At 36.7% G+C, this 61167-nt stretch overlaps 3 protein-coding genes and 1 pseudogene across 3 annotated transcripts in view; all 4 read right to left on the bottom strand.

Moving 5' to 3' along the window:
- Positions 1–15953: 15953 nt before the first annotated feature.
- Positions 15954–16914, bottom strand: LOC126080377 (olfactory receptor 4C11-like; annotated as a pseudogene).
- Positions 16915–30620: 13706 nt separating this feature from the next.
- LOC126079543 (olfactory receptor 4C11-like) lies at positions 30621–31550 on the bottom strand. Its single transcript, XM_049890636.1, has one exon. It carries the CDS (start codon positions 31548–31550, stop codon positions 30621–30623), a length of 930 nt encoding a protein of 309 aa, XP_049746593.1.
- Positions 31551–47944: 16394 nt separating this feature from the next.
- LOC126079540 (olfactory receptor 4C11-like) lies at positions 47945–48873 on the bottom strand. Its single transcript, XM_049890632.1, is given in 2 exon segments — positions 47945–48174; positions 48177–48873. Coding segments are annotated over 2 exon segments (927 nt in total).
- Positions 48874–60566: 11693 nt separating this feature from the next.
- LOC126079545 (olfactory receptor 4C11-like) overlaps positions 60567–61167 on the bottom strand; it is a 930-nt gene continuing 329 nt past the window's right edge. The window contains exon 1 of the mRNA XM_049890637.1: positions 60567–61167. This exon is cut by the window's right edge and continues 329 nt beyond it. Within this exon, the coding sequence (XP_049746594.1) occupies positions 60567–61167 (601 nt within the window).

Here is a 61167-nt window from a genome sequence, read left to right as displayed (position 1 = left end):
GGAAAATAACATAAAAGGAAATGATTCTTAAGACATAATAAACACTAATGTTGGGGATTTCGTATGAGTGAATGATTTCCTGAGTTGAATGTTTTTCTTCAGTTTTCAGCAGGGACCTGTTAATAGGACAGATAGTGTGTTATAGAAATACAGAATTCTTTTACATAATAGATTTCACAAATCCACCTTATAGTAAAGAATATGGAAATAGACAATAGGCAAAAAAATTAAATAATTTAAAAAATAAAAGAGACTCTGTTCTTAACAAAAGAACTAAAAAAATGAAAAGACCCTCATTCTCAGTTAAATACATTACCATTAAAATTGCAATTAGCTATCTTTTTCACCTATCAGATAGTAATGTGACCTTTTAGATAAGCAATTTGTTAACATATAGTGCTTGCAAAGGTATGGAAAACCATCAATCTCACGCATCTTCAGTAGGAGTTAAAGTGAGTGCAATCTCTTAAAGGGTGATTCCATATATAGAGGGTATTACAAGTGCACATTCTCATCAGCCAGTAATTCTACTACTTTGCAGATACACTTACTTACATACACAAAGAAAATCATTGTGTCGCTTTCCATGGTAGCAAAAGATGAGAAACAAATTATATGTTCTTCCGAATTTAATAATCCAGGGTTGGCTCTTTTATGCAATCATTGTTTAAAAAAAAAAAAAAGCTACCAGCTGTATGTGTAATGGTCCTTAGAATGTATTGTAGAGAGAAAAATCAAAGAAGGTAAATGTATGCTTAGAATGTAATATTTCCATTACAATCAGGATAATTTATACCACACATACATACATAGGCTTAGATAAATAAATTGTGTTTAGAAAAGTACCAAGGACAATCACAATATTTATAGTCTCTGGAGAGGGAAGCTAACTGTATTCTAGGCATCAGAGAGGGAGGAAGATCTACTTTTAGAGATATGGCTTCGTTAATAATGAAAATATGTTATAAATAAAGATTTTTTTTAAATCTTACCTCAGGAGATGATCTGATTGACTTGTTTATATTTCCGTGTCACTGCGCCCTCCAACTGCCCTCTGACATAGGCAGGAGACACCACAATATTCTGGGGCAAGGCTGGATTCTAGGAACTTGAGTAAACACTGAGTCAGTGTGGAGGCAGTTCTGAAACTCAGTGCTCTTTAACCACATTGTATATCGCCATTCTGCAATGCAACTCCAGACTCACTTTCATTCTAGGAAGTTTTCTAATGTACTGTTTGTCAAACTCTTAATCATAGACATGAAAAAATTATTTGCAATATCTATCAACTAAGTCTTATCTCTCTATCTATCTTATTTATGTACAGACAACCTTACACACGTAAGTCACATAATTGCTATACATTAGAATGACATAGCATACGAATGACACGTTAGAACTAAGCAACATAAGGGGAGGGATTTTTGTCTTCTCACTGCTGTGTTTCAGCACAGAAAAGAAGTATGTGTTTAATAAATATGTGTATGTAATGAGTGAAAGAATTAAGGAGAATTTTCTATAGATAAAATTTCATAATCTCCCACACTAGTCTACACCTGGTTGCCTTTGAGGAGGTGTGAAGCCTGCAGCCTCCTTTAACCACAGCAAAATAATACGTCCCTGAAGCATTTCTGGAACACTCAAAAGATATTATTTTTATTTGCTTATCTCCCTCATCCCTGTCTACCAGAAGCATTTACCTTGTAGTGCTCAAATACCATACATATATTTTATTTCTGCCTTCTCACTTTAGATTGTAAATCACTCATAGAAAAAAGTCCTTAAACTTTCTATCCTTCCACAAGTGCCTTCTATGTATTAGATACTTACTGTGGTCTCACTGAACACATTGATTTCCTCCAAATACTAAAGACAACTATGTTGTTATTCAATAAAAATGTTGTCTGATTTTATGAGGAAGTGAAAATGCTCACTCTCTTTTCTTCTCAGGGTAATTTGAGAGTCACTTACTTTTAGAGAAAAGAAAATGCTTCTAAAATTCTCTTTGATCTCACAAAGACATTTAGGTTCTCAGTTGTCTATTAGGAGGTAAGCTAAGTTGGAGACATTTTCATCCCACACGCTTGGAAATCTACCGTTACTCATAAGTTTAACTGGTAAATGCTTTTCTTCTGCCTTCTGTGGAGGAGCATTTAGCATGAATGATGCAAAAAATTACAGTCTTGGAAAGATCATTCCCTAAAGTGCCCATTTTCTCCCAATTAAGAAACTTGAGCCAGAAGTGATAAAGAGTGTATCTTCATTTTGTCTCCTTAGATTGTTGTTGTTGTTAGGTGCCGTCGAGTCAGTTCCGATGCATAGCAACCCTATGCACAACAGAACGAAACACTGCCCAGTCCTGCGCCATCCTAACAATTGTTGTTATGCTTGAGCTCATTGTTGCAGCCACCGTGTCAATCCACCTTGTTCAGGGTCTTCCGCTTTTCCGCTGACCCTGTACTTTGCCAAACATGACATCCTTCTCCAGGTACTGATCCCTCCTGACAACATGTCCAAAGTATTTAAGACGCAGTCTCGCCATCCTTGCCTCTAAGGAGCGTTCTGGCCGCACTTCCTCCAAAACAAATTTGTTCGTTCTTTTGGCAGTCCATGGTATATTCGATATTCTTCACCAACACCACTATTCAAAGGCGTCAACTCTTCTTTGGTCTTCCTTATTCATTGTCCAGCTTTCACATGCATATGATGCGATTGAAAATACCATGGCTTGGGTCAGGCACACCTTAGTCTTCAGGGTGACATCTTTGCTCTTCAGCACTTTAAAGAGGTCCTTTGCAGCAGATTTACCCAATGCAATGCGTCTTTTGATTTCTTGACTGCTGCTTCCATAGGTGTTGATTGTGGATCCAAGTAAAATGAAATCCTTGACAACTTCAATCTTTTCTCCATTTATCATGATGTTGTTCATTGGTCCAGTTGTAAGGGTTTTTGTTTTCTTTATGTTGAGGTGTAATCCATACTGAAGGCTGTGGCCTTTGATCTTCATTAGTGTGTGCTTCAAGTCCTCTTCACTTTGAGCAAGCAAGGTTGTGTCTTCTGCATAACGTAGGTTGTTAATGAGTCTCCTTCCAATCTTGATGCCCCATTCTTCTTCATATAGTCCAGCTGCTTGTATTATTTGTTCAGCATACAGATTAAATAGGTATGGTGAAAGAATACAACCCTGGCGCACACCTTTCCTGACTTTAAGCCAATCAGTATCCCCTTGTTCTGTCCAAACAACTGCCTCTTGATCCAAGTAAAGGTTCCTCATGAGCACAATTAAGTGTTCCAGAATTCCCATTCTTCGCAGTGTTATCCATAGTTTGTTATGATCCACACAGTCTAATGCCTTTGCATAGTCACACCCTTAGATTGTATGGGTAAAATTGTGGCTTATTCTTGAAATGAAATGTTCATGTTCTGGTCATAAATGATATTTTTTGACTAGGGTAGAAAATCAAATGGCCATCTATTACCCAGATCTTGAATTTTAATAACCTTCTCCAACAAAAAGAACCGAGATTTTTTGGAAAATATCTGCTGATAATAGGGTTGGGGCAAGGAATGTACAAGAGGAATTGGAGCATCTTACAGTGCCAGAGAGTAAGGAAGTGCTCAAGCATGCATGTATACACATGCACACACATATGAAACGCACAAGAGAAAAGCAGTGAGGATATGACATAGGAACACAGGAGTCAACTGAAAGGGTTCCCACTGGACGAAAGTTGAAAAACATGAGAAACCAAATACCACAGTACTGGACTATACCTCAAAATATAAAAATAAATATCTAGTAGACCAGACTGATGTATATATAAATGACTGAATAAATAACAATGAGGAGAAAAAACCTAATTTCTTCTTTGTAAGAATTCCAAACGATTTATGCAGATATGCCATCCTCAAGGAAAGAGTGCATAATTTTCTACCTGTCAAGTGTGGAGCAAAAAGTGACTTCATTCCAGAGAGTACAATATGGGAATGGGAAAAAAAAAAAGTAAGTTTACATTAGAGAAACCTGACAAACTCTACCTTAGCCAGGAGATCAAAATTAACATCACCAGTGACAAGTCATGTTGATAGTATGTAACCTTGATGTGATGAAAATATTTTACCTCTGTGGTCTTCCTCCAGTGAATTCAAAACCCTAGTCTAATCACGAGAAAAATATTAGACAAATCTCAATTGAGGGATATTTTACAAAATGTTGACAAGTCTTTTTCAAGTCCATCAAGGTCATTAAAACTGGAAACGCTGAGAAACTGTCACTATCTACAGGTACCTAAGGAAACATGGTGATTAAATGTAATACTGTATTTTAGATATGATTCTGGAAAGAAATAGAACATTGGGTAAGAACTAAGGTAATGTGAATAAAGTATGGATTTTCATTAATAATACTAACCTGTCAACTTTTTTTTTTTTTTGTCAACATCAGTTCATTAGTTGTGAGAAATTTACCATACTAGTTGTTATGGATTGAATTATGTCCCCCCAAAAATATAAGTTTAAAATCCTAACCTCTATTCCTGTCATTATAATCCCATTGGGAATGAGTTGTCTTCCTTATATTAATGAGGTAGGATTAGTGTAGGGTGTATCTTGAGTCAATTTCTTATGAGATATAAAAGAGATTAAATAAAAAAGCAGAGCAGAGATGGGGTAAAATAGAGAAGATACAGGGAGATCTCCAAGTAACCAGGAAGCAGAAACTGAATAGACAAGGACTTTTCTTCTCTGGAGCTGGCATCCTGAATTTGAACACCTACCCTCCTAAATTGTGAGAAAATAAATTTCTGTTCATTAAGGCCATCCGTGTGTGGTATATCTGTTAAAGCAGCATTAGATAACTAAGGCTAGTGTGAGATGATAATAATAGGGGAAATTGTACAATTTTTGAAATCTTTTTTTGTAAATCTAAAATGATTTTAAAATATATGTTAATTTAAAAATGGTGGTGGAGCTAATGATATAAAAGGACACTTCTCTGAAGAAGATAAACAAAGGGCAAATAAGCATCGAGGGGGTGAGGATGCCACATCTGTGCATCAACATGGGGCCAAGACCCAGGGTTGAGGGGCCTCCACCAAAATCTGGAGCACATGTCCAATGCCCAGTGTCTGGAGATCAGGGCCATTTTCAGATGTACTTGGAAAACAGAGGGCTATTTTCAAGCCTTGAGAGCAAATGAAATTTGCCCTCCTGGGTTATTGGACTTGCTTGATACCTATGATTTCTTTCTGTCAAATTTTTCCCTTTGGGAGTAAGAATTTCTATCTTGGACCTTTCCCATTATTGTACTTTGGAAGCAAATAACTTATATCCCAGGTTTCACTGGTTCACAGATGGTGAAGATTTTTTTTTTTAATTGTACTTTTGATGAAGGTTTGCAGAGCAAATTAGTTTTTCATTAAAACAATTAATACACATATTGTTTTGTGGCATTTTTTGTCAACCCCACAGCATGTCAATACTCTCCCCTTCTCGACCTTGGGTTCCCCATTGCCAGCTTTCCTGTCCCCTCCCGCCTTCTCGTGCTTGCCCCTGGGCTGGTATGCGCATTTAGTCTCATCTTGTTTTATGGGCGTGTCTAGTGTTTGGATGAACGGTAAACCTCAGAAGTGACTTTATTACTGATACATAAGGGGGGGTATCCGGGATCTATCCTCTTGGGGTTTTTCCAGTCTCTGTTAGTCTAGTAAGTCCGTTTTTGTGTGTGTGTGTGATTTAGAATTTTGTACTACATTTTTCTCCAGCTCTGTCTGGTCACCCTCTATTATGATCCCTTGTCAGAGCAGTTGGTTGTGGTAGCCAGGCACCATCTAGTTGTGCTGGACTCATCTGGTGGAGGCTGTGGTACTTGTCACCCACTAGTCTTTTGGACTAATCTTTCCCTTGTGTCTGTGGTTTTCTTCATTCTCCCTTGCTTCAGATGGGGTGAGACCAATGGAGTATCTTAGATGGCTGCTCACAAGCTTTTAAGACGCCAGACACTACTCAGATGGGGAAGAATTTTGCCCCATGAAGGAACATACCCCACAGTCTCATCCATACTTGATTTAGATAATTCAGAGGACGAGATTTTGAATTGATAGATGATGCTGGAGTGGGTTAAGACTTTTGGGGATGATGTGATAGAGTAAGTGTGGTTTGCGTGTGGGAAGAACATGAAATTTTTGCACAACAGAGAGTGGAATGCTACAGAAAGAACTGTATCACCCTAAAGCCTGTTTTGAAGTGCCCCTATACCTGTGAATATGACCCTGTTTGGAAGGAAGGTTTTGCTTGTTACGTTAATTGCATGGAACCTGAGTGTGGGGTGGGTTCTAAACTAATCACTGTGAGTTATAAAAAGAGCAGAATAGGCACACAGACACACACATACAGGGGGCAGATAGACCCCCAAGGAAGAACCAATGAATACCAGTGCATACCAAGGATCATTTGCAGACACAGAAACTAGGAGAGGCTCACAGAAGGAATCCTAATTTGAATTTACCCTTCAGAACTGTGAGAAAATGACGTTCTGTTTTTTAAAGCTACTCACTTATGGTATTTCTGTTATGGCTGCATTAGGTAACTAAGACAGTGGGAAGAGATGAAATGGGTGATTAAAAAAGGGAAAGTTTTTATAAAATAAAAGAGGATTTTGCATGGACCAAAAAAAAAAAAAAATTTTTTTTGTGAGGATTGTATGCTCTGAGTAAAGAACTATGTTTAACTAAACTCTGCTCCATTTAGGTTCTACTGATAACTCACCCTTCTACCCTCTGACAGGAAGAATAAAAGACAAAGCAAAGCAAAAAGAAAGGAAAATAAGAAAAAACGATTATGCATTTCAGCATTTCTCAATCAATTAGTACCCTAACAAAATGATACCTAATAACCTGAAACAGTGTACATGGCTTTTACGTTTCAAATGTATGTAATTAAATATTTGGAAACTATTTCCAAATTGTCAACTTGAAGGCAATAATTTTTACATTGATGAGGAAAATATTGATGCTCTTCTCTTAAAGCTCTTCTGAAAATCTTAACGCTCTTCTGATACCCTGTTAGCACATTGATTCAAATGGATGTTGTTTTTGTTGTTATTGTTAGGTGCCTTCAAGTTGATTCCAACTCATAGGAACCTGCTCTACAACAGAACGAAATCACCGCCCAGTGCAGTCCCACCCTCATAATCGTTGTTTGAGCTCATTGTTAAATCTAACTCATAGAGAGTCCTCTTCTTTTTTCCTGGCCCTCTACCTTACCAAGCTTGATGTGCTTCTCCAGGAACTGGTCTTTCCTTATAGCATGTTCAAAGTATGTGAGACAAAGTTTCACCATCTTGCTTTCAAGAAGAATTCTGGCTGTACGTCTTCCAAGACAGATTTCTTCATTACTCTGGTAGTACAGGGTATATTCAATATTCTTGGCCAACACCATAATTCAAAGGTATTGGTTCTTCTTCGGTCTTCCTTATTCAAGGTCTCCTATCGCGTGCATATGAGGCAATTGAAAATATCATGGCTTGGGTCAGGCTCACTACATTCCTCAAAGTGACACCTATGATTTTTAAAACTTTAAAGAGGTCTTTTGCTGAAGATTTGACCAGTCCAATAAATTGTTTGATTTCGTGACTCTTGCTTCCATGGGCATTGATCGTGCATCCAAATAAAATGAAATCCCTGACAATTTCAATCTTTTGTCCCTTTATTATGATATTGCTTATGGGTCCAGTTATGAGGATTTGGTTTTCTTTATGTTCAGGTGTATTCTATACTGAAGGCTATAGCCTTTGACCTTCATTGTAAGTGTTTCAACTCCTCCTCACTTTCAGCACCAAGGTTGTATCATTTGCAGATAGAATATTATTTTAAACCATTTTATTATTTTAAACTATGCAATATCCCCTTGTTCTGTTTGAGAGACTGTCTCTTGGTCTATGTACAGATTCCTCATGAGCACAATTAAGTGTTCTGGAATCCCTATTCTTCATAATGTTATCCATAACTTGTTATGACCCATAGTCAAATGTCCTTACATAGTCAATAAAACACAGGTAAACATCTTTCTGGCATTCTCTGCTTTCAATCAAGATCCATCTGACATCAGCAATGACATCTTTTCCACGTCCTCTTCTGAATCAGTTTCAATTTCCTGGCAGTTCCCTGTCATTGTACTGCTATAACAGCTTTTGAATTATCTTTAGCGAAATTTTGCTGCCTGTGATATTAACAATAACATCTGCATTCTATTGGATCACCTTTCTTTGGAATGGGCACAAATATGGATGTCTTCCAGTCATTTGGCCGGGAAGCCAACTCCCAAATACTTGGCATAGATGGGTGAGCACCTCCAGGACTGCATCCATTTGTTGAAACATCTCAATTGATAATCCATCAATTCCTGGAGCATTGCTTTTTGCCAATGCCTTCAGTGCAGCTTGTGATTCTTCCTTCAATATCATTGCTTCTTGATCATATAGTACTTTCTGAAATGTTTGAACTTGGACCAATTTTTATGGTATAGTGACTATGTATTCTTTCCATCTTCTTTTGATGTTTCCTAAGTCGTTCAGTATTTTGCCACCAGCATCCTTTAAAATTGCAACATGAGGCTTGAATTTTTTTTTTTTTTCCAGTTCTTTCAGATTGAGAAATGCTGAACGTGTTCATCCCTTTTGTTTTTCTAACTACAGGTCTTTTCACATTTCATTACACTACTTTACTTTGTCTTCTCCAGCTGCACTTTGAAATATTCTATTTGTCTCTTTTGATTCATCTTTTTTTCCATTCCCTTTATCTACTAAACACTTAAGAGCAAGTTTCAGAGTCTCTTCTGACATCCATTTTGGTTTTTCTTTCTTTCATGGCTTTTTAATGATCTTTTGCTTTCTTCATGTATGATGTTCTTGATATCATACCACAAGTGTGTGGTGTTTAGTGATTAGCATTCAATTTGTCAAATCTATTCTTGAGATGGTCTCCAAATTCATTTGGGGTATGCTCAAGGTCATATTTTGGTTTCCCTTGACTTATTTAAGTTTCTTCAGCTTCAACTTGAACTTGCATATTAGAAATTGATGGTCTATTTCATAGTCAGCCCCTGGCCTTGTTCTGACTGATGGTACTGAGCTTTTCCATCATCCTTTTCACAGCTATAGTCAATTTGGTTCCTGTGTTTTCCATCTAGTGAGGTCCACATGTATAGTCACTGTTTATGTAGTTGCACTCCATTCGTCAGTAATTATCAATACATTTTGATTGTATGTTTAATAATTTCAGACTGCAGAAGTTGGTAAAAATTTTCAGTTTCTTCATCTTTGGCCTCAGTGGACGTGCGTTGATTATTCATGTGATGGTTGTCATTTCTCTAAGTTGTATTCTTAGGAGAGAATTGCTGAATCATACATCATTTCTATTTCTAGCTTTTTAAGCAGGCACATTATTGGTCTCTGTAGTGGTTATACCATTTTACATTCCCAACAGCTCTCAACCTCTCCAACGTTTGTTATTTTTTTTTTTTTTTCTGATTAGTGCCAGTAATGTTGGTGTGACGTGGTATCTCATTGTAGTTTTGATTTGCATTTCTCTAATGGCTAATTGCTGAGAGCATTTCCTCATGTGTCTGTTAGCTGCCTGAATGTCATCTTTGGTGAAGTGTCTATTCATCATTTGCCCTTTTTTAAAATTGAATTATTTGATTTTTTGTGTTGAGGTGTTGAAGTATTTTATAGACTTTAGAGATTAAACCTTTCTTGTAAATGCCATAGACAAAAACTTTTTCCAAGTCGTGATTCTCTTCTTTCAAGGTGGATTTTAATATAAAAAGTGAAGAAAAATCTGTACACTTTAAATCTATTTCTAGAAGAATTCAAAAGGAATGAATAATTGTGTCAGTCTCTAAAAGAGAACTGGGATGTATGTATCAGATACTCAGTAAAGACTATTATAATAATAATAAAAAAATAATACCTGCTCTTAAATAATCTGATTAACTTCTTCACAATATCACGTCAAAGTATAAAAATATGAACCAATGAATGGTATGACTTTAGGTATAACACTTCACTTCTAAAGAAACCAAATCTCAATTTCCAGCAATACAATGTCTTCATGTATTCAATAAATATTTGCTGATTTTAAAAAAAATTCTATGCATCATTTCATTCACATGGTATTAAATGTTTTCTTATGCTTTTTCTTATTTTGACTGCCTATGGGTCTATGATTCTTGAATTTACCTTGTGTTTGTATGTGTTTTAACTTCCTTACTAGACTATGAGCTTGAGTAAGTTGCTGAAGAAATTTTTGAAAATATTCCACAAGAATTGAGGGCTTAATACATGTTTATATATATATATACCACTTTGCACTGAAACATTTTATAGTTAATACAAGTAATAATTATTATTTTATGTTATCACTATATAATATTATTTTATATCAGTATCACTATCATTTGTTCATTATATGAAGAGACTTTTGAAACAAAGGAAGTACCATTAAGTAATTCATTCACTGAATCACTAAAATTAAAATTTATTCTCAACCATACAGTTCAAGGTGCCCAGAATGGCCTTGAAGTCTCTCTCAGAAATGGCCCAACTCTCCCATCTTCAATTATATTAGATTCTTCTCTTCATTTAATAAACATTTACAGTGTACTATGTTCACCTGTACTTTAAACAATGTATATGTATGTATGTTGTGTTTATCCATCTATCTATTTATCTATCTATATATACACACATAAGTTTATCAAATAATCTGTGAATATCAATTTTATGTAATATTTTTTCTAGGCCCTGGTTATATACATTAATGACCAACAGATAGTCTAAGATGAAGAAAAATAATTTATCTTTTTTTCAAACAAAGTAAAAGGTATGAGAACAGATATTTATTGAGCACCAAATACAATTGGGCATATTATCTAGTTTACTACTATACCTTTAAAAATTATCATTATTTGAAGTTAATATGTCAACAGTGTAAAGCTTAGTGATAAGTGTTTTTCCTTGTTCAAATAACTATGGTATAACAATGGAAAGATTTGAACTCAGATTTTTGTAAAACCAAATTCCATGATTTTTATACCTCTTCGTTTTACATGTAATGACATATATATATATAAAATCTTCTTATACAAATAATGAATTCTTAAAGTTTTAGAATTTCTCAAAATATTTTCAAGTGACTTTCTTGTCATTTTCATAAATTTATACATTGAATACTATGTGATAAAACTTGTGCTCCTTATGCCAGAATGAAATCCAGTTATTTAACAATCGCTGGTCTTTTGTAGACAGTTAACACACCTGGCTGGTAACCAAAAAGATAGAAGTTGAGGTTCACCCAGATTTGCCTCAGAAGAAAGACCTGGTGCTCTATTTTTAAAAAATCAGCCATCTAAAAACATATGGAGCACAATTCTACTCTGATACACACAGGCTCACCATGAGTTGGAATTGACTGGATAACAACTTTTTTTTTTTTTTTTTTGGTTTGGCCATGTGTAATTTACAGTCCAGTGGGGTATATGTTCCCACTGGATATGATTTCATTTCAGGTGCTGAGTGCACAAACTTAAAATGAAATAACTCTCAGAGAAAATAATATCAGGATTGAATCTTGAAGGATTAGCCACACTTTAGGACATGATAAAAAATTGGAAAAGACACTCCCTACAAAGAGAACAGTACAAATGCCCAAACTATCTCAGCATCGTTAACAGTACTCTCCCTATTCTTAGCTCATTTTCAGTAATTTCATATGGTTTATTGAGGCTCTAAATCTTGAAACCACATTAGCTGTCTTTCTTGCTCTGTTTGGTAGAACTTTCTTTTTAAATCAATTTTTTATATTCCTTTTAATTTCATTACCTGGTTTATTTCTACACAGGAGCTTGACTGCTAACTAAGAGGTTGGCAGTTCAAATTCACCGGCAGCTCCTTTGGAAACCCTATGGGGCAGTTCTATTCTGTAACTATAGGGTCACTATGAGTTGAAATAGACTTGATGACAACTGTGTTTTGTTTTTTTGTTTTTTCCTCCACTTGAGATCTAGACAATAAGTCAGCTTGGTTACACAGGCCATAAAGGCCAGAGGCAAGTCCTGCCCTTATCTGGGAACTTGACTCCTTTTCTAATTGTTTCACAAGTGTGGAAGCCAGCTTTGCATACTCCCTTAGCAACCTCTGGCTCCCAAGCTTCAGTCTGGAAGAAATAGCAGGGTATATCTTGGTTATTCAGTATAAAACATCAGAGTTTTCAAGTCCAAGAATGGTGAGGAATGACGAGAACCATTTTTAATATTGCTCTGTGGAATATATTTCACTGATATAGTAGTACGTTGAAAAATTTATTTTTCCTGCAACTTATTAGGAAATCTATGAAACATTTATACCATATAACCAAATTACAAATGAATGTAATGGTGAACTCAAATGCTTGTCAAGGTACAGAAATTTTCATTAACTTAGACATTTTGCTTGTGCTGCTTTCTAGATAATCCTGGCCCCCTTGAATTTCGCAGACAATTTCTGTTCTGATTCTTTTCCCACCGTAGATTAGTTTTGCTTGTTCTAGAACTTAATGTAAATGAGAACATGTAGTATTTACTCTTTTACGTATGGCTTCTTTCATTCAGCAAAATATTTTGGTAATCATCAATGCTTTTGTAAGTATCTATAGTTCATTTTTTTTTTTTATTGCTGAGTATTTTAATTTGTATTAACATACCACAGTTTATCCATTTTTCTATGATGGACACTTAGGTATTATACACAAAGCTGCTGCGAACATTGTAGTACAAGTGTGTCTGTGAACATATTATTTTTCTTGGGTAAGTAGTCAGGAATGGAATTGTTGGGACATATGATAAGCATAAGGAGCCCTGGTTAAGGTAGTGGTGCAGTGGTTAAGCCCTTGGCTACTAAGCAAAAGGTTGGTGATTCGAGCCAACCATCCACTCCATGGAATAAAGATGTGGCCATCTGCTTCTGTAAAGGTTATAGCTTTGAAAGCCTTACTGGGCAGTTCAACACTGTTCTATAGTGTCGCTGTGAGTTGGAATTGACTTGATGGCAATGGGTATGATAAGAGTAAGGAGCCCTGGTGGTGCAGATGATTAAACAGCTTGGTTGTTAACAAAAACTTTGGTGGTTCAAACGTGAACAGTAGATCCATGGTAGAAAGACCTGATGATCTGCTTCTGTAAAGATTACAGCCAAGAAAACCCTATGTAGCAGTTCTACTCTGTCCCATGGGGTTGTTATGAGTTGAAAACAACTCAACGGTACCCAACATCAACATGATAAGTGTCTTAGTCATCTAGTGCTTCTATAACAGAAATTCCAAAACTGAATGGCTCTGACAAAAGAAATTCAGAGTTTAGAAAGCTAGAAGTCTGAATTCAGGACACCACATGCAGGGGAATGCTTTCTCTCTCTGTTGGCTCAGGGGAAAGGTCCTGGTCATCAGTCTTCCCCAGTCTAAGAGCTTCTCAGTGCAGGAACTCCAGGTTCAAAGAATACACTCTGGCCCTAGTGCTTCTTTCTTGGTGGCAAAATTTCCCTCTCCTGTCTTCTAGTTTCTCTCTTTTACATCTCAAAAGAGGTTGACTCTAGCTATAACCTAATCCTGTAAATGGAATCCTACCTCATTAATATAAATGATTCTAATTCTGCCTCATTAATATCATAGAGGTTAAAATGTTCAACACATGGATCATTACATCAGATCACAAAATGGTAGACCACCACACAATACTGGGAATCATGTCGATACACATTTTGGAGGAACCCAATTCAATCCACAACAATATGCCTATGTTAAGCTTTATAATATGCAGCCAGACCATAAGATCAACAAATAGGTTTTTATTTTATAAAGGAGAGAATAAACAAGGCTAGAAAAACTACGGTGCAGAAATGGGATGAAAGGGTGCCAGAATCAGACAGTAAGTCAAAGAACTTTATACTAAGGATAGCCTGTTTTTAGGATGGGCTCTTAACAATGCGCTGTATTCTAGCTCAGATTGAGTATAGGTCAAATTTCAGGGACCTGGGGAAAGGATAGATGCTTAACCAATGTTTGGTTATTAAGCGTTTTGCCCTAAATGATCAGTGGGACAAGCTGTTCAGCTAATCATTTATGAAGCAAAAAATAGGAGTATGGAGGGCCTGTGTCTAGCCTTGTCATAGGTAAACAAGGGGCATCCTTGAGTTATATATAAGTCATATAGTGAAGAATGTTTGCTTGACAGTTTTCCACAACACCAAAGAGTGTTGAGGGAGGGGGTTAACCATGGCTAGGATCACAGGGATCACACAAAATTCAGTAGTTTCAATGACATTTCCATTGTCTGTTAAATATATGGTCCTCCTCGTACATTAAATGTCAACTTTGGTACACTAGTGCGACACTAGACTTCTTAATGTCTGGGAAAACAAAACAAAATGAGAACACAGGAAACTGAAGATATTTTACTAAGTTTATTTTTAAAATAATCTCTGACAGGAGGACATTGCTGGTATTGGTCAAGTTTTGTGTGACTAAAGGATTAAAAGCAACGTTAAAATGAAATGGACTCCAGTAATGGTAGAGATGTGTTACATTTTAGTACACTGAAATGGATGAATACCAAAGTTCATGACATAACCCATGGCATACATGGCCAAGGTGGTGCTGTTAATCTGCTCTGCCCACTGTGGCCACCAAAATTCTGATGACAATTCTAACTTGGAAATCTATACAGCCCTTCTATTAAAAAAAAATACAGCACCTCAAAAAGCAGCTTCCTGCTATAATCATGGATTCTTCTTATCCTCACTAACTGGAGACAAATTTCCTGGGCATTTTCTGAATTCCAATGGTAATTTTACTGCTACAGTCAATCTTTAAATAAAATAATATACCATTAATGGGCTTTAAATAACTTTCTACTTTTCTGTTTTTCAGTCTCAGAAAATATGTACTATCTCTGGTTTGTTATCATTTAATTCTAACAATAGGCGTTATTTACTTTCCTAACTTTCAGAGTTTCAGTGTTCTGTAGCTGAGCTTCTGCACACCAGCTGAATATCTCAAGGCCCATTGTAATACTAAATTAAAAATATCCCCTAAAAAATCCTGTGGCCGTCAAGAAAACAATGAGAAAAAAATAATTTAGAATGTCAGTACATTAAAAAAAAGGAAGGCTTTGATTAAAAGGATGGAACTTTTCAAAGACAAACTAGTGCTAAAATGGAATGGACTTTCTCAACATTTCAGTACTGAGTTCCCTTCACTGGAGGGTGTTCAATGGAAGCTAGACACCTAACCGGAAATACATTATAAAAAGAACAAAAGATCATACAGAAATAGTTGCACTTTATTTATGGATACTCACATGTTTGAATGACTGTGATTGTATAAATATCTATGTATCAAAATAAAAAGTACTGGATTCAGAATTGTGATATATAGTTCATGGTCAGCAATGTGAGAGTGGAGGTCTCAGGAATGGTTGAGTTAGGTTGATGCCACCTTGGTTCAAAATTATGTGACTTATTCTGACACTGTATCCAGCTACAACACAAAAGATAATGCTAGGCATTCATCTTGTTTGTGAACTACCAAAAAAAAAAAAAAAAAAAAATAGAATACTACAACCATATGTATGATTGTGTATTATTTCCACAATAATCACAAACTAAGGAGTCCTGGTTGCCCAATGGTCAAAACTATCAGCTGCTAACTGAAAGGTTGGAGGTTAGAAACCACCAGTGGCTCCACAGGAGAAAGATGTGGGTGTCAGCTTCTGTAGAAATTTACAACCTTGGGAACTCTATGGAGTCCCTACAATGTCAGAATGCTCAATGGCAGTGGGTTTGGCTTTTTGGGTTTGGATCATATTTGATATCTGCACAAAATCGGTCAAATCATTACTGAAAATATAATCTAAACCCTAATTCATCATTTGCTTTCTGAGGTAGTTTTTATACCCCTTAACATTTTCATGGCATTTTTCACTTCTGTGTTCCTAAGGGTGTAGATGAGTGGGTTGAGAAAGGGTGTCCCAATGGTAAAAAATATTGTCACCATCTTGTCCATGGGGAAAGTGGTTGGTGGACGTATGTATATGAATATACACGGAACAAAAGATAAGAGAACTGCTATGATATGGGAGGTACAAGTGGAAAGGGCTTTTTTCCTTCCTTCTGCACCGTGATTTCTCAGGAGATACAAGATGACAAGGTATGAAATCATCAGAATGAAGAAACCGATGGAGCAAATGGCCCCACTATTGAAGACTATCAGTAGGTTGTTGACATAAGTGTCGATGCAAGCAAGTTTTAACAAGGGCTGCAAATCACAGCAATAATGGTCAATCAAATTGTTTCCACAGAAAGGGCATTTGTAAGGCCAGGATAACCTGAGCTATAGAATGTATAAAAGACCCTATCCAGGCAAGAATAATCAAGATTACGCAAACCTGTCTTCTCATGATGGTCAGGTAATGGCAAGGGCTTACAGATGGCCACATAGCAATCAAGAGCCATGAGGATAAGGACAAAGACCTCCATGCAGCCAAATAAATGCACTGCAAAGACTTACATCATACACTCATTGTAGGACATGACTTTCCTTGCAGAGAGAGCATCCACAATTAGTCTTGGGGCTGTGGAAGTTGAAAAGCAGGTATCAGCAAAGGACAGATAAAATAGGAAGAAGTACATGGGACTCCCAAGAGACTGGCTGAACTTGACGGTCAAGATAATGAGCAAATTTTCTTGATGGTCAAGATAATGAGCAAATTTTCCACCACAGTTCCCGTGTAGAAAATGAAGAAAATTATGAACACCGTTTTCTGCCTCAGAGGATCTTGTGTCAATCCTAACAGTATGAACTCAGTTACACTCTTATTTGGCTCCATTTTTTCAGTAGATGTAGAGAAAGTAGAGATTAGACGTAGTTAATCTGCAAGGAAAAAGCAATAATTTTATAAAATGAATACTGCATTTGGAGTTTAAATGCCTAAGCTTGATGAGGAAATCCCCACTTATGAATGGATAATCACTTATTATGTCATTCTCTATATTGATTTTTCCATAAATATAAATACAATTCATAGCAGGTAATCTAATTCTCTGATTGTACATGATGGTGTAATAGAATATAATAAAAAAGGAAATGATTCTTCAGACATAATAAATATTAATGTTGGAGATTTGGTATAAGTGAATAATTTCCTGAGTTGAGCATTTTTCAGCAGGGGCCTGTCAATATGAGAGATGGTGTGCTACAGAAATACAGAATATTTTTACATAATAGATTTCACAGATCAACCTTAAAATAAAGAAAATACAAATATACAATACCCCCCCAAATTAAAATAAGTTAAAAAATAAAGAGACCCTGTTCTTAACAAAAGAACTAAAAAACTGAAAAGACACTCATTCTGAGTTAAATACATTACCATTAAAATTGCAATTAGTTGTCCTTTTCACGTATCAGATAGTAATGTGACCTTTTTGTTAAACGTTTGTTAACATATAGTGCTTTCAAAGATGTGGAAAACCATCACTCTTATACATTTTTGGTAGGATGTCATGGAGCCTTCAAACTGCCTTCTGACATAGGCAGGAGGCATCACAATATTCTAGGGCAACACTGGATTCCAGGAACTGGAGTAAACAATGCATCAGCTATAGAGGCAGTTCTAAAACTCAGTGCTCTTCAACCAGATTGTACAGCCCCACACTGCCATATAACTCCAGGCTCACTTTCATCCTTGAAAGTTTTCCAGAGGTACTGTTTGTCAAACTCTTAATCACAGAAATGAAAAATTGTTTGCAATTTCTATTGACTAGGTTTTTTTTTTTTTTTTTTTTAGGTATTATATCTTGATCTGTCTGTCTGTCTGTACGCCTGTCTGTCTCTCTATCTTTAGGCAGGCTTATACACATAAGTCACATAACTGCTATACATTACAATGACATACAATGGAATGGCACATTAGAACTAAGCAACATAAGGCGGGGGATTTTTGTCTTCTCACTGCTGAATTTCAGCATAGAAAAAAAGTAGGTGTTTGATAAGTATAGGTATAATGAATGAAAGAATTAAGGAGGATTTTCTATAGCTAGAATTCAATAATATCCCACACTGTTCTATACTTGGTCACTATTGAAGAGGTATGAAGCCTGCAGGCTACTCTAACCTCAGGAAAATAAACACCTTCATGAAGCATTTCTGGAACACTCAAGATATACCATTTTTATTTGCTTATCTCCCTCATTTCCATCTACCAAAAGCATTTACCTGTAGTGCTCAACTGCCATACATATATTTTATTTCTGCCTTCTCGTTTTAACTGGTAAATCACTTGGAGAAAAGTCCCTAAATTTTCTATCCTTCCACAAGTGACTTCTGTGTATTGGATACTTACTGTGGTCACATTGAACAGATTGATTTCCTCCAAATACTAAAGACAACTGTTATTCTCCAATAAAAATGTTACCAGCTTTTATGCAGAGGTTAGAATTCTCAGTTACTCTCTTTTCTTCTCAGGGTAATTTGGGAGTCATTTACTTTTTAGAAAAAAAAGAAGTGCTTCTAAAGCTCTCTTTAATCTCACGAAGATGCTTAGGTTCTCATCTGTCTATTAGGAGCACTCTAAGTTGCTGACAGTTTCATCCCACCCAGGAACCACTTGGAAATCCACCCTCACACAAGATTTTGACTGGGAAATGCTTGTTTTTTGCCTTTCCTGGAGGAGTATTTAACACAAATAATGCACTCTGGGGAAGATCATTCCCTAAAGCGCCCACTTCCTGCCAATTAAGAAACTTGAGTCAAATGTGGTAAAGAACTTATCTTCAATTTTTCTTCTTAATCTAAGAAATTAATTAAATCTAAGAAATTAATCTAAAGGGAAAGATGTGGCCTAATCTTGACATTCAAAGTACAAGTTTTGGTCATAAATGATATTTTTTGACTTGAGTAAAAAAAAAAAGTCATCTAGTACCCAGATTTTGGTTTTACTAACAGTCTCTAATAAAAAGAAATAGAATTTCTTGGAAAATAGCTGCTGATTGTAGGGTTGGGGCAAGGAGTATACAAGAGGAACTGGAACATCTTGTAGTGCCAGAGAGTAAGGAAGTTCTCAAGCACACATGTGCACACGTACACACACGCACAAACACACACACAAAAACAAACAGGAACAGTGGTGAGGATATCCCATAGAGACACAGCAATCAACTGAAAAAGCTCCCATTAGTAAAACTAGAAAAATATGAGCAAAAAAATACCACAGTACTGGACTAAACCTCAAAATAGAAAATAAATATCCATTAGTACATACTGATATAAAACCCAACCACTGCCGTCGAGTCGATTCTGACTCATAGTGTCCCTACAGGACAGAGTAGAACTGCCCCATAGAGTTTCCAAAGAGCATCTGGTGGATTTGAACTGCCAGCCTCTTGGTTGGCAGAAGTAACCCATTCTCACGGAAAAACTTTCTACCTTTTAAGTGTGAACTGAAAAATGACTTACTTCCATTGAGTACAATAGGATAAGGAGAAAAACGAGTAAGTTTACAGTAGAGAAATCTGACAAACACTGCCTCAGCCAGATGATCAAAGCTAACATCACCACTAATAAGTCATAATGATAGTATGCAACCTTGATGTGATGAAAATGACATTTTGCCTCTGTGGTTTTCTTCTGAGGAATTCAAAATCCTAGCCTAATCATGAGAAAAATATTAGACAAACCTTACTTGAGGCATATTATACAAATATTTCAAGGTCATCAAAACTGTCTAGAGGTGTCTAAGGAAATATGATGATTAAATGTAATGTTGTATTCTGGATGTGATTTGGGATAAAAACTAAGGTAATCTGATTAAAGTATGGATTTTCATTAATAATACTAAACTGTCAACATCAGATCATTAATTGCAAGAAATTTACCATACTAGTTGTCCTGGATTGAACTATGTTCTCAAAATCATGTGTTGTAAATCCTAACCTCTATTTTTATGTTTATGTTTTTATGTTTTTTATTCCTGCAATTATAATCCCATTGGGAATGGGTTGTCTTTGTTATGTTAATGAAGTAGAATTAGTGTTGGTTGTATCTTGAGTCAATCTCTTATGAGATATCAAAGAGATTAAACAAGCAAGCAGAGCAGAGATAGGGTAAAATAAACGACACGCAGAGATCTCCAAGGGACCAGGACGCAGAATCTGAACAGACAAGGACATTCCTTCAGTGTTGAGTGAGAAAGCTTTCCCTAAGAGCTGGCACCCTGAATTCAGACTTCAAGCTGCCTAAACTGTTAGCAAATAAATTTTTGTTTATTAAGGCCATTCATGTGTGGTATTTCTGTTATATCACCACGTAATTAAGACACTAGTATAACATGATAATAATAGGGGAAACTGTACTATTTTTGTAAATTTTCCATAAATCTCTAACCATTTTAAAATAAATGTTAATTTAAAAACGGTGAAACCAAAAAAACCAAACCTGTTGTTATCCGTTCGATTCCTACTCATACTGATCCTACAGTGAAGGGCCAATGACATGAACAGACACTTCTCCAAAGAAGATATACAGATGGCAAATAAGCATTGAGAGCATGAGGCCACAACGTCTGTGGGCCAAGGCAGGACCAACACCCAGATTTGAGGAATTGCCACCAAAAATCTGAAGCACATGGCCAATGTCCATGGTCTGGACATTAGGTCCATTGCCAGATATACCTGGAAAACAGAGGGCTATTTTCAAGCCTTGAGAGGTAATGAAATTTGCCCTGTCAGGTTCCTAGACTTACTTGGTACCCAAGACTTCTTTCCCTCAAAATTTTTCCCTTTGGGAATGAGAATGTCTGCCTTGGGCCTTTCCCACCATTGTACGTTGGAAGCAGATAACTTACATCCCAGGTTTCACAGGTACACAGATGCAGAAGAATTTTGCCCCAGAAAGGAACACACCCAGAGTCACACCCATACTTGAGTTAGATGATTCAAAGGATATTTTGGATTGAGAGATGATGCCAGAATGGGCTAAGGCTTTTTGGGATAATGTGATAGATAGGGTGAATATGTTTTGCATGTGGGAAGGACATGAAATTTGGAGGCAACAAGGGATGGAATTTTACAGAATGAATTGTGTCCCCCCCAAAATTTGTATTGAAGTCCTGGCCCATGTACTTTTGAATATGATCCTGTTTGGAAGCAGAGTTTTGCTTGTTATGTTAATTGCGTCAAACCTGAATGTGCGGTGGGTCCTAAACTTAATCACTCTGAGTTATAAAAAGAGCAGAATAGACAGAAGGACACAAACATACGGGGGGAAGAAAGACCCCAAGGAACAACCAAAGAACAAGAACAAATGTCAAGGATCATCTGCAGACACCAGAAACTAGTACAGTCTTTCAGAAAGAATTCCTGACTTGAATATTCCCTGCAGAACTATGAGAAAATGAAGTGGTGTTTTTTAAATCTACTCACTTGTGGTATATCTGCTACAGCAGCATTAAGTAAATAAGACAGTGGGAAGAGAAGAAATGGGTAATTAAAAAGAAGGAAAGTGTTTATAAAAGAAAAGAGGGATTTTGCATAGACCTGTGAGAAGTGTATGCTCTGAGCAAAGAACTATGTTTAACTCAACTCTATTCCATTTATATTCTACTGACACTCATTCTCCTACCCTCCTATAGTGAAAATAAAAGACAAAGCAAATTAAAAACAAGGGAAAATAAGAAAAAAAGTGATTAGGCATTGTGGCATTTCTAATTAATCAGTATCCTAATACAAAATGACACCTAATAACCCAAAATAGTGTACCTGAGTTTCAAATGGGTGTAATTAAATATTTATTAACTATTTCCAAATTGCCAACTTAAAGACAATAATTCTATATTGATGAGGCAATCTTAATGCTCTTGTGATATTCTCTCAGTATATTGATCCAAATGGATATTTTGGTTGTTGTCAGGTGCTATGGAGTAGGTTCCGACTCATAGCCACCCAGTGTACAACAGAACAAAAACACTACCCAGTCCTGCTCCATCCTTACAATCAAGCTCATTTTTGCAGCTTCTATGTGAATTCATATCATTGAAGGTCTTCCTCTTTTTTGCTGACTGTCTATCTTACCAAGGATGATGTCCTTCTCCAGGGACTGGTTTTCCTTGGAGAAGGCCATCATGCTTGGTAAGATAGAGGGTCAGCAAACATGTCCGAAGTACATGAGACAGTCTTGCCATCTTGCTTCCAAGAAGCAGTCTGGCTGTACTTCTTCCAAGACAGACTTGTTCATTACTTTGACAGTCTAGGGTATATTCAATATTATTGGTCAACACCATAATTCAAAGGCATCAATTCTTCTTTGGTCATTTTTATTCAATGTCCTACTTTCACATGAATATGAATATGAGGCAATTGAAAATATCATGGGTTGGCTCAGGCACACCTTAGTCCTTGAAGTGACATCTTGGTTTTTAATACTTTAAAGAGACCTTTTGCAGCAGATTTGTCCAGTGCAATAAATTATTTGATTTTGTGGTTGTTGCTCCATGGACGTTGATTGTGGATCCAAGAAAAATGAAATCCTTGGCAATTTTGATGTTTTCTCCCTTTATCGTGATATTGCTTATTGGTTCAGTTGTGAGGATTTTTGTTTTCTTTATGTTCATGTGTAATCCATACCGAAGGCTGTAGTCTTTGGTCTTCATCGGTAAGTTATGATCCACACTGTCGAATGCCTTTGTATGGTCAACAGAACACAGTAAACATCTTTCTAGTATTCTCTTTTTTTCAACCAAGATCTGTCTGACATCATCAAAGATATCCCTCGTTCCACGTTCTCTCTGGACTGGCTTGAAATACTGACAGTTCCCTGTAATTGTGCTGCTCCAAAAGCTTTTGAGTTATCTTCAGCAAAATTTTACTTGCCTGTGATGTTAATGGTAATTTCTGCATTCTGTTGAATCACCTTTATTTGAAATCAGCACAAATATGACTCTCTTTCTATCAGTTGCCCAGGAAGCTGTCTTGCAAATTACTTGGCAGAGATGAGTGAGGACCTCCAGTGTTGTGTCCATTTCATTAATGCCTTCAGTGCAGCTTGTAATTCTTCCTTCAACACCATTGCTTCTTGATTGTATGGTACATTCTGAAATGTTTGAACTTTGACCAATTCTTCTTGGTACAGTGACTCTGTGTATTCTTTCCATCTTCTTTTGGTGCTACCTGAGTCATTCAATATACTGCCCCTAGAACCTTGCAAAATTGCAACATGAGGCTTGAATTTTTTTTCAGCTCTTTCAGTTTCAGAAATGCTGAATGTGTTCATTTTTTTTTTAACTGCAAGTCTTTACACATTTCATTATGATACTTTACTTTGGCTTCTCAAGCTGCACTTTGAAATATTCTGTTCATCTCTTTACTTCATCATTTATTCTATCCCCTTTAGCTACTCGATGTTTAAGATCAAGTTTCATAGTTCCTCCTGACATCCATTGGCCTTTTTTCTTTCCTGTCTTTTTAATGACCTTTTGCTTTTTTCACGTATAATGTCCTTGATGTCATCCCCCAACTCGTGTAGTCTTTGGCCATTATTGTTCAATGCCTAAATCTATTCTTGAGATGGTCTCCAAATTCAGTTGGTATATACTTAAGGTTGTATTTTGCCTCTTATGGACTTGTTTTAAATTTCTTCGGCTTCAACTTGAACTTACAAATTGGTGGTCTGTTTCACAGTCAGCCCCTGGCTTTCTTCTGACTGATGATATCAAACTTTTCCATCATCTCTTTTGCAGATGTAGTCAATTTGATTCCTATGTTTTCCGTCTGGTGAACTCATATGTACTGTCACTGTTTCTGTTTTTGCATTCCAATCACCAGTAATTACCAATGCATCTTGATTGTGTTTTTAATCAATCTCAGACTGCAGGAGTTGGTAAAAATTTTCGATTTCTTCGTCTTTGGCCTCAGTGGATGTATGTTGACTATTCACGTCATGGCTGTTATTTCTCTAAGATACTTTCTTAGTAGTGAGATTGCTGGATCATATGGTATTTCTATTTCTAGCTTTTTTAGGAGATGCCATATTGGTCTCCATAGTGGTTGTACCATTTCACATTTCCACCAGCTTTCAACCTCTCCAATGTTATTTGTTATTGTCTGTTTTTTTTTTTTTTTTTTTTTTTGATTAGTGCCAGTAATGCCAAGGTGAGATGGTATCTCATTGTACTTTTTATTTGCTTTTCTCTAATGGCTAATGATTGTGAGCATTTCCTCATGTGCCTGTTAGCCACCTGAAAGTTTTCTTTGGTGAAGTGTCTGTTCATATCTTTTGCCCATTTTAAACTGGATTATTTTTTGTTTGCGTTTGAGATGTTGAAATACATTTAATAGTTTTAGAGACTAGACACTTGTTGGATATGTCATAGCCAAATATATTTTCCAAGTCAGTAGATTTTCTTTTTCAGGGTGCATTTTAAAGTAAAAAGTGCAGAAAAATATGCACACATTGAATCCCTCTCTAGAAAGATTCAAAAGAAAAAATAATTGGTTCAGTCTCTAAAAGAGAACTGGGGCATGAGTATCAAATATTCAAAAAAGACTATTATAATATCTTCTCTTAAATAATCTGGTTAACTTCTTCACATTGTAATGTCAAAGTACAAAAGTATGAACCAATTAATGGTGTGACTTTAGATATAACATTTTACCTCTAAAGAAACCAAGTCTCAATTTTCCATCAATACAACGTCTTTAGTCATTATTTATGTATTCAATAAATATTTGCTGATTTTTAAAATTCTGTGCATCATGCTGTTCACATGATATTAAATATTCACTTTGGCTTTTTCTTGTTTTGACTGTCCATGGTTCTATGACTCTTAAATTTACTTTGTGTTTGTATGTGTTTTAACTTCCCCTTTTTTTTTTATTAGACTAGGAGCTAGAGTAAGTTGTGAACAACTTTTGGAAAATATCCCATAGGAAATTTGAGGGACTTGAGGACTTAATGCATGTTAAAAAATATATACTGCTTTGCACTGAAACATTATATAGTCAATACATGTAGTCATTATTATTATTTTATGTTATCATTATATTATTATTTTATGTATCACTATCATTTCTTCATTATATGAAGAGGCTTCTGAAACAAAGGAAGTATCATTAAGTAATTCATTTATTGAATTACTAAAATTATAGTTTATTCCCAACCATACGGTTCAAGGTGCTTAAAATGGCCATGAAGACTCTTCAGAAATAGTCTAACTCTCCCATCTGCCATTATAATAGATTCTCTTAGTCACTTGTTAAACATTTACAGTGTACTGTGTTCACCTATACTTTAAACAATATATATGTTTGCATGTTTGTGTGTATATATGTATATATTTGTATATATTTGCTATGTGTATATATTTGTGTATATATATACATATATATACTTTTTGGCCTGGAACCTAGGCAAAAAGTCCCTTTGGTTGTACAAGTCCATCATAGCCAGGGGCCAGTCCTGTCTTTATCTGGAAACATGACTTCTTTTCAAATTGTTTCACATGCCTTGGAGGCCACCTTTGCATACTCCCCTAACCATCCCTGGCTCCCAAGTTTCAATTTCACAGAAAAATCAAGGTGTATCTTGGTCATCCAGTATAAAATATCAGAATTTTCAGGTCCAAGAATGGAGAGGTATGACAAACCATTTTTAATATGGCTTTATTGAATATATTTGATTGAAGAGGATGTTGCCATACAAAAGGACTGATGTTATCAGATGTTCAAAAATTTATTTTTCCTGCATTTTATTATGGAAATGTTTATTATGAAATTTACAAAAAATTTCTAACATAAAATTACAAAGGAATACAACTGTGAAATTCAAATACCTATCAAGATATAGAAATTTCCATTAACCTACACATTTCTCTTATGCTGCTTTCTAGATAATCCTGCCTCCTCATATCTCACAGGCAGCTACTGTTCTTATTTTTTTTTTATTTTTTTACCACAGATTAGTTTTGCCTGTTCTAAAACTTAGTATAAATGAAACCATGTAGTATTTACTATTTTACATATGGCTTCTTTCACTCAGTGAAATATTTTTGTGAATAATCAATGCTTTTGTGAGTTCTACTAGTTCATTTGTTTTTACTCCTGAGGAATATTTTAATTTGTATTTGCATATCACAGTTTTTCCATTTTTCTGATGATGGACACTTGGGTATCATACACAAAGCTGCAGTGACCATTATATAATACAAGTCTTTTGTGAACATATTACACTTCTTGGATAAGTAGTTAGGAATGGAATTGTTGGGACATATGATAAGCATAAGGAGCTCCAGTGGTGCAGTGGTTAAGTACTTGGCTGATAACTAAAAGGTTGGTAATTCAAACCCACCAGCCTCTCTGTGGAATTAAGATGTGGCTTTCTGCTTCTGTAAAGATTACAGCCTAGAAAACCATATAAGGCAGCTTTATTCTGTTCTATAGGGTCCCTATGAGTTGGAATCAACTTGACAGCAATGGGTATGATAAGTGTAAGGATCTGTCATGGTGCAGACTCTTAAACAGCTTGGCTGCTAACAAAAAGGTTGATGTTTCAAACCTGCACAGCAACTCCATGGGAGAAAGACCTGGTTAATCTGCTTCTGTATAGGTTACATCCAAGAAAACCCTATGTAGGAGTTCTACTCTGTCACATGGGGTTGCTAACAGTCAAAAATAACTCAATGGTACCCAACAACAACTCGTGTCTTAGTCATCTTGCACTTCTATAACAGAAATACTAAACGTGGGTGGCTTTTACAAACAGAAATTTATTCTTTCACAGGTTAGAAGGCTGAAAGTCCAAATTCAGCGTTCCAGCTCCAAAGGAATGCTTTCTTTCTCTGTTGGCTCGGGGGAAAGTTCCTGGTCATCAATCTTCCCCTGGTCTAGGAGCTTCTCACTGCAGGGACTCCAGGTTCAAAGAATGCACTCTGCTCCCAGTCTTCTTTCTTGGTGACAAAGTTTCCCTCTCCTGTCTGTAGGCTTCTCTCTTTTGCATCTCAAAAGAGATTGACTCTAGACATAATCTAATCCTATAGATTGAATCCTGCCTCCTTAATATAACTGCTTCTAATCCTGCCTCATTAACATTATAGAGGTTAGGATGTAGAACACATGGATAATCACATCAGATTACAAAATGTTAGACAATAACACAATACTGGGAATCATGACCTTGCCAAGTTTTTACACACTTTGGGGGGACCAAATTCAATTCATAACAGTAAGCCTACATTAAGTTTATAATAAACAGTCAGAATCTACTGCAATAGGGAGAACGTTGTGAACATAAGATCAAGAAATAGGGTTTTTATTTTAAAGAGGTGAGAATAAAGAAGACTAGAAAAACCAGGGTGGACAAATGGGATGAAATCATACCATAATAGGATAGTGAGTCAAACAGCTTTATGCTCCAAATGCAGAAATTATCAAACAATATCATTAATATCACATGCAAGTAAAATTTTGCTGAAGATCATTCAAAAGTGGCTGCAGTAGTATATTGACAGGGAACTGCCAGAAATTCAGGCCAGATTCAGAAGAGGACATGGAACCTGGGATATCATTGCTGATGTCAGATGGATCCTGGCTGAAAGCAAAGAATACCAGAAAGATGTTTACCTGTGTTTCATTGACTTGCTAAGGCATTCAACTGTGTGGATCATAACATATTATGGATAACATTGAGAAGAATGGGAATTCCAGAACCCTAAACTGTGCTCATGAGGAAACTGTAAACAGATCAAGAGGCAGTAGTTTGAACAGAAAAAGGGGATACTTCGTGGTTTAAAGTCAGGAAAGTTGTGCATCATCTGTATGCTGAGCAAATAATCAGAGAAGCTGGACGTATGAAGAACAGGGCTTCAGGATTGGAAGAAGTCTCACTGATAACCTGCATTATGCAGGTGACTCAACCTTACTTGCTGAAAATGAAGCGGACTTGAAGTGCTTACTGATGAAGATCAAAGACCACAGTCTTCAGTATGGATTACATCTCAACATAAAGAAACATCATGATAAATGAAGAAAAGATTGACTTTGTCAAGATTTCATTTTACTTGAATCTACAATCAACATCCATGGAAACAGCAGTCAAGAAATTAAAAGACACACTGCATTGGGCAAATCTGCTGCAAAAGAACTCTTTAAAGTATTGAAAAGCAAAGATGTCACCTTAGAAACTGACCTAAGCCATGGTATTTTCAACAGCATCATATGCATGCAAAACCTGGACAATGAATAAGGAAGACAGAAGAAGAATTGATACCTTTGAATTGTGGTGTTGATGCAGAATATTGACTATATCATGGTCTGCCAAAAGAATGAACAAATCTATCTTGGAAGAAGTGCAACCAGAATGCTTCTTAGCATCAAGAACGCCAAGACTATGTCTCCCATACTTTGGACATATTATTAGGAGAGATCCGTTCCTGGAGAAGAATATCATGCTTGGTAAAGTAGAGGGTCATCAAAAAAGAGAAGACCCTTAATGACATGGATTGACACAGGGGCTGCAACAATGGGCTCAAGCATAACAACGATTGTGAGCATGGCGAAGGAATGGGCAGTGTTTTGTTCAGTAGTACATAAGGTTGTTATGAGTTGGAACAGACTCGATGGCACTTTACAACAACAACTTATTGAGGGGTTGTATGCTGACTCTGGTTGAGTGTGGGCCAAAGTTCAGGGAACTTGGTGAAGGAGAGATGCTTAGCCAAAGTTTGGTTAGCAAGCATGTTGTTCTACTTGATCAGTGGGAGAGATTGTTCAGCTAATCATTTTTGATGCAAAGAATGAGAATATGAAGAGTCTGCATCTAGCCTTGTCATAAGTAAACAAGGTGCACCCTTGAGTTGTATTTAAGTCATATGGTGAAGGATGTTTGTATGGCAGTTTTCCAGAACACAAAACTGTGTTGGGAGGGGGGTTAACCATGGCTGTTTTCCAGGATCACAGGGATCACATAAAATTCAATACTGTTAATGACATTTCCATTTTTTGTTAAATATTTGGGCTTCCTCATGCATTAAATGTCAACTTTGGGACACTAGTGTAGATACTGAACTTCTCAAAGTTGCTGAAAGCAAAAAGAAATGAGAACACAGGAAACTAGTGGTATTTTACTAAATTTATTTTTAAAATAATCTCCAACAAGAGGACATTGTTCATATTGGTAAGTTTTGTGTGACTAAAGAATTAAAAGCAGCATTAAAATGAAATGGACTCTTAATGATAGAGATGTGTTGTTATATGTTAGTACACTGAAAAGGATGAATATCACAGTTCATGACATAACCTATGACATACAAGGCCAAGGCGGCGTTGATAATATACTCTTGCCCTGGGGCCACCAAAATTCTGCTTGCAATTCTAACGAGAATCTACACAGCCTTTCCATTATGACAGCTCAAATAGCAACTTCCTGCTGCAATCGTGGATTCTCAACCTCACCAACTGGAGACAACTCTCCTTGGCATTTTCTGAATCCTGATGGTAAATTTACTGACATAATCCATCTTTAAACAAAATAATATCAAGCCATTAATTGGCTTTAAATAAATTTTTACTTTTCTGCTTTTTAGTCTCAGAAAACATATACTATCTCTAGTTTATTTTTATTTAAACCTGACAATATGCATTACATCACTTTCCTATCTTTTCGAGTTTCAGGGTTCTGAGGCTGAGCTTCTGCACACCAGGCCTTCCACATAAATAACTGAAGACCCCAAGGCCCATTGTAATACTAAATTAAAAACATCCTGTTAAAACCCCTGAAGTCATCTTAATAACACAAGAAAACAATGAGAAAAAAATTAATTTAGAGTATCAGTACATAAAAAAAGAAGGCTTTGGTTAAAAAAGATGGAACTTTTCAAAGATGAACTAGTGATGAAATCGAATGGACTTTCTCAACATCTCAGTACTGAGTTCCCTTCCCTTAGAGGTGTTCAAAGGAAGCTGGACACCTAACTGGAAATGTATTATAGAGAGAATGAAAGATCATAAAGAATTAGTTGCACTTTATTTATGTATCCTTGCTAGTTTTAATGGCTGTGATTATATAAATGTTTATCAAAAGAAAAAGTACAGAATTCAGAGTTGAGCTCTCAGGAAAAGATTAAGTCAGTTTGATGCCCTCTTGGTCCATAAATATCTGACTTATTCTGACACTGTATCTAGCTACAACACAAAAGATGATGCTAGGCATCCATCTTGTTTGTGAACTACAAAAAATAGAAACCCACAACCTGTATAAGATTGTGTATTAGTCCCACAATCACACACTAAGGATCCCTGATGACAGTGGTTAAATTGATTGACTGCTAACTAAAAGGTCAGTGGTTCAAAACCACCAGTGTCTCCATGGGAGAAAAATTTGGCAGTCTGCTTTTGTAGAGATTTACAGACTTGGAAACCATGTCAGGTCATTACGAGTGGGAATCGACTTGAGGGCAGTGGGTTTGGTTTTGGGGGGTTTGGATCATATTTTATGTCTGTGCAAAATCAGTCAAACCATTACTGAAAAAATAATCAAGTCCCCAATTCATTATTTGCTTTCTGAGGTAATTTTGAAACTCCTTAACTTTCTCATAGCATTTTTCACTTCTGTATTCCTTAGTGTGTAGATGAGTGGGTTGAGAAAGGGTGTCCCTATGATATAAAATACTGCCACCATCTTGTCCATGGGGAAAGTGGCAGGTGGACGTGTATATATGAATATACATGGACCAAAGAATAAGACCACTACGATGATGTGGGAAGTGCAAGTGGAAAGGGCTTTCTTCCTCCCTTCTGCACTGTGGTTTCTCAGGGAATACAAGATGACCACATATGAGATCATCAGAATGAAGAAACTGGTTGAGCAAATGGCCCCACTGTTGAACACTACTAACAGGTTGATCACGTAAGTGTCCATGCAAGCAAGTTTTAATAAGGGCTGCAAATCACAGCAATAATGATCAATCAAATTATTTCCACAGAAGGGCAGTTGTAAGGCCAGGATAATCTGAGCTATAGAATGCATAAAAGACCCTATCCAGGCAAGAATAATCAAGATGATGCAGATCTGTCGTCTCATAACGGTCAGGTAATGCAAGGGCTTACAGATGGCCACATAGCGATCAACAGCCATGAGGATGAGGACAAAGATCTCCATGCAGCCAAATAAATGTAGAACAAAGACTTGTGTTATGCACTCACTGTATGATATGCCTTTCTTTGCAGAGATAATATCGAAAAGTAGTCTCGGGACTGTGGATGTTGAAAAGCAGGTATCTGCAATGGACAAATAAAATAGGAAGAAGTACATGGGACTCCCAAGAGACTGGCTAAACTTAATGGTCACAATAATGAGCAAATTCCCCACCACAGTTCCAGTGTAGAAGATTAAGAAAATGAAGAACAGCATTTTCTGTCTCAGAGGATCCTGTGTCAATCCTAACAGTATGAACTCAGTTACACTCTTATTTTGTTGCATTGTTTCAGTAGATGTGGGGAGAGTAGAGGTTCAAAATAGTTAATCTGCAAGGAGAAAAGCAATAATTTTATAAAATTACTATTGCATTTGGAGCCTGAATACCTATACCTGATCATGAAAGTTTCACTTAAAAATGGGTAATCACTTATCTGTGTGTTGATTTTTCATAAATATAAATAAAATAGAATTCAAAATAATCTATTTTTCTGATTGTATATGAGGAAGTAACAGAAAAATAATAAAAGAGTAAATGATTCTTCCACCATAATAAACATTAATGTTGAGGATTTGGTGCGAGTGAATAATTTCTTGAGTCGAACGTCTTTCTTCAGTTTCAAGTAGGAACCTGTCAATATTAGTGGTGTACTGCAAAAAAGGAGAAAATTTCTGGATAATAGATTCCACAAACCAATCTGAAAATAAACAAAATGTAAATAAAAAATAGGCGAAAGAAGTTAAAATAAATTAAAAAAGAAAAGAGACCCTGTTCTTAACAAATGAATTAAACAAGTGAAAGGACACTCAATTACAGTGAAATACATTACCATTAAAATTGCAATTGGAATTCTTTTTACCTGTTGGATAATAATGCAAACTTTTTGTTATACATTTGTTAACATATAGTGCTTTCAAAGGTGTGGAAAACCACCATCGATTTCACACAATTCTGTTAAGATATAAGTGGGTTCAATCTCTTAATGGGTGATTCTCAACATCAATATTGCAACTGCACGTACACCTCAGCCAGTAATACCGTTACTTTGCTGATACACTTACTCCCATGCACAAAGAAAATCACTGCATTCCTTTCCAAGGTAGCAAAAGATGAGAAAAAACATAAATGCCCATCAGAACTTAATAAACTAGGGTTGACACTTTCAAGTAATCATTGTTTTTAAAAAAAGAAAAGGTACTAGCTATATATGTAACAGTCTTTAGAATGTATTGTAGAGTGAAAAATCACAGAATGTAAAAGTATGCTTAGAATGTAATATTTCAATTAAAATCAGGATAATTTATACCACACTTACATGTGCTTATATAAATAAATCCATAAATTGTATTTGGAAAAGAACCAAGAGTAAACATAATATTTGTAGTCTCTGGGGAGGGAGACTGCATTCTAGGCATCAGAGATGGAGCGAGACCTACTTTTAGAACTGTGCTCTTTGGTAATAATGAAAATATGTTGTAATCATGTGTTGCACTAAAAAAAATTAAGATTTTTTAAAAAATCTTACCTCATGAGATGATCTGTTTAACTTATTTATTTTGTCGTATCATTGAGCCATCAAACTGCCTTCTGACGAAGGCAGGAAGAACCACAATATTCAAGAGAAACACTGGATTCTAGGAACTTGAGTAAACTGTGAATCAGCTATGGAGGCAGTTCTGAAACTCAGTGCTCTTTAACCACATTGTACCTCACCACACTGCCATGTAACTCCAGGCTCACCTTCATTCTTGGGAGTTTTCCAGATGTACTCTTTGTCAAACTCTTAACCATAGAAATGAAAAATTGTTTGCAATTTCTCTCTGAGTATTTTATCTAGATCCTTTATCTATCTATCTATCATCTATCTATCTATCATCTATCTATCTATCATCTATCTATCTATCTATCTATCTATCTATCTATCTATCTATCTATCTATCTATCTATCTATCTATCTATCTATCTATCTATCTATCTATCTGTCTATCTGTCTATCTGTCTATCTGTCTATCTGTCTGTCTGTCTGTCTGTCTGTCTATCATCTATCTATCTATCTATCTATCTATCTATCTATCTATCTATCTATCTGTCTATTTATCTATCATCTGTCTATAGACAGGGTGACACACATAAGTAACTTAATTGCCATACATTGGAATGATGTACAATACAAATGACACATTAGAACTAAGCAGAGTAAGAAGGGAGGTTTTTGTCTTCTCACTGCTGAATTTCAGCATAGGAAAGAAGTTTCTAATATATATATATGTATATGTATAAAATGAGTGAAAGAATTAAAGGGGATTTTCTGTAGATATAATTCTGTAATGTCCCACACCAGCCTAAACTTAGTTGCCATTGAGGAGATATGAAGCCTACAGGCTACTCTAACCACAGCAAAATAAACACCTCCATGAAACATTTCTGGAACACTCAAAAGACATTATTTCTATTTGCTTATCTCCCTCATCCCCATCTATCAAAATAATTTATCTTGTAGTGCCCAGCTACCGTACACATATTTTGTTTCTGCTTTTTCAATTTAGATTGTAAATTACTCCTAGAAAAGTCCCTTAACTTTCTATCCTTCCACAAATGCCTTCTATGTATTAGATACTTACTGTGATGGCATTGAACAGATTGATTTCCTCCAAATACTGAAGACAACTATGTTATTTTCCAATAAAAATGTTACCAACTTTTATATGGAGGTTAGAATAGTCAGTTGCTCTCTTTTCCTCTGAGGGTAATTTGGAAATCACTAACTTATTAGGAAAAAAATGTTCTTTAAAATTCTCTTTGATCTCACAAAGACACTTAGGTTCTCTCTTGCCTGTTAGGACACATTCCAAGTTGGTCACAATTTCATCTCACAAGCGTGGAACTTCACCCTCACACAAGGTTTTGACCAGGAAATACTTCTCTTTTGCCTTCCCTGGAGGAGCATTTAACATGAATGATGCAAAATCTAACAGCCTGGGGAAGATTATTCCCTAAAGTGTCCATTTCCTTCCAATTAAGAAACTTGAGCCAGATGTGATAAAGAACTTACCTTCAATTCGTCTTCTTAGATTATAGGGGAAAACGTGGCCTATTTTTGAAACTAAAGATACAAATATGGGTCATAAATGGTATTTTTTGACTACAGTAAAAAAACAATGGCCATCTAGCACCCTGACCCTTTAAATAACATTCTCCAATAAAAAGCAAAAAGACATCTTAGAAAATGGCTACTGATTATATACTCGGAACAAGAAATGTACAGGAGGAGCTGGAACATCTTGTAGTGCTAGAAAATAAGGAAGCGCTCAAGCATACAGGTGCATAGGTGCACACACACACACGCACCCACACACAAACACACACAAGAACAGTGGTGAGGGCACAGCAAAGGAACACAGAAGTCAACTGAAAGAGCTCCCATTGGTCAAAACTAGAAAAATATGAGCAACAAAATAGCACAGTACTGGATCATGACTCAAAGTATGAAATAAATACCCATTAGTACATATTAATATTTATGTGTGTGTGTATATACATATATATGACAATAAATAACTGAATGAGAAGCAACTAATTTCCAATGTATAAGCATTCCTAATGACTTACGCAAATATGCCATCTTTAGTAGAGCATAACTCTCTACCTTTTAAGTGTGGACAGAAAATTGATGTCCTTCCAAAAAGTACAGTATTGGAAGGGGAAAAAACAGTAAGCTTACAAGAGATAAATCTGACAAACACTACCTTAGCCAGGCGATTCAAGTTAATATTACCATTGATAAATCATGTTTATAGTAATTACCCTTGATGTGATGAAAATAATGTTTTACTCCTGTGGTCTTCCTCCAAGGAATTCATAACCCTAGTCTAATCATGAGAAAAATATTAGACAAAACTGAATTGAGGGATATGCAGAATGCCCCACAAGTCCTCCTCAAATCTGTCAGGATCATCAAAACTTGGAACTCTCAGAAACAGTCACTTTCCAGAGGTGTCTATGGAAACATGATAATTAAATGTAATATTGTCTTCTGGATGTGATTCTGAAAAGAAATAGAACATTAGGTAAAAATTAAGTTAATTTGATTAAAATATGGGATTTTCATTTATAATAATATCAACATCAGTACATTAGTTGTGAAAAATTTACCACTGTTTTACTTACCTAAATTTTTTTTTAATGCTGCTATAACAGAAATACCACAAGTGGTTGGCATTAAAAAAGAGAACTTTATTTTCTCACAGTTCTGAAGGGTAAATTCAAATTAGGGATTCCTTCTGTAAGTCTCTCCTAGTTTCTGGTGTCTGCAGATGATCGTTGACATTCCTTGGTTTTTCCTTGGTGTCTGTTTCCCCTGGATGTGTGTTTCTCTGTGCCTATTCTGCTCTTTTCATAACTCAGAGTGATTAGGTTTAGGACCCATCCCTTGTTATGGATTGAATTACATCCACCTGAAATATGTGTTGTAAATCCTAATCCCTGGGGTAGTAATCAAATTTGGTTTGAGTTGTCTTTGTAAGGTTAATGAGGTAGGATTCATCTTGAGTCAATCTCTTATGAGATAAAAGAGAGATTAAACAGGTAAACAAAGCAGAGTTGAGGCAAAACAGAAGAGAAGACTTCATGGTGATCTCTAAGGAACCAGGAAGCAGAATCTGAAGAGACAAGGAACTTCCTCCTGTCAGGAGAGAGGAAACATTTTCTTAGTGCAGGCACTCTGAATTTGGACTTCTTGTTTCCTAATACGTGTAAAAATTAATTTCTGCTCATTAATGCCATCTACTTGTGATATTTCTATTACAGCATCATTAAATAACTAAGACACTAGTGTAAGATAATAATGATAGAGGAACCTATTATTTTTGCAAATTTTCTGTAAATCTAAAATGATTTTAAAATAAATGTTAATTTAGAAGTGGTGATGGGACCAATGATATGAACATACTCTTCTCCAAAGAAGATAAACAGAGATTAAATAAGAATTGAAGGGTTGGGGTTGCCCATCTATGGGCCAACACCCAGGGCTGAGGGACCTGACCTGAAAACCTTGAGCACATGACCAGTGTCCAGAGTTCTGAGATCAGGGCCATTTTCACAAGTACCTGGATAACTGAGGGCTATTTTCAAGCCTTGAAAACTAGTGAAATTTGCCCTGCTAGGTTTTGGACTTGCTTGGTACCTATGACTCCTTTCCCTCAAATTCTTCCTTTGGGAATGAGAATGTCTATCCCATCATTGTACTTTGGAAGCAGATAACTTATATAACAGGTTTCACAGGTGCACTGATGGGGAAGAATTTTGCCCTAGGAAGGAACACACCCAGAGTCACACCCATACTTTATTTAGATGATTCATAGAATGATATCTTGTATTGACAGATGATGCTGGAAAGAGTTAAGGCTTTGGGGGGTAATGTGATACAGTGAATGTGTTTGGCATGTGAGAAGAATATGAAATTTTGGGGCAACAAAGGGTGGAAAGTTACAGAATGAATTGTGTACCCCCAAAATCTGTACTGATGTCCTGGCCCCTGTACCTGTGAATATGATCCTGTTTGGATGGAAGATTTTGCTTGTTATGTTAATTTGATCACAAATGAGAAAGGGGTGGGTCCTAAACCTAACCACTCTGAGTTATGAAAAGAGCAGAATAGGCACAGAGACACACACATCCAGGGGAAACAGACATCAAGGAAAAACCAAGGAACACCAAGGAATGCCAAAGGTCATCTGCAGACACCAGAAACTAGGAGAGACTTAAAGAAGGAACCCCTAATTTGAATTTACCCTTCAGAACTGTGAGAAAATAAAGTTCTCTTTTTTAATGCCAACCACTTGTGGTATTTTGTTATGGCAGCATTAAAAAAAATGGCAGCATTAGGTAAGTAAAACAGTGAGGAGGGTAGAAATGGGTAATTAAATATAGAGGGAAAATTTTTGTAAAATAAAAGCAGAATCTGGCATAGGTCCATGAGGATAGTATGCTCTGAACAAAAAACTATATTTAACACAACTCTGTTCCATCTAAGTTCAACTGACATGCCTTCCGCCATCCTCATATAGGGAAAACGAAAGACAAAGCAAAGAAAAAACAAAGAAAAAAGTGATTATGCATTGCGGCATTTCTAATCAATCAGCACCCTAAAGCAAAATGATACTTAATAACCCAAAGGAGTGTACATGGCTTCTGAGTTTCAAAAAGGTGCAACCCTACTTACAACAGAATGAAACACTATCTGGTCCTTCACCATCCTCATAATCATTTCTATGTTTGAGCCCACTGTTACAGCCACAGTGTGAATCCAGCTCCTTGCGGATCTCCCTCTTTTTCCCTGACCTTCTACCTTCCCAAGAATGATCTCCTTTCCCAGGGACTGGTCCCTCCACATTACATGTTCAAAGTATTTGAGAGGATGTCTTGACATCCCCCCTTCCAAGGAGCACTCTGGATGTACTCCTTCCAGGAAAGACATGTTTGTTACTCTGGCAGTCCAAAATATAGTCAATAGTCTCCATCAACAGCATAATTCAAAAGCATCAGTTCCTCAGTCTTTCTTATTCAGTGTTCTGTTTTTGCATGCATGTGTATGAGACAATTGAAAATGTCATGTCTTGGATCAGTATGGATTACACCTGAACATAAAGAAAAAAAAAAATTCTAACAACTGGACCAATAAGCAACATAACGTTAAGCACCAAAAATTTTGAAGTTACTAATGATTTCATTTTACCTGGATCCACAATCAACACCCATGGAAGCATCAGTCAAGAAATCAAATGAGATACAATCTCACCCTCAATGAGGCTGGTATTAATCTAAAAAACACAAATAAGAAATGTAGGAGAGGTTGTGGAGAGAATGGAACACTTACACACTTCTGGTGGGAATGTAAAATGTCCCAACTACTTTTGAAATCCATTTGACTCTTCCTTAAAAAGCTGGATATAGAACAACCATATGACTCATCAATCCCATTCCTTGGACTACATCCTAGAGAAATAAGAGCCTTCACATGAATAGATATATGTACACATGTGTTTACTGCAGCACTGTTTATAATAGCAAAAAGATGGAAACAACCAAGGTGCCCATCAATGGATGAATGGATAAACGAATTATGGTATACTCACTAGGAAATGATAAAGAACAATAATGAATCCAAGAAACATCTCATAACATGGAGGAAACTGGAAGGCATTATGCTGAGTGAAATAAGTCACAAAAGGACAAATATTGTATAAGGCCACTATTATAAGAACTCAAGAAAAAGGTTTAAACACAGAAGAAAATATTCCTTGATGGTTATGAGGGTGGGGAGGGAGATAGGGAGAGGGGCATCCACTAATTAGACAGTAGGCAAGAACTATTTTAGGTGAAGGGAAAGACAACACACATTACAGGAGAAGTCAGCATAACTGGACTAATCCAAAAGCTAAGAAGTTTCCTGAATACAACCAAACACATCCGAGGGCAGAGTAGCAGGGGTGGGGTCTGGGAACCTTGGTTTCAGGGTACATCTAGGTCAATTGGCCTAATAAAGTGTTTTAAGAAAACTTTCTGCATCCCACTTTGGTGAGTGGCGTCTGAGGTCTTAAAATCTAGCAAGCAGCCATCTAAGATGCATCAATTGGCCTCGACCCACCTGGATCAAAGGAGAATGAACAACATCAAAGACACAAGGAAAATATGAGCCCAAGAGAAAGAAAGGGCCACATAAATCAAAGACTCCATCAGCCTGAGATCGGAAGAACTAGATGGTGTCTGGCTACCATCAATGACTTCCCTGACAGGGAACACAACAGAGAAGAATCCCTGATGGAACAGAAGAAAGGTAGGATGCAGACCCCATATTCTAGCAAAAAGACCAAACTTAATGGTCTGACTGAGACTGGAGGGACCTCAGAAGTCATGGCCCCCTCACTTTCTGGTAGCCCAAAACTAAAACAATTCCTAAAGCCACACTCCTGGTAACGAGTGTGCTTCTTAGATCAAGCAGACCATCAGACTATGTGGGCAGCTCCCACCTGGATGCAAGATGAGAAGGCAGAGGGGGACATGAGCAGGTTAATGGACACGGGAAATACAGGGTAGAGAGAAGGAGTGTGCTGTCACATTATAGGGAGAGCAACTTGGGTCATATAACAATGTGTGTATAAGTTTTTGTATGAGATACCGACTTGAATTGTAAAATTTCACTCAAAGCACAATTAAAAAGAAAGGAAAAAGAAATCAAAGGATGTTTTGCTTTGGGCAAATCGGCTGTAAAATACCTCTGTTTTCAATTATAGTATTTTATTGTGTTTTTGGTGAAAGGTAACATAGCAAATAAGGTTCCCATTTAACAATTTCTATACATATTGTTCAGTGACATTGATTACATTTTTCATAATGTGCCCATATCTTCATTACTTTAGTTCTGGTTGTGCTGTTTCCACTAAACTAGCTTCCCCATCCCCCCTTACCTTCTTATATTTGCTTTATGGTAAATGCTGACTAGTCTCATTTTTTTTTTCTCATATAGATTATTTTTTAAAGAAGCACAGTACTCATGGGTGGTATTGTTTATTTTATGAACCCATCTGTTATTTAACTGAGAGATGACCTCTGAGTTTGGATCCAGAGCAAAGTTTAAAGGTATCTCAGGGCTATAGTCTTGGGGGTTCCTCTTTCTATCAGTCTAATCCCCTCAAAAAAAACCAATTAACTAATAAGTCCTACTTTTTTTTTTAAGAATTTGAGTTTATGTCTACATTTATCTCCCAATCTATGTGGGATCACCTATTGTGTCCCTGGTTAAAACGGTCAGTAGTGGTAACTGGGCACTATCTAGTTCCTCTGGTCTCAGGATAAATAAGGCCACAGGTTGAGCAGACTATTAGTCCTGTAGATTAACTTCTTCTTTGAGTCTTTTGTATTCTTCTTTCTCTTTTGCACTAGACAACTAGACACCAAGAGTTGTATCTTAGATGGCTGTTTGCAAGCTTTTAAGACCCCAGAGTCTACTCACTAAACTAGGATGTAGGACACAAAGTTTGTGAATAATGCTAGGCCAATTGAATGAGTTGTCCCATGATATTATGGTCGTATGGCTTCAAACACAGTAAACCAATCCCAAGTGTTGTTTGGTTATTTTTAAGAAGTATCTATATCTGTGTCCCTTATGTGCTTTATTATATATATGAAAATATATGTAGCACACACATAAATGTCTGTACATATACATTACGTTTATATGTTCAGCCGTGTATACAAATATATACACCTTCATATACACTTATATGCACACCTACCTACCTATTTAACTACACACATATTTTTGGTCTTTAACTGATGTCGCTGCAAAATAGTATATGTTATAGCATTTGCCAAAAATGTTCCTTATTCTTGTGTACTTCTTAGTCTTATCATTTACCTCGGTCAAGTTGAACACATTTCACCCACATTTGGTATTTGTCTTTCCTATCACCACAAATAACAAGTGTCTACAATCTAGAGCCATCATTCATCTGTCAGTTTGTTGTACCATGGTGGTCTTATATGTTGCTGTTGCTGTGATGTTGGAAGCTAGGTCACCAGTATTTTAAATACAAGCAGGGTCACCCATGGTAGAAACGTTTCAGTGGAGCTTCTAGACTAACACAGATTATGAAGAAGGACTTGTGGTCTACTTTTGAAAAAATTGGCCAGTGAAAACCTTATGAATAGCAGTGAACACTGTTTGATATAGCACTTGAAGATGAGCCCCTCACATTGGAAGGCACTCAAAATATCACGGAGGAAGTGCTGCCTCCTCAAAGTAGTCGATCTTAGTGATATGAATGGAGAAAAGGTTTCAGCAACTTCCTTTACTGATGTGGCACAACTCAAAATGAGAACAAACAGCTGCAAACATCCATTAAGACTTTCATTATTAAATTTTTTCACCTTAATTTTTAATTTTTGGTATGGCATGTATTTTTAGTATGGGAATATGTACTTACTAATTTGGTTGGTATGTTTTTTGAGAAATAGAATTTGGTAATACAAGCCAGAAATGAGGTCAGTGGCACTGTGGCACCATTGATCTGTGTCATGAAAATATACCAATAAGAGTCAGATAAGTAATTTATTGTAGGCAACTTTCCATCAGGTTACAGGCGGAACACTTGCTTTTCCAAATACGACACACAAAAACCAAAACAAACCCATCATACTAGAAAGCCATAATTACACTTGCAAGCCTTATCTCACAGAAATAAAGGTAAGAAAGTCAAAAAATTATAAATCAAAGACATTCAGGAAACATCACATAATAGAATGCTTAACCTACACAACAATGAGGCTCCAATTTCTGTCAGCTGAGCACCATATATTTCAAAAGGGACCCACCTCAACACTAAATGCATTAGAATCAGAATAACATCTTACCTCTGAAGTACAGAGACATAATGGCTGGCATATGGTTTATGTCAATGATGAGGAAAGAGTTTTAATAATTGGAATCTGGAACTTATGCTGTATGAATCTAGGAAACTTGGAAATCATCAGTAATGAAATGGAATGCATAAACATTGATATCCTAGGCATTAATGAGCTGAAATGAACTGGTATTGGCCATTTTGAATGGACAATCATATGGTCTACCCGGACAAATAGAAAAGGAATGGCATCCCATTCAGGGTCAAAAAGAACATTTCAAGATGGATCCTGAAATACAATGCTGTGTGGTAGGATAGCATCTTAAGCATACAGGGAAGGCCAGTTAACATGAGTATTCAAGTTTATGCACCAACCACTAATGCCAAATATGAAGAAATTTTTACCAACTTCTGCAGTCTGAAATTGATCAAACATGTAATCAAGATGCATTGATAATTACTGGTGATTGAAATTCAAAAGTTGCAAGCAAAGAGGAAGGATCAGTAGTTGGAAAATAGGGCCTTGATAATAGAAATGGCTTCAGAGTTCTCATGATAGAATTTTGCAAGACCAATGACTTATTCATTGCAAATACCTTTTTTCAACAACAAAATGGTGACTCTACATTTGGACCTTGCCTAAGGGAGTTTATAGGAATCAAGACTGTTATATCTGTGGAGAAAGTCAGAACAAGACCAGGAGCTGACTGTGGAACAATCAATTGCTCATATGCAAGTTCAAGTTGAAGAGGAAAAAAATAGTAAAAAGTCCTCCAGACCCAAAATATGACCTTGAGTATATCCCACCTGAATTTAAAACCATTTCAAGAACAGATTTGGCACATTGAACACTAATGATGGAAGAGGAGAAGAGTTGTGAGAGGACATCAATGACATGATATATGAAGGAAACAAAAGGTCTTTAAAAAGACGGGAAAGAAAGAAAAGACCAAAATAGGTGTCAGAAAAGACTCTGAAACTTGTTCTTGAACACAGAACAGCTAAAGCAAATGGAGGAAATGATGAAGTAAAATAGCTGAACAGAAGATTTCAAAGGCGGCTCCAGAAGACAAAGTATTACAATAAATGTGCAAAGACCTGGAGTTAGAAAACCAAAAGGAAAGAACAGGCTTGGCATTTCTCAGTCTGAATGAACTGAAGAAAAAAGTCAAGCCTGAGTTATAATATTGAGAGATTCTATGGGCAAAAAATGGAACTATGCAGGAAGCAAAAAAAGAAGATAGAAAAGGAAATTGGTCAACATTCAAACATTTCAGGAGGTAGCGTATGATAAATAACAGATGATACTGAAGGAAGAAGTCAATGCTCTGAAGGCACTGGTGAAACATAAGGCTCCAGAAACTGATAAAATACCAACTGAGATGTTTCAACAACGGGCTTCAGCACTGGAGGTGCTCACTTATCTACGCCATGAAATTTGGAAGAGAGTTACCTGGCCAGCCGAGTGGAAGAAATATATATCTGTACCCATTCCAAAGAAAGATGATCTAACAGAATGTGGAAGTTATAAAACAGTATTCGTAATATCACACTCAAGTAAAAAAAAAATGTACTTTAGGTGAAAGTTTAGAGCTAAAGTTAATTTCTCATATGAAAATATAAACCCCCCAAAACCCAGTGCTTATCCACATATTATTTTGTGACATTGGTTGCAATTCCCACAATGTGACAGCACACTCTCCTTTTCCACCCCAGGTACCCTGTGTCCATTTGATCAGCTCCTCTCCCTTCCTGCTTTCTCATTCTGCTTTTGGACAGGAGCTACCCATTTGGTCTCGTATATCTGACTGAACTAAGAAGCACATTCCTCAGGTGTATTATTTTTTGTTTTATGGTCCTGTCTAAACTTTGTGTGAAGAGTCAGCTTCAGGAATGGTTTCAGTTCTGGGTTAACAATGCATCTGGGAACTATAGTTTCCAGGGTTTCAAGTAAAATTTTATGCTAGATAATTAAAAAAGCAGTTGTAGCAGTACATTTACAGGGAACTGTCAGAAACTCAAGAAGGATTCAAAAGAAGACAAGGAATGTGGAATATCATTGCTGATGTTAGATGGACCTTGGCTGAAAGCAGAGAATACCAGAAAGATGTTACCTATGTTTTATTGACTGTAAAGGCATTCAACTGTGTGGATTATAACAAATTATGGATAACATTATGAAGAATGAGAATTTCAGGACACTTAATTGTGCTCATGAGGACACAGATCAAGAGAAAGTCATTCAAACAGAACAGTGGGATACTTCATGGTTTAAAATCAGGAAATGTGTGCATCAGGGTTGTATCTTTTCACCATAGATATTCAGTGTGAATGCTGAGCAAATAATCCAAGAAGTTTGTCTGTATGAGGAAGAACGCAACATCAGGATTGGAGGAAAACTCATAAACAACCTGCAATATGCAGGTGACACAACCTTGAATGATGAAAGGAGAGAAGACTTGAAGCACTTACTGATGAAGATCAAAGACTACAGCTTGCAGTATGGATTACACCTCAATATAAAAAAAAAAAAATCCTCAGAACTGGAATAATAAATGATAAAAGGAGAATGTTGAAGCTGTCAATGAGTTTATTTTACTTGAATTCACAAACAATGATCTTGAATGCATCAGTCAAGAAATCAAACTGCATATTGCGTTGGGAAAATAGGTTACAAGAGACCTCTTTAAAGTGGTCTTTTCAGGGCTAAGGTGCACTTGACCCAAGCCATGGTATTTTCAATTGACCATATGCAAGGGAAAGCTGGACAATGAATAAGGAAGCCTAAAGAATAATAGATGCCTTTTAATTAAGATATTGATGAAAAATACTGAATATGTCACGGACTTCCAGAAGAATGGACAAATCTGTCTTGGGAGAAGTACAGCCAGAACACTTCCTGGAAGTGAGAATGATGAAACTTCATCCCACATACTTTGCACATGCTATCAGGAGGGACCAGGCTGGGAGAAGGACATCATGCTTGATAGGGAAGACAGCAAAAAAAAAAAAAAGGAAGACCGTAAACGAGATGATTGACAGAGTGGATGCAACAATGGGCTCAAACATAGTAACCATTGTGAGGATGTTTCAGGACTGGGCAGTGTTTCGTTCTGTTGTATATAAGGTCAATATGAGTAGGAACTGACTCTTTGGCACCTAACAGAAGCAGACTATTCTCGTATTTTCAAGACATAGAAATCACCTACGATATGGTCACTATATATCCTAGATATTTTAAAGCAAAGTTTAATTCAAATATTCCATCCTTTATTCTCTACCAAAAACATCATTTTTCCCAGAACATATTGATTTTACCAAAATATTGTTTAGATACCTGTTTATCTGAAAGTGCACACTTTGTCTTATTTTATTTTGTGTTCTGAAAAGTTTATTGTAAAATTAGTCACAATCTCTATTTTGTCCACTCCAGGGAACATTGGACTAGCCGCTGTTCTCTCCAAATATCTTTATTTGAAGGTCTAGAAATAATGACAAAAGGTCCTTGACTTTAGGCTTCCGTATTATATCCAAGCACATAATAGCAAAAGAAACACATGTGATTTGTTCCTTCACCAACTGGAGCCACCTATTGATGAGACAGGGAGATGGAGATGATGATGTTTTTTTTCTGAAGGTAAACAAGTTCAGTTTGAAGTTCTTTCCTGATGTGTAAGAGTGTGCCTGACTTCAGTTTTTCCTGTAGGGGAAGGAAGAAGTTGGAAGGCCCTGGTCGTTCCTGCCCAGTGACCTGGCTGCAAGCTCTGACTATCCTCAATGTTGGCAAGTTGTACCACTCTTTCTGGTACATATGTTCTTTGTGATTGGATTCCCAAGCCTTTTAGCATTGTATTTACTAAACAATCCTTGTGGTTGCTGTTGTTATGTGTCATCAAGGTGGTTCCAATTCACAGTGACCACATGTGCAACAGAAGGAAACTCCACCCAATCTTGTGCCATCCTTACAACTGTTGTTATGTTTGAGCCCATTCTTGCAGCCTCTGTGTCAATTCATTTCATTGAGGGTCTTCCTCTTTTTTTCTTACACTCTATCTACTTTTTCAAGCATGATGTCCTTTCCAGGGATTGGTCCCTCCTGATGACATATCCAAAGTTAGCAAGACAAAGTACAACTATTCTTCCTTCTAAGGAGAATTCTGAAGTATAGACAGAAACATTCCTTACCTTACTTTAAAAGTTTTGCTTTCACTAGTCTTATTTACCTCCCCTTACCAATGTCATGAACTCTCACAAAGTTATGAGGTGATGAATATAAACTCTAAAAATTGAGTTCCTGAGATTTTAAATATATTTAAAAAACTTGGAAAATATGGGTTTGTATACGCTGCAGAGAGGCAGAGCTTGAAATTCAGTGCATGCAAATGGACATGAAGAAAAACTTTGCTATAATTTGATTTTAGATTTCCTCTGATATTTCCTTTTTTTTTTTTTTTACTTAACAATGTATCCTTGTCGTCTTGCCAGGTGTACAGGGCAAAGAATATCACTTCTTTTTTCTTTTCTTTTGTCTCTCATTCATCAACCATATATTCCAACAAAATTAGTTCCAGACAACAAATAGCCTTGTCCCAGTCAGGATCCTGCAAGTCATTTACTTTATTGGTCTATTTACTCCTACTTCTATGGAAACTCTGGTGACTTAGTGGTTGAGTACTATGGCTGCTAACCAAAAGGCCGGCAGCTCGAATTCACCAGGCGTTCCTTGGAAACTCTTTGGAGCGGTTCTACTCTGTCCTACAGGGTCACTATGAGTCTGAACTGACTCAATGGCAACAGCTTTGTTTTTTTTCTTGGCTCATCTACTTTTACGCACCTAGGTTGCTCTTGATAGTGATGCCTATGTAGACTGTCAATGCCTGTCTTTGTTTCTCTTTGTCCTTCATCTCAGATTTCCCGATAGTTGATCTAATATTATTCCAGGCTAATATTATTTTTCCAACTATTCTTCAGAAAGCTAGCATAGATTCAGAAGGATTTTTGTGAATTGCTCTGTGGGTTGGGGGGGAACTGTAACATTTTGGGGCCTCCAGAGAAACAGTGCCTAAACCAGGCTAATGCAGGCCAGAAAATGCCCAGAGCACCAGGACCATTAAGATAGACAACAAGTTAGTGCTATTTGGCTAAGATTTATTTAGAAATACACCAAGGAGCACAATTTTTTTTATCTTCAAAGACACATTAAATCTTTTTTTTTTTTGTAATTTTCTTTTACTTTTTTTTTTTTTTTGCTGTTGGAAATGTACACAGCATTACATATACCAATCCAACAATGTCTACACTTACTATTCAATGACATTGATTACTTTCTTTGAGTTGTGCAACCATTCTTACCCTCCTTTTCCTAATTGTTCCTCCATTAACATAAACCCACTGCCCCCTAATTTCCCTATCTGATCTTTCCAGTTTCTGTTATCAAGTTGATCCCATTTAGATAGCTCAAAGTCCTAATAATTCTTCCGTTGTCACATCAGTTTATACTCTGCACTTCCCCATGACAGTTCCTTCAGACTCATGCATAAAACAGATGGCAACTAGAAATATGTACATGTGTTCCGTTTTGCAGAAACTTCTAAATAAGTTTTGTTAATTTTTTAGCATAGCTAGTTTTTGATGGAAATCTACATTCAAAAGTCTCTTCTTCTATCTTAATATCCAAAGGAAAAGATGAGAAATAATTTAGCTTAGAATATCAGTATGTCAAAAAAGACTCTGATTCAGAAAAATGGAACTCTTCAAAGACAAACTATTGATGAAATAAATTGGATGATCTTGATACACTGAGTTCCACTGACCTAGAGGCATTAAAGAGGAATCTGGATACCTAATTCAAAGTGTATTATAGGCAGAATTAAAGACCACAGAGAATCAGTTATACTTCGTTTATGGATACTCACAATTACACATGGCTGTAGATTGTATAAATATCTTCCATATCAAACTAATGAGTACAGATTAATAATTATGGTATATAGTACATCGTCAGTAATGCCGGAATTGAACTCTCAGGAAAAGATTGAGTCAGGCTGATGTCAGCTTAGATCACAATTATCTGAATTATTCTAATACCATATCTAGCTCAGACACAAAAGATGATGCTAGACATTCATCTTATTTGTAAACTAAAAAAAAATTTAAAAAATAAACCCACCACCTTATATATGATCGGATATTATTTCCACAATTATCACACACTATCATATTTGGTGTCTGCGCAGATTTAGTAGCATTCCTGAATAAATAATCATACTCTTATTTCATCATTTACTTTCTGAGGTAATTTTGATACTCCATAACTTTCTCATGGCATTTTTCACTTCTGCATTCCTTAGTGTGTAGATGAGCGGGTTGAGAAAGGGTGTCCCGATAGTATAGAATACTGCCACCATCTTGTCCATGGGGAAAGTGGTCGGAGGACGTGTATATATGAATATACACGGACCAAAGAATAAGATAACCACGATGATGTGAGAGGTACAAGCGGAAAAGGCTTTTTCCTCCCTTCTGCACTGTGATTTCTCAGGGAATGCAAGATTACAAAATATGAGATCATCAAAAGCAAGAAACTGCTCGAACAAATGGCCCCACTATTGGACACCAACAACAGGTTGATCATATAAGTGTCCATACAGGCAAGGTTTAACAAGGGTTGCAAGTCACAGCAATAATGATCAATTAAATTAGGCCCACAAAAAGGCAATTTCAAGGCCAGAGCAATCTGAGCTATAGAATGTATAAAAGACCCTGTCCAGGCAAGTATAATCAAGATGATGCAAACCTGTCTTCTCATGATGGTTGGGTAACGCAAGGGCTTACATATGGCAACGTAGCGATCAACAGCCATGAGGATGAGGACAAAGATCTCCATGCAGCCAAATAAATGCAGTGCAAAGACTTGCATCATGCACTCGTTATAGGATATGATTTTCTTTGCAGAGAGAGTGTCCACAATTAGCCTAGGGGCTATGGAAGTTGAAAAGCAAGTATCAGCAATGGACAAGTAAAATAGGAAGAAGTACACGGGACTCCCAAGAGACCGGCTGAACTTAATGGTCACAATAATGAGCAAATTCCACACCACAGTTCCAGTGTAGAAGATTAAGAAAATTATGAACACCACTTTCTGCCTCAGAGGATCCTGTGTCAATCCTAACAGTATGAACTCAGTTACACTCTTGTTTTGCTGCATTGTTTCAGTAGATGTGGGGAAAGTAGGGGTTAGAAATAGTTAATCTGCAAGGAGAAAAGCAATAATTTTATCAAATTGCATTTGGAGCTCAAATACTTATGCCTGATCATGGATCTCCCACTTACAAATAGGTAATCATTCATCTTTCTGTATATAAATTTTTCATAAATATAAACAAAACAGAATTCATAACAGTTTGTTTATTTCTCTGATTGCATATGAAGATGTAATGGGAAAATAATAAAAATGTAAATGATTATTCAATCATAATTAACATTAATGTTTGGGGTTTTATATGAAGGTTTTCTTAAGTTCAATGCCTTCCTTTAGTTATCTGTAAGGACCTGTCAATATTAGAGATGATGTGCTGCAAAAATAGAAAAATATGTGCATAATTGACTTCAAAGTGCTTTTACATTCCTTGAAGCTGGCAGTCCAGTTATAAAATTGTCTTCCAGTTCTGAACATTCAAGTAACGATTACATAAACATTTGAGAGTGTCTTCCTTAATAACACTTTCAGGCACACACACACACACACACACATAAAAATGCACTAAAAAAAACACTTAAAAACAGTGATGGAGACAGTCTAAGGTTAATTATATTTGCTTTTACTTTAAATCTCAATTCCATTTCCAGTTCTAAAGTGAGCCTGTTTCATTAACCTTCATACTTTTTTTTATCATAACATGCTGTCCAAAGTTACATTCTTCCCCTTATTCATTCTTTTATTCTTCTTATTCTTATTCATGTTTTCTTAAGAAACAGGAAAATACTGAGACTGTAGTTAATGACAAAGAGAGAGAGAACATTTTCCGTAAAATCAGAACATTCTTCTCATATATAAAATTTCCCGCTAATGCCAGGGATCCATAAAGTGAGCTCAGAAGGCTCCAAGTCTTAGTTGAAGCTTTTCAATATAATTGTTGTCACCTAAGTTCTTGAGTGCCTTATACCCTGGGTTCAAGTAAGAAAAGCTGGAATAAAAAGGGAACTAATATTTATTTATATCTAACTATATGCCAGACACTGAACAAATAATTTTATTAACATTATCAGGTTTATGTTTGAATTAGTAACATAGTCAAAATAAAAAGGTAAATATATTTACAGCAATATGACAGGCAAAAACATGCTTCCTTCAAATATTAATAGATTTCACTAATCAATCTTGAAACAAAGAAAATGCAAATAAATAATAGGCAAAAGAAATTAAATTAGAAAATAAAAGAGACCCTGTCCTTAACAAAACAATTAAATGAAAAAGAAAGTCTTTCACAGTTAAAGACATTACCATTAAAATGCAATTAGATATCCTTTTCACTTATTAGGTAGCAAAGCGACATTTTTGATAAACGTCCCTTAAACTGTTGTGCTTGCAAAGGTGTGGAAAACCATCAATCTCACACGTTTTTGGTAGGAGTTAAAGTGGGTGCCATCTCTTAAGGGGTGATTTCCAACTATGATGATATTATAACTGCATGTTCTCATCGACCAGTGATTCCATTCCTTGCAGATACGCTTACTCACATGTACAGAGAAAATCATTGCATCCCTTTCCCTGGTAGCAGAAGATGAGAAACAACTTAAATGTCCATCAGAACTTAATAAACCAGGGTTGCTACTTTTGTGTAATCATTGACAAAAGAAAAAAAAATGTAGCAGCTATACATGTAATGGGCCTTAGAATGCATTGTAAATGAAAAATCAGAGAATATAAATGTATGATCGGAATATAATACTTCCATTAAAATCAGGATAATTTATATCACACATCCATGTACTTAAATAAATTGTATTTGGAAGAGAAGCAAGGGTCATCATGGTATTTATAGTCAATGAGGTGGGAAACTGCATTCTAGGCATCAGAGATGAAGAAGGTCTACTTTTAGAGATGTTTCCTTTGGTAAAAATGAAAATATGTTGTAATCATGTGTTGCATTAAAAAAAAATTATAATCCTCAGGAGATGATCTGATTAACTTATTTACTTTGTCATATCACTGAGCCTTCAAATTGCCTTCCAACTTAAGCAGGAGGCACCACAACATTCTAGGGCAACACTAGACTCCAGAGAACTTGAGTAAACCATGAATCAGCTATAGCGGTAGTTCTGAAATTCAGTGCTCTTTAACCACATTGTATATCACCACACTGTAACTCCAGGCTTATTCCATTCTTGGAAGTTTTTCAGATGTAGTGTTTGTCAAGCTCTTAAACATAGAAATAAAAAACTGTTTGAAGTCTCTGTCACTAAATATTATCTCTAGATTGATTTATCTATCAATCTATCCATCTATTTATAATCTATCATCTTTCTATCCATCCTTCTACACTTCTATATATCTCTGTCATCTACCTATCCACCTATCAACTTACTAATCTATCTAATCTATTATCTATCTAGTCATCCATCTATCCTACTACATATATCTATCATCTATGTACTTATGTACTTATCTACCTATCTAATTATCTACTTACCTAACCTACCTACCTGGCTTCCTATCTATCTATGTATCATCTATCTATCTATCTATGTATCATCTATCTATCTATCTATGTATCATCTATCTATGTATCATCTATCTACCTATCTATCTATCTAATCTATCATCTATCTATCTAATCTATCTATCATCTATCTATCATCTATCTAATCTATCTGTCTGTCTATCATCTATCTATCTGTCTACGGAAAGACTTACACACGTAAGTTATATGATTGCTATATATTAGATGACATACAATACAAATGACATTAGAACTAAGCAACATTTAAAAAAAAAAAACTTGCTGCCATCGAGTCAGTTTTGACTCATAGCAACACTATACTGCAGAGTAGAACTGTCCCATAGGGTTTCTAAGGAGTGGGTGGTGGATTTAAGCTGAGGAACTTTTGGTTAGCAGGCTGACATCTTAACCACTGTACCACCAGGGCTCCATAAGGAGAGGGATTTTTGTCTTCTCACTGCTGGATTTCAACATGAAAAAGAAGTAGGTGTTTAACAAATACATATATAATGAGTAAAAGAATTAAGGAGGATTTGTTATACATAAGATTCTATAATATTCCACAATAGTTTACACTAGGTTGCCATTCAGGAGGTATCAAGCCTGCAGCCTACTGTAACCACAGCAAAATAAACACCTTACGAAACATTTCTGGAATGCTCTAAGATATTATTTATAACACTAAGATATTATTTCTATTTGCTTATCTCCCACATCCCCATCTATCAAAAGCATTTACGTCATAGTGCTCAGCTACCATAGACATATTTTATTTCCGCCTTCTCACTTTAGATTGTAAGTCACTCTGAGAAAAGTCCCTGAACTTTCTATCCATCCACAAGTGACTTCTGTGTATTGGATACTTACTGCGGTCACATTGAACAGATTGATTTCTTCCAAATACTGAAGACAGCTATGTTACTCTTCAATAAAAATCTTAGCAGGTTTTACACAGAGGTTAGAATGCTCAGTTGTTCTCCTTTCTTCCCAGGATAATTTAGAAGCCACTTACATTAAAAAAAAAAAAAAAAAAAAAAGTGCTTCTAAAATCCTCTTTGATCTCTCAAAGACACTTGGCTTTTCACCTGTCTACTAGAGGCAATCTAAGTTGGTCAGAGTTTCATTCCACAAGTTCAGAAATCCTTCCTCACTCAAGATTTTGACAGGGAGATGCTTCACTTTTGCCTTCGCTGGAGGAGTATTTAACAGGAATGATGCAAAATATAACAGCCTGGGGAAGATCATTCCCTACCCAATTAAGAAGCTTGAGCCAGATGTGGTAAAGAGCTTATCTTCAATTTCTCCTCCTAGATTATGGGAAAAAATGTAGCCTACTTTTGAAATTAAAGGTACATATTTGGGTCATACATAGTATTTTTGACTAGAGTTTAAAAAAAGTTGGTCATCTAGTACCCAGATTTTGGTTTTTAATTATATTCTCCAATAAAAAGAACGACTTCTATAAAATGGCTGCTGATTATAGAGTTGGGGCAAAGAATGTACAAGAGGAACTGGAGCATCTTGTGGTGCCACAAAGTACGTAAGTGCTCAAACACACGTGTGTGCCCAGGCAAACACACACAAACACACACAGGAACAGTGGTGAGGATATGCCAAGGGAACACAGGAGTCAACTGAAAAAGCTTCCATTGGTCAAAGCTAGAAAAATGTGAGCAACAAAATAACACAGTACTGTATGATACCTCAAAGTATAAAATAAATACCCATTTAAAAAAAAAAAAAAACATTGGTACATACTGATAAATATATATACACGCACACACACAACTGAATAAATTAATCAGAAGAAGAAACTAATTTCCTGTGCGTAAGAATTCCAAATAATTTATGCAGATATGCCATCCTTAAGGAAATACAACTTAACTCACCACCTTGTAAGTGTGGACTACAATGTGATTTCCTTCCAAAGATCACAATATGAGATGAGAGAAAACAGGAAGTTTGCAGTACAGAAATCTGACAAACACTACCTCAGCCAGGTGATCAAAGTTAACATCATCAGTGATAAGTCATGTTGATAGTATGCAGTGTTGATAAGATGAAAATGATATTTTACCTCTGTGGTTTTCCTCCAAGGAATTCATAGTCCCAGTCTAATCATGTGAAAAATATTAGACAAATTTCAATTGAGGGATGTAATAAAAAATGTCTCACAAGTCCTCCTCCAATCTGTCAAAAACATCAAAACTAGGAAAAACTGAGAAACTATCCACTTTTTTTTTTTAAGGAAACACGAAAATGATTAAATGTAATATGGTATTCTGGATGTGATTATAGAAGAGAAATACAACATTAAGTAGTAATTTAGGTAATCTGATCAGAGAATGGATTTTAGTTAATAATACTAACCTATCAGCATCCGTTCATTGGAGCCCTGGTGGTGCAATGGTCAAGAGTTTGGCTGCTAACCAAAAGGTGGGCAGTTTAGTCCAACGGCTAGGGCTACCAAACCAAACCCACTGCCACCGAGTCGGTTCTGACTCGTAGTGACCCTATAGGACAGAGTAGAACTGCCCCATAGAGTTTCTAAGCAGTGCCTGGTGGATTTGAACTGCTGACCCTTCGGTTAGCAGCCATAGCTGTTAACCACTATGCCACCAGGGTTTCTACCTGCTAGGGATACTAACCAAAAAAGTCAGCGTTTCAAATCCACCAGGCACTCCTTGGAAACCCTATGGGACAATCCTGCTCAGCCCTCTAGAGTCTCTTTGAGTTAGAATGGACTTGATGGCAGCGGGTTTGTTCTGGCTTTAGTTGTTAATTGATTGAATTATGTTCCCATCAAATATGTGTTTTAAATCCTAACCTCTGAACCAGGGGTTAAAATCCCATTTGGGAATGGGTTGTCTTTGTTATGTTAATGAGCCATGATTAGTTAAAAGTATATCTTGACTCAACTGCTTTTGAGATGTAAAAGAGATCAAGGAAGCAGAGCAGAGATGGGGTAAAATAGATACCAGGACACATGGAGATCTCCAAGGAACCAGGAGGCAGAAGCTAAAGAGGCAAGAAACTTCCTCCAGTGTCCACAGACAGAGATAGAAAACCTTCCCCTAGAGCTAGAGCTCTGAATTCAGACTTTTAACCTACTAAACTGTGAGGAGCTGCTGGAGGATTCCAACTGCCAGCCTTTTGGTTAGCAGCTGAAAACTTAACCACTGCGCCACCAGGGCTCCCTTAGGTATACAAATATGCCTATATTGCAGCCGTAAATATAAGCATATACCTTCCTATACACATATATACATACATGTCTACCTATGTAAATGCACTCCTATGTTTTGATTGTTATGGTAGTTGTTGCTAAAATGTGTATGTTACAGCATTTACCAATACTGTCCCTTATTGTTGTGTTCTTATTATTGTCATTATTTATCTTGGTTTAGTTGTGCACATTTCAACTGCATTCAATAATATTTTTTCCAACAGCAAAAATAACAAGTGTCTACTATGTAGAGCCATGACTCATCTGTCAGTTTGTTGTACTTTTTTTTTTTTTTTTTAATTATGCTTTAGGTGAAAGCTTCACGGCTTAAATTAGCTTCTCATACAAAAATTTATACAGGCATTGTTATGTGACCCTAGTTCCTATCCCTATAATGTGACCACACATTCCTCCTTTCCACTCCAGATTTCCAGTGTCAATTCAACCACCTCCTATCCCTTTCTGCCTTCCCATCTTGCCTCCAGATGGGAGCTGCCCATTTAGTCTCCTGTATCTACTTGAACTAAGAAACACACTCTTCGCGGTATCATTTGATGTCTTATATATATTTTTTTTATTCTTTGAAAAGTTGACTTTGGGAATGATTTTAGTTCTGGGTTAATAGAGAGTCCGGGAGCTATGTCTTCTGGGGTTCCTCTAGACTTAGTCAGGCCATTAAGTCTGGTCTTCTTACTAGAATCTGAGTTCTGAAACTCACTTTTCTCCTGCTCCATCAGGAACTCTCTGTTGTGTTCACTGTCAGGGCAGTTGTTGGTAGTTGCAGGACACCATTTAGTTCTTCTAGTCTCAGAGTGATGGAGTCTCTGGTTTATGGGGCCCCTTTTGTCTCTTGGGCTAATATTTTCATTGTGTCTTTGGTGTTCTCTATTCTCATTTGTTAAAGGTGGGTTGGGCCCAATTGATGCATCTTAGATGGCCTCTCACTAGCTTTTAAGATCCCAGACATCACTTACCAAAGTGGGATGCAGAATATTTTCATAATGTACTTTGTTACATCAATTAACCTAGATGTTCCCTGAAACCATGGTCCTCAAACCTCGCCCCGCTACACTGTCCCTTGAAGTGTTTGGCTGTGTTCAGGAAACAGCTTTTGGTTTACTCCAGTGGTGCTGACATCCCTTGTATTGTGTGTTATCTTTCCCTTTACCTAAGATGATTCTTGTTTGCTATCTAACGAATTCTCCTCCCACTCCCTCCCCAATCTCATAACCATCAAAGAATATGTTCTTCTGTGTTTAAATCTCTTCTTTAGTTCTCTTAATAGTGGTTTCATACAATATTTGTCCTTTTGTGATTGACTAATTTCATTCAGCATAATGCCTTCCAGATTCATCCACACTATGAGATGTTTCATGGATTCATCATTGTTCTTTATTGTTGTGCAGTATAATATTCCACTGTGTGAATATACCATAATTTATCCATTCATCCATTGATGGGCACCTAGGTAGTTTCCATCTTTTAGCTGTTAAGAACAGTCCTGCAATGAACATGGGCAGGCATATATCTATTCCTGCGATGGCTCTTACTTCTCTATGATATATTCCCAGGAGTGGGATTGCTGGGTCTCATGGTAGATTTAACACATTGAACACATCAAGGACATCAGACATGAAGAAAGCAAGAGGTTATTGAAAAGACAAGAAAGAAAGAAAAGACCAAAATGGATGTCAGAGGAGACTCTGAAATGTGCTTTCGAACATTGAGCAACTAAAGCAAAAGAAAGAATTGATGAAATAAAAGAACTGAAGATTTCAAAGGGTGGTTCGAGAAGATAAAGTAAAGAATTATAAAGACATGTGCAAAGAGCTGAAGATGGAGAACCAAAAGGGAAGACCACACTTGACATTTCTCAGACTGAAAAAACTCAAGCCTCAAGTTGCAATAGTGAAGGATTCTATGGGGAAAATATTAAATGACGCAGGAAGCATCAAAAGAAGATGAAAGAATACACAGAGTCATTATACCAAAAGAATTAGTCAATGTTCAACCGTTTCAAGAGGTAACATATGGTCAGGAACCAATGGTACTGAAGGAGGAAGTCCAAGTTGCTCTGAAGGCACTGGCAAAAAACAAGGCTCCAGGAATTGACAGAATATCAACTGAGATGTTTCAACAAACGGATGCAGCGCTGAAGGTGCTCACTTGTCTATGCCAAGAAATATGGAAGACAGCTTCCTGGCCAACTGACTGGAAGAGATCCATATTTACGCCTATTCTCAAGAAAGGTGATCCAATTGAATGTGGAAATTATTGAACAATATCTTTAATATCACACACAAGCAAAATTTTGCTGAAGATCATTCAAAAACGGCTGCAGCAGTATATCAGCAGGGAACTGCCAGAAAGTCAGGTCAGTTTCAGAAGAGAACCTAGAACCAGGGATATCATTGCTGATGTCAGATGAATCCTGGCTGAAAGCAGAGAATACCTGAAGGATGTTTACCTGTGTTGACTATGCAAAGGCATTCTACTGTGTGGGTCATAACAAATTATGGATAACATTGCAGAATGGGAATTCCAGAACACTTAATTGTGCTCATGAGGAATCTTTACATAGATCAAGAGGCAGTTGTTTGGACAGAACAAGGGGATACTGATTGGTTTAAAGTCAGGAAAGGTGTGTGCCAGGGTTGTATTCTTTCACCATACCTATTCAATCTGTATGCTGAACAAATAATCCAAGAAGCTGGAATGTATGAAGAAGAATGGGTCACCAGGATTGGAGGAAGACTCATTAACAACCTGCATTATGCAGATGACACAACCTTGCTTGCTGAAAGTGAAAAGGACTTGAAGCACTTACCAATGAAGATCAAAGACCACAGCCTACATTATGGTTTGCACCTCAACATAAAGAAAACAAAGATCCTCACAATTGGACCAATGAGCAACATCATGATAAACAGAGAAAAGATTGAAGTTGTCAAGGATTTCATTTTACTTGGATCCACAATCCACACCCATGGAAGCAGCAGTCAAGAAATCAAAAGATGCATTGCATTGGGCAAATCTGCTGCAAAGGACCTCTTTAAAGTGTTGAAGAGCAAAGATGTTACCTTGAAGACTAAGGTGCGCCTGACCCAAGCCAAGGTATTTTCAGTCACATCATATGCATGTGAAAGCTGGACAATGAATAAGGAAGACCAAAGAAGAATTGATGCCTTTGAATTGTGGTATTGGCGAAGAATATTGAATATACCATGGACTGCCAAAAGAACGAACAAATCTGCCTTGGAAGAAGTACAACCAGAATGCTCCTTAGAAGCAAGGATGACAAGTCTGAGTCTTACCTACTTTGCATGTGTTGTCAGAAGGGATCAGTCCTTGGAGAAGGACATCATTCTTGCTAATGTAGAGGGTCAGTGAAAAAGAGGAAGGCCCTCAAAGAGATGGATTGTCACAGAGGCTGCAACAATGGGCTCAAGCATAATAACAATTGTGAGGATGGCTTAGGACTGGAGAGTGTTTCGTTCTGTTGTGCATAGGGTCGCTATGAGCTGGAACCAACTCGAAGGGCACCTAACAACAACAACATTGATCAACCATGTACTCCATCAAAGTTAGCCCCAGACAACAAATAACTTGGTCCTAGTCATGATCGTGCAGGTCATTTATTTTATTGGTCTATCTACTTCTAAACACCTAGGTTACTCAGTAGTGATCCATATTTGAACTGTTAATGCCTGTCTTTGGCTCACTTTGTCTTTCATCTCTGGTTTCCTGATGGTTGTTCTAATGTTATTCCAGGCTAACATTATTTTTCATTACTTTTTCTACCATTCTTTAGAAAGCTAGCACAGAGCTGAAAGGATTTTCTGAATTTACTCTTTGGGGCTCCAGAGAAAAAAGTGCCTAAACCAGGCAAATACAAAGATGGAAAGTAAAGTTAAGGCCAGAAAATTTCCAGAGGCACCAGGACCATTACTATGGACATCCAGTTAGCGCCACATGGTGAAGATCTGTTTGGAAATACGTTACGGCCTATGATTCTTTTGAGCTTCAAAGACATATTAAACCTTTTTTTTTTAATAATTTATTTTTTGTTGTTGTAGGAAATGTACACAACAGAACATACATCAATTAATTCAACAGTTTCTACATGTAAAATTCCCTGACAGTGATTCTTTAAGTTGTGCAATCATTCTCACCCACATTTTCCTTATTGTTACTCCCCCATTAATATAAACTCACTGACCCCTAATTTCCTGTCTAATCTTCAGAGTTGGTGTCTCAGTTTAATCCCATATGGTTAGTTCAAGGTCCCAATAATTCTTCTGCTGTCACATCAGTTTATATTCTGCACTTCCCAATGACATTTCCTTCAGATTTATACATAAAATAGATGATCACTAGGATTAAGTACTTGTGTTCTATATTGCAGGAATATCTAAATACTTCTTATTTATTTTTAGTCTTAGCTATTTTTTATGGTAAATCTACATTCAAAAGTCCCTTCTATTATCTTAATATGCGAAGGAAACAATGAGAAATAATTTATTTAGAATATCTGTGCATCAAAAAAGGCTGCTTAAACACCAAGAAACTCTTTAAAGTCCAACTGGTAATAGAATGAATTATCTTGATACACTGAGTTCAGCTGACCTGGAGGTGTTAAAGATGAAGCTGGATACCTAATTCAAAATGTATTACAGACAGAATTAAAGATCATAGAGAACTGGTTTCATTTTGTTCATAGATGCTCAGAAGTTTGAATGGCTATGATGGCATAAATATTGTTCTTATGGATGAAAGCATACCGATTCAGAATTATGATGTATGGTTCATGGTCAGCAATGCCAGAACTGAGCTCTCATGAAAAGATTGGGTCAGGCTGATGTCAGCTTGGTCCATAATTATTGGAATTATGCTGACACTATCTCAGATACAAAAGATGATGCTGGATATCCATCTTGTTTGTAAACTAAAAAAATTATTAACCAACCACCTTATATATGATTGTGTTATTCCCACAACAATCACACACTATCATTTTTTTAATAATTTTTATTGTGCTTTAAGTGAAAGTTTACAAATCAAGTCAGTCTCTCACACAAAAACCCATACACACCTTGCTACACACTCCCAATTACTCTCCCCCTAATGAGTCAGCCTGCTCTCTCCCTCCACTCTCTCTTTGCGTGTCCATTTCACCAGCTTCTAACCCCCTCCACCCTCTCATCTCCCCTGCAGGCAGAAGGTGCCAACATAGTCTCAAGTGCCCACCTGATCCAAGAAGCTCACTCCTCACCAGCATCCCAATCCAACCCATTGTCCAGTCCAATCCATGTCTGAAGAGTTGGCTTCGGGAATGGCTCCTGTCCTGGGCCAACAGAAGGTCTGGGGGCCGTGATCACCAGGGTCCTTCCAGTCTCAGTCAGACCATTAAGCCTGGTCTTAAGAGAACTTGGGGTCTGCATCCCACTGCTCTCCTGCTCCCTCAGGGGTTCTCTGTTGTGTTCCCTGTCAGGCAGTCATCAGTTGTAGCCAGGCACCATCTAGTTCTTCTGGTCTCAGGCTGATGTAGTCTCAGGTTCATGTGGCCCTTTCTGTCTCTTGGGCTTGCAATCGCCTAGTGTCCTTGATGTTCTTCATTCTCCTTTGATCCAGGTGGGTTGAGACAAATTGATGCATCTTAGATGACTGCTTGCTAGTGTTTAAGACCCCAGACACCACTCTTGAAAGTGGGATGCAGAATGTTTTCCTAATAGATTTTATTATGCCAATTGCCTTAGATGTCCCCTGAAACCATGGTCCCCAGACCCCTGCCCCTGCTACGCTGGCCTTTGAAACATTCCATTTATTCAGGAAGCTTCTTTGTTTTTGGTTCAGTCCAGTTGTCCTGGCCTCCCCTGTATTTGCATACTATCATTTTTAATATCTGTATAGATGCAGTCCCATTACTAAGCATAGCATCACACCCACTTTTCATCATTTGCTTTCTGAGGTAATTTTGATACTCCATAACTTTCTCATGGCATTTTTCACTTCTGCATTCCTTAGTGTGTAGATGAGTGGGTTGAGAAAGGGTGTCCCGATGGTATAAAATACTGCAACCATCTTGTCCATGGGGAAAGTGGTAGGTGGACGTGTATATATGAATATGCATGGACCAAAGAATAAGACAACTATAATGATGTGGGAGGTGCAAGTGGAAAGGGCTTTTTTCCTTCCTTCTTCACTGTGGTTTCTAAGTGAATACAAGATGACCATGTATGAGATCATCAGAAGCAAGAATCCGCTTGAGCAAATGGCCCCACTATTAGACACCAACAACAGGTTGATCACATAAGTATCCATGCAGGCAAGGTTTAACAATGGCTGCAAATCACAGCAATAATGATCAATCAGATTGGGTCCACAGAAGGGCAGTTTTGAGACCAGGGCATTCTGAGTTGTAGAATGTATGAAAGACCCTATCCAGGCAAGAATAATCAAGATGAAGCAGACCTCTGGTCTCATGATGGTTGGGTAACACAAGGGCTTACAGATGGCCACATAGCGATCAACAGCCATGAGGACAAGGACAAAG

The sequence above is a fragment of the Elephas maximus genome, chromosome 7 (genome assembly GCF_024166365.1).
Source record: "Elephas maximus indicus isolate mEleMax1 chromosome 7, mEleMax1 primary haplotype, whole genome shotgun sequence".
Classification (NCBI taxonomy): Eukaryota; Metazoa; Chordata; class Mammalia; order Proboscidea; family Elephantidae; genus Elephas; species Elephas maximus.
The sequence above is the reverse complement of the archived record's forward strand: the minus strand, read 5'-3'. Positions and strand labels throughout refer to the sequence as shown.

Excerpts from the sequence above, each read along its gene's own strand:
- LOC126079543 (XM_049890636.1), bottom strand. The coding sequence starts at position 31,550 with ATGCAACAAAATAAGAGTGTAACTGAGTTCATACTGTTAGGATTGACA.